The following is a 72,089-nucleotide window of genomic DNA, read 5'->3' on the forward strand; positions in this document are numbered from 1 at the left end:
ATAAACAGAAAATGACCGCTCAACATCAACTGAACCAGAGGTGAAAATTTTCTTTTTATCCTGAACTCTAAATCAGCACACTTTATTAGTTTTTCAATGTTTGGAATAAGAAGAAGAACGATATTTATTTTCGCTTGCTCAGAAAGTTAAAGACCTATCGGAAAAAAATATAGGAAAATTATCTATTTTTTTTATTTTTTATTATTATTTAAATTTAAATATACAGAATAAAGAATATAATTACAAAACAAACAAGAGAAATAGAAATAAAATAATACAAGCAATATAAAAAGAAGATACAGTAGTATTAACAAAATTTGAGACCGAATGAGCAGCGCTCGTGATCGGTCGCAGTTCAGATATAATATTAAAATAAAAAATAATAATAATAAAAATAAATAAGTAAAATAAAATAGGAACTAAAATATAATTACAGCGGCAATGGAATTATATAATATAATATTAACACTAGAGAAGAATAATATCGCACGTGAAAAGTAGGACTAATATATATTTCAAAATTATAGAATACAAATATAATATAGGTTGATTAATTCATATACATAGACTATAAATTTATTTAATCAACTTGAAGATATTAACACGTTTCTAATTTTCTTGTTATATGTTAGTGAGTTACATGTTAGAAGTTCTGGGCGTAATTTAGTTAAAGCATTGTACAACTGAGGACCAAAATTAATGCTATGCTTTAGACCAGCAGATGTGAGACATTTAGGTTCTACTAATGTTTAATTAATATTTCGTCTTGTGTCATAATTGTGTGTCTGTAATTCAAACTTATTACGATTTTTATGATAAAATTTTAACAGCGTGTATTTATAAATTTGTTCAATATTAAATACATTAAATTCAGAATAAATTAATTTAGTTGGATAATCGAAACGTTTCTTCAAACAAATTTTAATTATTCGTTTTTGTAGTAAATTTAACGGACTAAGATTAATTTTTGTACTTCCACCCCAAACAATTATACCTTATTGAATGATAGACTGAATAATGGCCAAATAAACATTTCGTAGAAATCTAATGGGTAAGTAGCATCGAAGATTAACGAATTTATAAATTTTTTACGAAGCCTCTTACAAAGATAAGTAATGTGATGAGGCCATTTTAAATTCTCATCAATAATGATACCCAGATATTTGACATACGTGGCTTCTTTCAATGGTGGACATTTACAACTTTTGGGATCTAAACAATTTTCACTGTGTATTATTAGTCTATATTCATCGCTAAATTTTAAATTTTGAACACTGGCAGCTGTTAACGAAAAAGGAACTAAAGTTGATTTAGATATATTTAAAGAAAGGAAGTTGGAATTAAGCCACTTTTTAACAATGTTAGCACCTATATTAGCATTTCTATATGCTTCCTGCCAAGAAAAACAACATAATAACTACTGTATCATCCGCATATGAATATATAGATCCATTAAATTTTTCTAAATTTATATTTAGCAGATCATTAACATATATTAGAAATAAAATAGGTCCCAAATTTGTTCCTTGCGGTACACCCATATCAATATATTTGTATTCACTAAATTGATCTTCAATTTTGGTCATTTGCCTTCTGTTACTAAAATATGATGTTAAATGTTTGCGATATTCTGTCGAAAAGGACCAAAATAAGAGCTATTTAAAAAAAAGGGGAAAATAGGGAATATGGACTAAAAAGGGGGAAAAAAGGGAAGTCAAAACCAGATAATTTGGTCGGCGAAAGATAGTTTTGAACATCGTAATTAATTATTTCATGTTTCGTGTTGAACTAAAAAAAGGGATTCCCTTTAAAATCCGGTCTCTAGTGATGACCGATGTAGAACCACGGGCAATAAATCAGCCCGCAAACTGGTTTAAGAAATACGCTACGAAGAAAACGTCCAGAATATTCCAAGCGTAGACACCAGCTTGGTTATAAACAGAGCTAGGAAGTTGGTACCAAAACTGTTAATATATATATATATATATATATATATATATATATATATATATATATATATTTTTTTTCCATCGTAAAACTGTTAAGTTGTGTGAGCTTGCACTATATCTCTACAGAATGAAAAGTAATAGCGCATCTCTCAATGTCAGTGAACCAGAACGATAAACGTACAGCAGGGTGGTAACCAAACATGAGCTCCAATCGTCCACAGCCTTAGAACAAGAAGATAATATAAAAAACAATAATTTGTAAGTATAAAGTTCGTAGCTCCCAATCTAAATTAATTTGACCACACATATAAAAATAACATACAATGAATATAATTATGATTCTAGCCAGCCTCATTATATCTAATAACAATTAACATTTTCATTTTATCAAAAGAAATACTTCTTTTATGTTCAGAAAAAAAAAAACAATATTTGTACTCTGAAAATATTCGAATTTGCACGCCACAAATTTTACTGAAGAAATCTGAAATACGATACAATATTTATTACTATCATCAGGTGAACAACTATTTTGTGAATCTAATAGTGTATCTCGTATCCGAGACGTAGATGGGAAGATAATATTAAAATGGATTTGAGGGGGGTGGGATATGATAATAGAGAATGGATTAATCTTGCTCAGGATAGGGACCAATGGCTGGCTTATGTGAGGGCCGCAATGAACCTCCGGGTTCCTTAAAAGTAAGTAAGTAAGTAAGTAAGTAAGTAAGTAAGTAAGTAAGTAAGTAAGTAAGTAAGTAAGTAAGTAAGTAAGAAAGTAAGTATCTCGTATGTGAGCTATTCTATTATTATTGTATTATTTACGTAATGTTAATATTATGCATGATTCCAAAAAAGTAAACTCATATGTTATTATGTAAACAGGAGTGCGTAACACGTTTATTTTTTCCCGGATTATTCTTCGTTAAATGTTGACATCTCGTGCTGTTACGCATTCGGTTGCGTTACAGTCCAAGTTCAACATCGGAATTACGATACGAACTTCCTAGCTGTCATTACCAGGCTTCGCATGTTTGTCACAAGAGGTATATGGGGTGGAGTAGTTTCTCCTGGTACATTAATGACGTCAGTCAAAGGGACAAGCAGGTTACAAGACCTCTAGAGTTCTGACTTGTGTTATGTAGGAGCGCACGTTATTACGTACTGTCCGTTACTCACAGTGTTGCCAACACCTAATTTGTATTCCCGTCAGTCTAACACCTAGAAATCCGTCAAAATTAAATAAAAATAATAAGACCCATTCACTATATCTATATACAAATAAAAAGCAAATTTTAACACAGCTTACTTATTAATCTTGATTAAAATAAAAATAACATGGTACGGCACGGGGGAGGGCTGTTCAAAGAAAAAGTAAAATCCCCCAAAAATTAAAGAACTAAAAATGACAGCAGCCCAAAAAGTCAAAAGGTGATGGAAATCGTAATTTCCGCCAGAAAATCCGTCAACCGTCAAAGCCATTCTTTTCCCATCCGCTACGTTGAAATTCCGTCAGTTCTGACGGAATTTTCGTCCAGTTGGCAACACTGGTTACTCAGGAGAAGACGAGCGGAAAGAATGTGGCCTTCTTGACTATCGTTGTTGATTATTATTTATACATCGCTCAGATAAGCATCCCAGTAGCCAGGTTATTACTCGTGCAGGAAACATAAGTAACAATGCGTATGGAAATTAAAGCTAAGTTGAACAGGAGACCTAATGTTTCCGCTTACTGCAGTACAAATATTGCACGTGTTATCGTACATTATCTGTTCACATCCCTTCCCCCTCAGTCCGCTCTCGTCTTCTCCTGAGTCACCGACAGTATGTTTATATGTGGTGAGTTCAATGTGAGGTGCATCAGAAGACAAATACCGCCTGCAATATCTATATTGCAGTTCTTTATTTCGAAAGTAGGAAATTATTATTTTTGTGTAAAGAATCTCAGAATATATCTTTTGTCATTGTAATAGCAGTTATTTTAATAAATAGGTGTAAATTATTGTTTGTGTATATGTATAAAACTTGTGTTGTATATTTATTATCAGATTATTAATTTTGAAATACAAATTTTATAATCAATGGCGTGACAACATATTTGTTCAAAACGTTTCGATTGTGCAGACCATTAGAGATATAGTCCAAGCTCACACAACTTCACAGTTTTGGTACCAACTTCCTAGCTCTACTTATAAAGGTACGGTGTTCAGGTAGAGGGAATGCATTTCGAAATAAAGGGAGATATCCAGGTACGTTATCTTTATTCAAATTGTGAGAGTCTCTGTTTTGTTTACATAAGAGGAATTATCAGTGCACAACACGAAACCAACATTAGTGCACACATATACACACACTCTCTCTCTCTCTCTCTCTCTCTCTCTCTCTCTCCAGATAACGCGCAACAACTGCGTAATTATCCTTTGCATTCGTGCAGAGAATCAGTCTGCCAACACGGCGAATATAATAGTTCGGCTATAAATATCGGAAGCACCACTTTATCATCACTTCATTTCGCAGACTTTCATGGAAAATAAAACAATCTCTCTGTCTCAATTACACATACATACTCGTACATAGACACAGTGCCCGAAGTGTAGCTTAAGATTTCACTTATTTCAGTGTCCCTCATAAATATAAATGATCCATCATTGGAATTTGTTACGACGTACAAATCCAGCGACTTGTCTTCCTCTTTTAACGTGAAACGTTTATGTTCAAGGATCAAAAGGGATAGAATGTTACGGAAGTTTCAACATCTGACGTCACTTCCTTAGCAACGGTAATGAGTTACGTCACATTATTCTGACGTCAGTTGCTTAGCAAAGAGTGAAACTCTTACTTTGATATGGTAATTTCATTGTAAATACTTGTACAATTATATGGTATATAAAGTATTCAATAAAGAAATAAAGAAAAAAAATCAATAATATAACACATAAATTGCATTGAATTTATTTTACTTTCAATCATTTTCAAAATTCTTATAAATAGGACCAATTCTTAAAAAATCTAAATACCACCGCAAGACCCAACCAAGTGCATAAACGTTTGGCGCTATTACAATAATATCCTGTTGCTTTTATTTCTTGATTTTAATGGGTATCTACGTCTAGGTACCATAAAGGAGTATCGGTTCTATCTATATTTTATAGAATTTAAATTGAATATCCTTTCTAGTTTTATTCCACAGCGCCTGTTGAAGAGTTCTTGCCTATTAAATTAAATTAATTTAATTGCTTTCGTAAATAATAATTAATACTCGGAGGAACTTCGTACCTTACATAGGGTAGATGCAAGGACATTGAGTGCTTTTGAGATGAAAGCTAGTTTGGGATTAAATTTGGAACTTGTAATATACGTATATTCGAAAACTGTTTACTAACGTAATAGCCTATTTTTGCTGGATATTTGTTTTTTTTTTGAACATCCAGATTTTCACTTCTATTTTGATGATAACAGTTACTTACTATATCTTCTTTGTCATCTTTCTGACTGTAATAATCCAAACTCAACCTCACATGCTGCTGGCGAAGATGCTTCCTAGTGCAGGCTTGCAGAACTGGGCGTCAATTGTGGCGTTACGTCACTCATGGGAATACGTCACTCACCCCTTCCTTCCACCCTCGCGTCATTGACTTGGTAGGGGAGGGGATTTGTATTCAGTGTCTGTCTTTAGTTTTTTACGGGCCACGGATACGTCATTCAACGCTGGTGGACTGTGGACGGGGAACCAACGCTTTCCCAATACTTTCCACCCCCGTCTGGCCAGTTCTGTATCCCTGTCCTAGTGATATGTAACTTAAAGGTCAACTAAATCTACTTACATTTTACTCGATTTACTGCATGCCAAACTAAAGAAACCATCCTAATTTTTGTATTGACATGTCCGCTAAACGAATATAAGATTGTTTAAACGTGTGTACTATCACGCTCTAAAGATCTTCGCTACCCTCTGTGTTCGAATGATGTCTGTGCTATTATTTAAACCAATCATAGGCATAAGAGAGGAGAGGTATAAATGATCGATTTTACTGCTCCCACTATATTTCGGACGTAGCTTCTGTGTTTACATCAATGGATAACTACATGAACTTGACTTCTCTTCCGCTTAGGAATGTGCAAAACTAATGCGGCATGTCATTACGTTAAACACTTCAAATCAAGTCACATACGTAATATAGGCATACATACGTCACTGTGGCTTAGCAATCGTAAATAACCACTTATACGCTGTAGATCGCCTATACTATTTGGTCAGGACGGATCTGCCTATATTGGGATGAATACTATTACTAGATAAACGTAAAGCAGTTTCGAGATGATAGACTGTTAGGTTTATGTGCAGCGTTTTTCATCAGGTTCATTTTAGACAAAAATTGTTCCCAGACATACATGGATTCAAAGATTGCCAGCACCTTAGCTGCGAAATTACGTAAAGTATGACTTATCGTTTCAGGTAATCATTCATACAATTCCTTGCCGGTTTTACCTGACATTTCAAAAAGGGTATTGTTCTCTATGACTCGCCTATGTGTTTGAAATGCGATAAATTGTTCGGACTGCTTTTTCAACTAGTAGTGATTGTGGATCGGCTTTTCGATTAAACAATTATTGTTGTATATTCTTCAAAACTTTCTGTTTCACTCTGCACAACAAATTAAATTAAAATAACACATTGCTTTATCGTATGTAACTATTTTATTAATATAAACCATTTTTAGCAATCCTATTTTAAACTTTTACCTGTAAGTTTATTTTTGTAAACATTTTTCTTATGTCCAGGATACAAGTGCCGTCTGATATTTTGTTTTATATAAATTTGAACTGAAAAGTTGAGGCATTGAACTTCACCTCTATTCATAATAACAAAATAGTTTCTCATGATTCTTGGAAATTAAAACGAAACCTAAAATTTATTCGCCACATTTCTTCACTTTACACACTTCTGATTAGAATGCCATGGTACCGTGTTCAATCTCTGCTTACTGTACAGCTCATGCATTTTGTCAAGACACTCGCGATGTGCAGTACGGGATCAACGTTTCTGTGGAGGGGGTAGGAGTAGAAGGGAAGGTCGGGCGTATGTCTACCGAGTTCAAGGCAAAAACTAACCCATTCCCTATAATTCGTAAGTAGACTCATCCGATCTCGTGCGCAGTTCTGTAGGAAGAGTGGGGGAGTGTCTTGACAAAATGCATGAGCTGTAGGCCTACGTACATGCAGACAGATAGAATATTTGTGGAGGGAGAAATGGAGGGGTGGTGTAAGTTCTTATACTGTGTCCGCGCGGAAACATATTGTTCATGCCAGATTTAAACAATACTGACTTCCATCTTAATAGATACTGCGATATACTAAATATGAAGAAAACTGATATTTTGATTTCTGAAATGAAATGTGGAAATAGACACTAAGTATATTAACAATAATTTTGACGTCAGACGTCTCACATTTCGGTACACATCGGGGAGAGGGATCACCTTGGCGCTCGCGACAGGAACAATTTGTCTGTGGCGCATGCGCGGACCTCTCATGCAGTGCCGCGTGATCCTTACTTGGATTTATTTTTGCGTGCAGATTCCAGATCAAATCAGAAGTTTCCTTTGTGCTCCAGTTATACATCTGCATATACGAAAGTTAGGTTTGGTTAGTTTACATTTTTATAACTAAGTCCGCGCATGCGCAATTATCATCTCACAGCAAAACTGTTCCTGTCGCGAGCCGCACATCAGATTTTTGCGTTACCTACGTTCATAGTGCTTTACGTCATTTGAAAGACCTGGACTATGCGCACACAACAAAAAAATAATGATCACCGAAAATTTAAAAAACTGCCAAAATCATTTAATATCTCGTGAACCACTCAACATATGCTAACGAACAAATTTTCTATAGAAAGTTCTTAACGATGACTAACAATATGCAAAAATAAAATTCGTTAAAATTTAAAAACTTAATTTTGAAAAAAAAAAAAAAAAACATTATCTTGCAACTGTACGATACCCAGGCTAACTGCCGCACAAAACTAAGAAACCTACCGAAAACGGAACAAGGAGACAGAGGAGGGTTCACAGAGGTCGAAGAACTTATCGGCATGACGTTTCACGTAAAATTTTCGGTTCAGTATTTAGTAAAGACACTCAATGCCCTTAACACTACGTTATTGTAATTGTACGTTACTGAATGTCCGGATGAATGGTGTTTAAAAATATAAATACAGCGTGTTTCTAAACGATGGACTCAATTTCATATGGCTATATTTCCTGAACCATTCGTTCTATTTGAATTATGTAAATTGCATTTGATTATACACACATTCAAGTTTATGGATGCTCAATGTGCCCCCCTCTGGCTGCACGGATACCATCTGGACGGTAGCTAAATTCATCCCACACTCAATGAAGAATGTCTTGCATCACTGAGTTCACTGCAGCTGTGATATGATTTCTTAAATCATTCAGATTTGTGGGAAACATAAACTGAATCTTTCACGAATCCACACAGGAAAAGATCACAAAGAGTGATAACAGGATACCTCCTTGGCCAGAACTGAAGCGCCAGGTCCTTATTCTCCATGCGACCTATCTTGCTTACATCTGATGCTGCTGTGCGCGTAGGAGCGCTCTAGCGGTAGTATTCGAAACTTTAGGACATCCTCTTTCAAATGTTCTGTAGGTCATTCAAATACAACGTATAGTTCAGGAAATATAGCCATATGAAATTAGGTTAATCTTTTAGACTCACGGTGTATTTCTAGGAAAGTATTAGACACAATTCCGATGTGCGACATCGCAAAGGGAATCTTTCCAAATTTTATTCACATCTCGTTCAAATACATTCGCCATCTCGTGACCTTGGTCGAGCCCTGTAAACAATTTTTACACTGCAGGAGGAGGATACGTGCATGTTGCGGCTAGCAGAATTAGTCCATTACAACTGTTCAGTGCCGTTTTAGAACGCAACATGGACGTGAACCTTCAACATGGAAAAGTATCGGGTTCTGTGTCAACAAACTGAGGACTACAGGAAGTCTGCTTTTTATTTTATAATACCTTTCATGCTGACATTCAATATTGATTAAGTATGAGATTAGAACCTTTCTTTGCTACACGGCGGGCAATATCAGCATTCCAAAGAAAAGTCTGCGTCGGTTTTATCACATTCATTCCGTAAGTTGCGTTGTGTTGCTATGATACCGATGTTATTTTGTCGTTTGCTTGGAAATACTTCCGCCAGCAAGTCAATATACTTCGCGATAACACAGTTTATTATCTGGCTATGAGAACACCCACTAGACACAGCAGGAAAATCTTCCCCGATGACGCCAATAGCGTGCCTTGCGACTTCCCTGAAAGTAAGAGGAAAGCTGAATGAGTAAAAGAGAACAACATACTCGTATATATAATACGAGGGTAGCTGCTCTTCAGTAAGGGTTGCCAAAAGACACAGCACACTAAATAAATAGAAATGAAATAAACATTTGTATTAGCAGTATTATGATTAGCCTATTAATTTAAAAAGGAAGATACCCTTGGGAAGGTACGTTCATTCAATAATTATTAAAGATTACTAATTATTAATTATTCTTTACCACTACACAAAAACAATTTTTAAAATTGTTGGAGCCAATTTCAAACAAAATACCGTTTTGAGTGCTTTAAGAATAAGACTAAGTTTAACAAAAAAAATTATCTTGAAGCAGCAAAATTTTTATTTCCAAACTTACATGGGAACACCTGAGAATGTTTGGCACTGAAAAAAGTAATTTTGGACCTGCCATCTGCCCATAACTCTGTGTACGGCGAATTTTTCCTGAACTATTGGAACATAATTTGTTCATATGTTGTATCTACGAGTCAGTTCTTCGTAAAATGTTGTAAATGAGCAAGCTATACGTACAGTTTGTAATTATTTATAAGAAATGAATGACACAAAATGGTGGTTTATTCAACAGTTATAGAATTTTCTTCTTGCTGACAAAAGAGCCTGAAATCTCTCTTTCAGCACTTTCAAATGATATGTATTTGTCACCTTTACTTGGATAACTAACAGTGTTACTGATTCCTTTTACCTCTCCTGTCAAAAGAAAGGAGCATCAGTTCTCTGCCAATAATCTTTTAGCATTTCCAAATAGCATGTATTTCTCTAGTCATGTATAACTAACAGTGCAAAAAGACTTATCAAACACAAAGGAGACCGCTTGTGTAATAAATGAACGTGACGATTATATCAGCGACATGATGACTTAATACGAGTATAAACACATCAATGGTTCCATTCTCAGCCTGCATTCGTTTCTCAGTTGAGTTATGTAGCGTGGAAGTGATATAAGTTTACAGATTGAAAGGGGCAATAGAATACTTTAAAATAAATAAAAAACCTATTACGCGTTTTGTAATTAAGTGCATGGTTAATTTGAAAATTAAGTTGAAAATCTGGGTAGTTTGGCAACAGAACATCGCCGGCTCACCTACGATTACATACATGAAATCAGATCTGAACAGCAGCATTCCATGCCTTAGCCACTGTAGTAGGGTTGTCAGACTTCCTAATGGTAGGAAATAGCGACACGCTTTAATGTTTTTATTTAATTTGCAAGAAATCCTCAACTATATTTAGAAACAGCAAAAGGATATTTTATATCTTATCTGTTTCTCTAATGATGAGATTAAAATTCAGAATCGTATGAATCCTACTTATCGAGTAAAACAGTGTTAACACTTACCTAGATAGAATTATTTTTTCTGGGAAACGTATTCATTTGGAACAAATATGGTATTAGAACTTTGTTATACTCTGTCCAAGGAATAGGCTGTTAAAATCTGCACAGTTTATTACTTCCACTCTGTACTTAAAGCACGAAAGTAAATGGACAAACGAATGAATAAGTGAATAAATGAATATATGAATAGATGAATGAATGAATGAATGAATGAATGAATAAGCGAATAAACAAACAAATAAACAACATACACAAATAAATAAATGAATGAATGAATAAATAAATAAATAAACATATTTAGCGTACATAAATAAATCAATACATAACTGGAAGTAAATTAATTATTACTGCACTTAACATTTAAAATCGTAACATTTTATACATTGTGTAAAAAGTATTTTGGAACTATAATATGGCCTCAAAACTCACATTTCGATCCCGTGTAGTAGTCGCAGCAGCAGAATCTGAGCCTGGCATATCGGTCGCAGTCTCCAGCACGCGGGACGCAGTCCGGTTTCAGGTAACAGGTGTGAGGAACGTAGGGGAACGATTCTGTAACAGTTATTTGTCATCGTCATCGTGGTCATTAGGGGTTAGATTTTGATGCATTTCTTTCTTTTGGTAAGGCTAATATACTGCTCAGCTAAACGAAGCATCTTTATTGTGCCATTATTGAATTTTTTTTTACCGATTTTGTGAAATTTGGCATTTTTGTGGGGTTTTATAACATTATAGTTAATTGTTAACAATTATCACCTTTTTTTAAACCTTCTCACGAGAAAATGGAAAATTCTTAGTGTTTGTGTACTACACTATGAGAACATAATATATGTGGTGAGAAAGTAACGGAGGATTCATAGAATCCTTTTAAATCCTTGTAATTGAGTGAAACGTATATGCTCTCGGTTGAGTGTTATTGTGTTAAAATATTTAGATTTTTAACTAATTGGTACTTATTTATAATAATTATAAATAAGACTCACAGTGAAATAAATTTAATCCAATATATGTGTTGTATTATTAATTAATTGGTTTGTTGGAGCGCCATTATTTTGACATTCTGTACAAATTCCTTAGCCAACTTGAAGATGAAATCAAGTAGCCTACGCATTGTTCCAACAAGATGGTACCACTGCATACATAGCTAACATATCCCTACAGCTTTTGACTGAGATTTCTGGTGAATGCATAGTCTCTAAATAATATATGGCCCTCACGCTCCCCAGACCACCAGACTTTCGTGAGAAACAGCAAAATATGCAATGTATCGAAATTGCAAACACACACTTGATGAACTGCAAGCTACAATAACCGCGTAAATGGGGAATATTTCACAACAAGAGCTGATGAAAGTGGTTTGAAAATAATATAAAACAAAGGGTTGTATTGATGCACGTGGACATCACCTTCAACATCTATTGTAAGTTCACAGCGGATGGTGCATAGTGACTTTCCGCACACTCTGTAGTTACATCAACCACCGTATGTGGTATTAAAATGTTAGAAGACTCTGTCTTACCGGGGACAAAATGAGCTATTAGCAGTTAGGGGGATGATTCATAGGTAGTTATAATAATGAAATAATTAATAATAGGAACACTCTACTTGAGGTAGGGCGAAGTTAATAAGCTTATAAGTAAGCCACCAGCGTATCTCAGACGGTAGTGCGTTTGCATTCAGGTACGGAGATGCGCTCGGGCGTGGGTTCGATTCCCACTTGGGTTTGATTCCCACTTGGGTTAATTTCCTGGTTGGTTTTTTCCGAGGGTTTTCCAACCGTAAGGCGAATGTCAGGTAATCTATGGCGAATTTTTGGCCTTATCTCGTCAAATAACAGCTCGCTATCACCAAATCCATCGACGCTAAGTAATTCGGTAGTTAATACAGCGTATTGAAATAATCAAGTAACAAATATATACTGTATACTGTAAGTAAACCTAAAATAATCATGAAAAAATTCTTTATTCTTTTGTGAAGTAGTAAACGTACTCTCAGAATTCATGTTTGCTTCTCGTCACATATTACTTATAGCCAGGTGGAATGATTCAGATTCCAGAGCTTGTCTTTGCAGACGGAATTGATTCTTTCCATCCTTCCTCACTCAACGGTGGGTATAACCATTTTATGAATCACCTATTTTCTGTAACATTTCTGTCAGTCTTAGATATCGACCACTTGTCTCTTCTGACCCTGGCCGCAGTATGAGTCAAATCGTCCATTGTTCTCAAGCTCTCCCACTTTCTTACGTTGCTCACTTGATCGCGAGCAATTAATAGATTTCGTTCGACCCATGTATATTTTCAGTTACACTGAATTGTGCTTAATGAAAACGAACACAAGTCAACAAGTAACATAAAACAAAAATCTGTACAAAGCGAGCAGAGAAATACATTAGAATTTTAAGAGAGTAAGAACTTCTTTCTAGTGGACAGACTTTATTTTCCTCTGCCAATCTTGTAGGAGTAAATTTGCAATTCGAGGAAAAGTTTTTATTTACCTTAATATATGTATATTCAATAGTGGAGTTTCCTGCGGTGGCTGAGTGGTCAGACCTTTAGCCTGTCACGCAGGCGATCCGAGTTCGAGTCCCAGTCAGGCCTGGGATTTTTAATTGAAAAATCCATAATGCCACTTGTGGCGGACAAGGTCGCTGTTGGGGGTTTTCTCGGGGTTCTCCCGTTCCCCCATATTAGGCATTTACATCATTCTGTCAAAATGTCTCTATTTCATCATCATTCCATAGCATTCCCCGTACGCCGGCTGGCGACGCACGGAGGGGGTTGGCCTAGGGACGAGTAGGGTTGTCTGCTCGAAACCTGGGTACACAGAGAACCTTAATGTAGTCAGCCGGTGTGGGTTTGGGAATGCGCCTAGCTTGAGGATTAGCGCAATAGCTCGTAAAAGGTCGCAGTACTGGGTTATAGTGCCCCTCCTTCCGAAAATTCCATTCCGTTCCATTCATCAGTGGAATGTAAAAATCCTTTAAATTTCAATCATAGTCGTCTGTCACTGCAGTATTATGGTTTTAAATAATGTTTTGTTTTAATGCTTCTGCTTGGCAATTGAATGGTTAGTAGCAAAAAGAAGGCAGTTGCATTTTTTTTGTCGCTTTTAAGTCATATATCATATCCAATTCAGAAAAAATATACACATTCGTTTGATGCAAATAGACAGAAGCTCCGAGCGTTAGTATTTAGATAACCTATTTTTGAACGAATGGAGTTCACTCCTTCTTGCCGCAAATAAAATGATGGGAGTCCCTTGATCACATGTAGCAAATTGATTAGTCTAATGCACATTCAAGACAACTCATATTAATTTCTCTATGCTGCCATCGAGCGACTGCAAAAGAAATCACGTTGTAACCCTGATGGAATTGCATGGAGTAATAGCCCGCAAATATACTTTCATCTAGCGGTCGTTATCAAAAGTTCTTTTTGGACATTTGAGATCCTAGCTATCGTTCTCTTTTATATGTTGACATTTTGTAACATGGGAATGCCAATCTGATATACAGGGTGTTAAAAAATACCCAATATTTTAGGAGATGGTAGTATGGATCAAAACAAGAAAAAAAGTCCAATAAACATGGGTCCTACAGCACATACTTTCTGAGATCTGTACACTTGTTCATAGGAGGTGCTCAATGTGACGTCCATTCATGGCAAAGCATTCCTCCGCCCTTCGGCAAAAGGAATCATATACTCTTTGAAATTGACCTGGTTGTTCTTGATAACCAAAAGTCTAGGGTATTTAGATTTGAGGAACGAGCAGGCCAAGGTGTGGGGTTTCCCCAATCAATACAGCGGTTCTGAAATGTCAACGTCAGGTGTTCACGCTGATTGCGGAAAAAATGTGCTGGTGTGCTATCATGCATGAATCACATCTGTAGTCTTTGCTGACATGGCACATACTCCAGGAAAGTAGGCAATACGTTAATAACAAAGTCCTGATAACGAGCCCCAGTTAATCTCTGTGGTAGAGCGTATGGCCCTTAATCTATCACCAAGAACGCCTGCCCATAATTTGATTGAGAATCAGTGTTGATGCCTTGTTTCTTCAACTGCATGGGGATTTTCATCAGTCCACACATGCTGATTACGAAAATTCACACCATCATCTCTGCTGAACTCCGCTTATATCCGCAACCAGGCTTTTGTTTTCAGTATTCCTTGCGACGTATTAGTATTCCAAGCCAGGGGTGTCAACCACGGTATGATTATCTGGTAGCCTGCTGTATTGTAGGGCAGAAAATGCATTGCCATAAATGGACGTCACATTGAGCACTTCCTATGATCAAGTGTTCACATATCAGAAAGTATGTGTTGTAGGACCCATGTTTATTAGACATTTTTTTCTTGTTTTGATGCATACTATCACCTAAAATATTGGATACTTTTTTATTAACATCCTGTATATGTGATCAGGGATGGGAGCATTGTAGGACTACATGTGACGGCAAGCAGAAAGGCAGTTTTTCATTTTTTTAATTTCATTTATTGTATTCCATAAATCTTATATCAGCATTGAAGCTTTCTTAATGTGAAACAATTCTAGGGGAATATTCCTTTTTTTTTTTTTTTTGGCTATATGAAGTGCTGTTGTGTCCAATGTTTAACACAAAGTTTTAGCGTATTATTTGCTATTCTGACGTGTTGTACACTACGATTTAGTGTTCTTTTTTAACCTCTTAACCCACAAAAATTTACATTCCATTTTGTGCATACAAGAAGCAGCTCCAAAATTAAAAAAGTTTTTTTCTGTCTTGTAAACAATACTGAACAAGGAGTTAATATATGGACAATAAGTGGGCAACAAATTTGGAATCTAGATTCAATAGAAAATTTTTAAACAATTTTTTCTTTCATTTCGCCAACATTTAGTAAAACTGGAGCTGCCTCCTTTTTGCTGCAATCCTTCAATTGTTTCCACTATTCTTCCTCACAATTCCAGTTCCCTTGCAATAACCCGTGATCCTTTTACTTAATTAATTATGCTCTCCAAACTCTACGTTTTGGTGTGGACATCTTCAAAATGCATTCACGACCTCTCTTAGACGTACACGACTTAAATAAGACGTCTGGAGTCTGCTCCTTTGCCGGAGAACTCCCCTTAACGCGGTCAGTCACTCTACCATGTGAGCTAGCACGTCCATCCGTAATATTCATATTAGGAACAAGGTGCATTGTGTCCTGCATGCTTTAAACGGCGTTGTCCACCTGTGTGAGGGTCTTTGAACCCTTCATCCTCGTCTGTTTTGGGATGAAACACCTGACGACGATTGCCACATGACATTCTCGCATGGACGGACTCGTCCCACCTGCGGTACAACGTGTAAACATTCCGCAGATTCGCTATCAGAATATATTTAACAGTGTTCTCGGCACGGCGTGGGAATCATGACTAATGCAGCTCACGATGTTCGGCCGTCTGTATCACGAATGTTTCTTAGAGAGACCGACGATTCTGAATCATTCGGCAGGCTTCGGTAACATCTAGCTTCTAAGAAACATTCTTTCTGATATTAACACATGTAGACCTTTACCTGCTTGTGTGGCACTCAGGGAAGAACTGAAGAAGTAGAACTAACAAGGAGCCATTGTTAGACATCTCTCGTATCTTTTCCCTTCCTGAAGCTAAACTGCTCTTCTTCCAACTGTTCTTCATCTTAGAATATAAACGTCGATTCAGTATTCGCAAGAGAATCTTCACCGAGTGCGATATTAGACTGATAGTCCTGAAACTTCTTACATTACTTACTTACAAATGGCTTTTAAGGAACCCGCAGGTTCATTGCCGCTCTCACATAAGCCCGCCATCGGTCCCTATCCTGTGGAAGATGAATCCAGTCCCTATCATCATATCCTACCTCCCTAAAATCCATTTTAATATTATCCTCCCATCTACGTCTCGGCCTCCCCAAAGTTCTTTTTCCCCTCCGGTCTCCCAACTAACACTCTATATGCATTTCTAGATTCACCCATACGTGCTACATGCCCTGCCCATCTCAAACGTCTGGATTTAATGTTCCTAATTATGTGAGGTGAAGAATACAATGCGTACAGTTATGCGTTGTTCAACTTTCTCCATTCTCCTGTAAGTTCATCCCTCCTAGCCCCAAATATTTTCCTAAGAACCTTATTCTCAAACACTCTTAATCTCTGTTCCTGTCTCAAAGTGAGAGTCCAAGTTTCACAACCACACAGAACAACCGGTAATATAACTATTTTATAAATTCTAATTTTCAGACTTTTTGACAGCAGACTGGATGATAAAAGCTTCTCAACCGAATAATAACACGCATTTCCCATATTTATTCTGCGTTTAATTTCCTTGAGTGTCATTTATATTTGTTACTATTGCTCCGAGATATTTGAATTTTTCCACATATTCGAAGGACAAATCTCCTATTTTTATGTTTCCATTTCGTACAATATTCCAGTCACGAGACATAATCATATACTTAGTCTTTTCGGGATTTACTTCCAAACCTATCGCTTTACTTGCTTCAAGTAAAATTATATGTTTTCCCTAATCGTTTGTGAATTTTCTCCTAACATATTCACGTCATCCGCATAGACAAGAAGCTGATGTAACCCGTTCAATTCCAAACCCTGTTATCCTGAACTTTCCTAATGACATATTCTAGAGCGAAGTTAAAAGTAAAGGTGATAGTGCATCTCCTTGCTTTAGCCCACATTAAATTGGAAAAGCATCAGATAGAAATTGGCCTATACGGATTCTGCTGTAAGTTTCACTGAGACACATTTTAATTAATCGAACTAGTTTCTTGGGAATACCAAATTCAATAAGAATGTTATATAAATCTTCTCTCTTAACCGAGTCATATGCCTTTTTGAATAACTGATGTACTGTACCCTTATACTCCCATTCTTTCTCCAATATCTGTCGAATACAAAAAATCTGATCAATAGTCGATTTATTACGCCTAAAACCGCACTGACGATCCCCAATAATTTCATCTACGTATGGAGTTAATCTTCTCAAAATAATATTGGACGAAATTTTGTACGACGTCAACAAAAATGGTATTCCTCGAAAGTTACCACAGTCAGTCTTGTCCCCGTTCTTAAAAATAGGTATTCCTTACATTTCTTGGCATTATTTTTCTTCGGTATTGGAATGACTGAAGCTTCGAATTGGCGAGGCTTTCGATTTATAGAGGTTCGACTGTACTTCTGAACTGTGATTGCAGCTTGCTTTCAGCCAACAGGAAACATGTATGATGATTCCTTTATATTATCAATCTGGTTCATCAAAACGAATTTCAACACTTCCAACTGCCGTAAACCTACTATCTACATATATCCTGACTGTTGTAGTCGTACAATAGAGTTAAAATACAATTTAATTCAGATATGATGTAAAATTTCCTTTCGCAACTAAAGGTTACATGGCGCTAATAAGCTATTTGTGAGCTCGACCAGCAGTTTTAATCAATTATCTTATTAGTGGACCTGACGCTGAGTTACTTGTAAATATGCAAAATATGACGATATCATAGTATAGAGCGTCCCATTCGGTCTCCGGTTGGGAACGCGCGCACGAGCTATGCATGTGTCGCTTTAGTCATTTAACTTTTATTAATAATAACATGCATGCAATTATATTTTTATTTTATAACGCGTTGCAAAGTTCAAAGTGATGTCTGTCTGCATTCAAATATTTTCGACATATTTTCATTAAATTTTCATTCACTTGCAAAACAACAGTAGACTATTTTATTTGCGTGATCATATTCGTTCACAGAACAATAGCATTTTATTGTTGGTTATAACGATTCTGTACCAACTAAAAAGTTATATTGCTCTGTTAACGAATATGAAAATTTAATGACTTCTTAGAGGCCCAATCGCTAACTTCTAGACCCTACTGGTACCCCAAAAGGCCTAAACATTTTCTGGCCTTATGCTATTACAATCGTGATAATAGAACCACTAAATACAGTACGATTATTTAGTCCTGAGAGTCGCCGACGATGTGCGCCTGTGTCAGGCGAATCCATGAAGTTATGCCAAGGGCTGTTCGGGTTAGTCAGTTGCTTGCATTCAGAGCGATCGGATGTTACGCGTGCGGTAGAGCTGTGTGTTCCCTGTACAATTAAGCTCTACTCCATTTCTTTACTGACCGCTCGCTGTTATCTCTACTCCGGAACTCTCCCCACTACTCCTGTTACTTCCCCTCTTTCGCGTCGCTGAGCAACGGTCTAAATAATCGGTCTGTAGTTTCGAAATATCGGATAAAATAAATCTCAAGAGACAATTGACAATTTAAAATAATCACCAGGTCACCGTCAGTATAATCATATGATCTTATTAGAATTAGAAGATGCATAATTTGATTTGGAAATATTTTAAGTAGTACTTTTTCAGAAGAGTTCTTACCACGGTATCGCATATCACAGCAGCAGTGGTCCTCCAGGACTTTCGGTCCTGTGCAGTAGTCTATTTCCTCTCTAGTACAAACATCGCAACCCGGTCGTCCAATTTCTGGAAACAGAAACAAAACAAAAATTCTAATAACACGCTATAATGTCATAGCTACCTCGAATGCGTCCTGGTTTAGTATTCGGGAGGTGGGGCGTTTCGTCCTGAAAACCGCTTAATATGAGATTCTCATTTCTCTAGCCAATTGTCGAGGTAGTATTATCCACTGCCTCCCATTATCTTCTTCATTATTAATTATGTAACAATTTAAATACAATAGTATGTACACTAATGTAAAATGTTCATTTCAGAGTCTTAATTTCTTCATTCACAATAAACCTAAAAGTAATAAGTCTTTAATAATTTATATTATGTTTGGGTAGCTAAATAGCTTTGCCTGTATTCTCGTGTTCCTCATGGTGCCATGTTTAAATATTCAGGCATTGTCACCAACTCCAGGAACTCCTGTGGTTACTTTACCCTGATACGATGTAGCAATTTACAGTTGCTACTGCCCAGGCAATAACAATGATTGTAAAGTAAGTGGTGGCTTAGTAAACGGGAGTACCTCATCAATAAGGCCTGCAACATAGGCCTTTGCTACCACAAATGATATTTAGGTTTGTCGGTGGTTTGATCTTGGTCCTGGAGCGTAGCCAGCTTAAGTCTCTTGACTAAGTGCGCCCTTAGATCTCTTGACGCACGTTTGAGATGAGCAAAGATGGTAGCAGTACTATTTCTTTGTTACATTGTGTTCTCTGCATGTTTGTACACTAGGAAGTTTTTTTTTATTTTTTATTTTAGTAGGTTATTTTACGACGCTGTATCAACATCTTAGGTTATTTAGCGTCTGAATGAGATGAAGATGGTAATGCCGGTGAAGTGAGTCTGAGGTCCAGCACCTAAAGTTACCCAGCATTTGCTCATATTTGGGTTGAGGGAAAACCTCAACCAGGTAACTTGCCCCGATCAGGAATCGAACCCTGGCCACCTGGTTTCGCGGCCAGACGCGCTAACAGTTACTCCACAGGTGTGGACCACTAAGAAGTAGAGATATCTTTCCCAGTATCAGTGTACAAGTCTTATCTAGTTTTATTCTGTATTAACCCCATTAATTTTTTGATGGACATTTCCATAAGACTGAGCTACCCAGGAACTACACCCGACACCGTTCCAATTTCTACCTTTAAATCCACCCAACTCAAGTGGGCTGACAAGGCGTCAGAAACCCAGCTTTGAGTGCACACAAACTCTGTGTGACTTGAATTGTAGTTTTCTGTTAACGTAATTAACCACAATTCGAGTCACATAGAGTTTGTGTGCACTCAGCCCACTTTATGTGCATATAAAGGGAAAGCACTTGGTAATTAAAGAACAATACAACATCATTTTTTAATTGTCGGAACAATCCTATTCCAATAAATTCTCTATAATTCGGACTTTCACTAATTCAGACTGGATTTCTCCCAAATTAGTTCTAGTATATATGACATTGATGATGGTGTTAGTGATGAACATGATCATGGAGGTGATTAATATGATAGCTATGTTAAAAAAGGTGGCAATGATGATGATCATGGTTATGGGCATGATGACGTCAGTGATGTGAAACTTGAACTACACATATTAATACTCTGTCCTTCAATAAGACACCTCCAGGTGGAAGTTATCGGTTGTTTATCTCTGGCGACAGAATTGAGCTCTGTTAACCATAATTTTCATCCATATTCATCTTTAATTCTGTCACCAGAGTAAGAAATCCTGTCTTACATACCCATATATGAGGCACTGAGCGCACAAATGACCCAACCCACAAAACTTGCATATTAAGCTTATTGTTTTAAAAAACTCCTCATATTATTCTCTTCAAAGTGTAAATTGTCCTAATCATCATTCCCAGTTTTTCCCTAAGATTTCAGCACAAGTTTCGTTTGGGTATCATATTTCGCGCACTGTTACAAAGAGATAAAGTGGAAATGTAATTTTGCGGGTTGGGCCATTTGTGCGCTTAGCGCCTCATTTCAAATGACACAGAGTTACGGCCTCTGCTTATTAAGTATAAATTAGTGAACATTTTCCTGAACGCTGTCGCTCGATTGGGCGTATTGGTTGCGAATAATCTTCGTAAAGATTAATTTTTGGTCCTACAGAATATATCTGTTATGGTAACAATGATTATTAGAGGAGAAAAATTCGCACCGGCGCCGTGGATCGAACCCGGGTCCTTGATTCTACGTACCAAGTGCTCTAACCATTGAGCTACGCCGAAGTTCAATCCACAGCACCAGATCGATTGAACTTCGGCGTAGCTCAGTGGTTAGAGCACTTGGTACGTAGAATCAAGGACCCGGGTTCGATCCCCGGCGCCGGAGCGAATTTTTCTCGTCTAATAATCATTGCGAATAATCTTTCCCAGGGATCAAACGTTTGATCTCCCCGTCTCTCGCATCTTGTGTACGGAGACCTTGCCGCTGGAGGGTGGTCCACCGCTTGAGAGCAAAGCGGAACACAACGCGATTTGGCCGCCTCGCTTGAGCAGGCCGTGTTGCGTAATGGAGTCCCGTTTCATATGTCCGCCCTTCCAGCCTAGCGAGATGGTTCCACATGGGCACACGGCAGAAAACAGGCGCGCGCTAAATGTCTGTCAAAGTGTTGTACACGGTGATTAAAGCGTAGCCTTGAAACTCAATTTACTGCATGAATATTTGCCCACGGGTGTTTCAGGTAGAGCTTCGAGTCTTCATATGTCACATTAGCATGCATAGCGAGAGCATGTCAGCTGTATAGTTGCTAGGATACGAAATCGTAATGAAATCACTATTAATTTTGACGTGTGACGTCCATATTCGTCCTACAATAATAAAAGAATGAAGGGATTTTGTGGAACGGACAGTTGCCATGGAAATGCATACGTCATATCCGATAAAATGGCAAAAAGGAATAAGTTCATTCTAGAGATGAACAAAACTAACTGCCGCTCGCTCGCTGTGTTCGTTGCATTTGTCTTTCGAGTCTCGGCTCGTCATTCTCGTGCGCTTCGAGTCTCGCTCATCATTCTCGAAATAGCATTTGGTCGGCGTGGAAAGATTTCGTAACTTTGAATAACATACATCATTGAAATAAATAACATTATACATGTATAAATGAGACAGAAAGACAAAACAGAACAGTATCTTAGTTATCAAAATGTTTGGTTCTATTGTATAATATTACCTATGGTTATATAAATAGAAAAAAATACTCAAATAAATTTGCATTTCTAAGAAACATAAAACATAACGTTAGTATCTTTTACTTGAGATTTCACACTTGATCTCAATATATATAAAAAGAAAATTCCTAGCATTTTAATAAGGGTCTAGTAATTAAATAAAGACTGGGGGACGGATTATTATACATGAAAGGTAGAGATGATGTTTGAAATAGGCTACTTGATTGTTTATACATATATAACAATTGCCAAAGTAGATAAAAGTTCAATCAGGTATAAACAACTGTGGCGATTCAGGGCTGCTTGACGTTCGGGACTTTGGGAGTGATCAATCTCAGTTGTTTGGAACAGTCAGATTAGTCTGTAGTCTACATCCTACAGAGTAGTAGGCCCCCTCCCCCCCCCCAATCAAACCTATCTGGTATGTCGTTCCGGAACGTTGGAAATGTTAAGTTCCAGGACACGGTGGATTACTGAAATGTCTACTTCTGATGTATTTATCTACTTAAACCGTGCAAGTACAAATAAAGTAAAATATTTTGGGGTTAAGCCTCTTTTGTGTAACTTAATCCACATAACGGAAATCCATCTTCTTAAGTGATACTTATTTCGTTTAGATGTTTCTTTTGAATAATAGTTCATGAAAATAAACTATAAATGGCAATACAATTTACAACACGATAAATGAGCCGAATTGTAAAACGATGACGTTCATTTTTTCATTAGGAGTAATGTAAAGAACATCCGTAGCCATTAATTCCCGTTTTTCGTTCTCAGTACTAAATGACGTCAAGATTTAGCCTGGGACGGAGAACTCAGAACCGAACTAAAGACTTCATTACTGCTTTTACATTCTTTTAAGTTGTCTTTCATTGTGCATTAAGAATAACGTAGAATACCACATTGTACACGAAACTCGTTCAACCTGAGTTACTGAATATGAATTAGCTTTGCTTATATAAGGTTTATGACCAATATTTTAAATTACAGAGAGATAACTTGTTTTCCACCTACTTACGTGTTTGTGTGTTGTTTTCTGAAGGACATTGCTAATGATTACGCTTGTGTTGCTCGTTTTCAAAGTATTCGCTAACAGAAAGTTTTCTTTGTGAATCTTTGTGAATTGTATGTTTTATTTTGTTTCCATTGTTCCTCAAACCACAGTTTAAAGTGTAAAATGCTTTTAAATGTGTGTTGTTGGTCAAATGGATTGTCTGTCAGTCATCTTCATTCTATTGTGAACATCACAAGTGAAGCAACAAATATATAAGTACAGTTTGCGTTGTACAATACAGATCAATGCCATGGTGTAATGTAAATTTTTTAAAGCTGCTTGAGATATTCAGAAACATACTTTTTTATATGCTAGGCTGGAATTCAACATCTCTGAAATTTCAGAACTGCATTAGAGGTTTTATCTTCAGGACAAGTAGGCCTAGCATGATCGAAGGGTCACCTACCCTGTTGGGTTCGTAATGCTTGCCTTCTCCAAACAACACAACATACTTCATCTCTGTATTTAGTATCGGCTATATCAGCGGTTTTCACCCAGGGGTCCGCGAGTGATTTGAAAGTGGTCCGTGGAACCAAGCTGTTTTCTAAACAGTATTTTAATTATGCTTACATTTATTAGGGGAGAGTCGGGTAGTATCGGACATCGGGTAATATCGGACAGTGAGTTTCTTTCATCTACCACACGATGATAGTACCTGATTGACATGGTTACGTTTCTGTGATGCCGCATAGAGAAACGTAACCATGTCATTCAGGTACTACCATATGGTGGTAGATGAAAGAAACGCACTGTCCGATACTACCCGATGTCCGATTCTACCCGACTCTCCCCTACGTTCTCTGATTTTTATCAGCTTGCTGGAATAATTTTTGTTCATTCCAGACTTTTCGAGACAGAGTTTAACACGAATGAGTAGCTCGCCTGAGAGACTTCTCTTGGATTGCAAATCTTGGCGTATACTTATCCGGTATTTCTAGTTTTTATATTCTGTTCTTCAGGGTCGAAATTTAACTGTGTTCGCCGTTCAGAATAAGACTGAAACAACAATAAAGAAATTAAACTTGTCGCGGTAAGCTCTCGGTCGAGAATTCGATTTATTTACCGCTGTCAGTGATTTCCTAGCAACACATAATGATGAACTCTCGCCCGATATCTTTGGAAGTGTAAGACATATTCATTGATTGACATTAAAACCAATTATCTTTTCTGCAATGAAAAAAATCAATTGGATGAAAAATCTGTTCTAGGTGACAAATAGTAGTTTTCTCGTCAAAAAAAGAGATACCGGTGATTTTAATAGTTATTAGAGAATTTTATCACCCTCGACGCCCGCTAAACATCTAACGCTATCTTGACGCCAATAATGACGTATTTGGTGACCTATGTTCATGTTCGTAAAACTTCGTAAAGAATGAAAAGGGATTGGTGCACGTATTCGTTTAACGTGGCTCTTGTTGGGTGTTTCTATTATACGATATTACCCGACACGTTAGCATTTATCATGTCGTAGCTCCTACGATAGTCAATCAATCGCTCTGTCATTTTTAATTGATAGCTAAATGTCTAAGGAAAGCATAGAAAAAATCGAAATGAAAATCTTTCCTGAAAAATGAGAAAAAAAAATACTAATTTCGATGTGATTCGTTCAGAATAGACATTTACACCTTAAAAAGTTAGTAAGCAGCAAACTTTTTTATTTTTCAGTTTAGGTGGGGGACAAAGTGAAAGAAACTGGAAAAAGAATGGAAATTACTTTTAAAAGTGGTCGATACACAAAATCTTTATTGGTTTCCGAGTAACGGCGAGTTAAGCAAAGAAGCATTTTCGCTTGACGGAGTATTCACGACTCAACCTTTGTTGGAATCTGAACGAAAACTTCTTTCCTGTGCCTTGTTGTACTTAGGTAGAAAAAAATGTTTTATTTAACGACACTCACAACTACCGAGGTTATATCAGTGTCACAGGTGTACAGGAATTTTGTCCCGCAGGAGTTCTTTTACATGCCAGTAAATCTACTGACATGAGCACACTTAAATACCGTCGACCTGGGCCGGGATCTAACCCTCTACCTCGGGACAGAAGGCCAGCACTCTACTGACTGCGCCACCCAGGCCGACTGTTCGGAGAGTTGACTAAACTTACGTACGTACATAAATAAATAAATAAATAAATAAATAAATAAATAAATAAATAAATAAATAAATAAATAAATAAATAAATAAATAAATAAATAAATAAATAAATAAATAAATAAATACATACATACATACGTACATAGTGTGAAGGAAAGAAGTTGAAGTTTGAATACCCCAACTGTGATGGGAGAATGAATTATTGTTCTAGGCAGAACAGGCCCTGATAGCATACTTTAATAATGATGGTGGTGGTAATATAGAGTACTTACTAGAGATTAAAATAGGGAGGTATGCACAATAGATCAGCTGTGATCGTAGTTCTGAGTAAAATATGACCTCCCACAAAACTGACTAAAGTTTCGTGCTTATAGAAAGGACCGCGCTAAGTGACGTAAGTGGATGTTAGAATTAAGTAGGAAAGAGCGTTCGTATACGGCAAACTACTAGCACAGTCTACTATATACAGTCGCGAAGCTCAATATGTAGTAAAAATGCAAACATGGGTAGTTGCCCACACTAGGATCGCTACTATCGCCTCATCATCACAGATCTCTCCTAGCAGATGACAAAATATGTTACACTTTCGTTGTCGTGTTCTTTTGGAAAAATTAACACCTTCCTTCCATTATTGAAATATTAAATGCATAAAGTTAATTTATTATTTTAATGAAGTATGTTAAATTCCACCATAAACTCGAAGATACCTGCAAGAAATAGGTTAATATTATTTTTGTTTGTGCAAAACGAACTGAAATTTACTATAATCGCTTCACTCATTCAAGATTATAGCGATAATTAACTATGAAACCAATAAATATTAATTTGCATTTCCCTTTACAATAATAATAATAATAATAATAATAATAATAATAATAATAATAATAATAATAATAATAATAATAATAATAATAATAATAATAATGGAAATATGAATTAATGGAGTAACTTACATGTACCGGTACTTGTAGTGTAGGCTTACGTAGTTAACAAAGTGGGATGAGGTTAAGCAATAATAATCACACCAGAATTGGAAATAAAACGTGATCAATAAATTTTATTGTAACAGGCTTTTTCTATGTCTCTAGTAAAGTAACAAATAAAAATAACAACAAAATTAACAGCTATAATTAAAAACATATCCTTTGAAAAAAAAAAGTAGGCGTAAGCAATAATAATTCCACCAGAATTGAAAATAAAACGTGATCAATAAATTTCATTAAAGCAAACTTAATTTTTCTATGTCTCTAGTAAAATATTACGCAATGGTAGATTTTAGCGGTCCCTGCTTAGGCCGTTCTTGCACGCATGAAAGTACAACGGGATTCAACAACCAATAACGAACATTTCACAAGCATCAATGTGAAATACGCAACGACCTAGCACTCGACCGTGCAAAGTCCAAAGTCGACCGTGGACAGTCTATTGTTTCTAGTTGCTAACCGCTTGGAGCGCTTTATCACGAGATTTGCAAAATATCACCTCAAGCTTCGCGACTGTATATAGTAGACTGTGCTACTACCTCACCTGCTACAGCTGATGTATTGTAGCTAGAATGCAAGTATGAACGTAAAAGACCCGTGTTACCACTTCGAAATTCGGAAGTGGTAAAATGTCTCATTTCAGTGGTCTAAATGTGCTTAGCTTATCCTAACGCGTACCTACGATCCATACCATTCCCTTTTATTCAGTACCGTACCAGGTATCAATGTTCACAACAGGTGCAGCTCTACAGTACCTACATGAATTTCCCCAATTATTAAAGTTGACATTGAAACTTGCAGGTAGCTCTCTGCATGCCGGCGACTTCTGCAGGACACACAGAATCATTGTCTATTTACTCTAATAGGCTTTACGCAATGTGAACAGTTGTTTGCATATGACACGCTATGGCTTGAATAATGGCGGTCTTCTGTATGAAATTAGTTTTATATATGAAATACGAAATGTCCCTGAAGGCATGAATTCGTCTGCATTATGTGGCTCATGTTTTATGATATTAAAGGAATATTGTTGCCATGGGCATAGTATTCCCTGATTTTACTAACATGGCGCAAAGTCGTCGGATAAACTCAAGATCAGTGCTTACATACACATCTCACGGTATAATTTGAGCCCTGGGTGACGTCAGTGGATGTTAGAATTAAATAAAGTACTGTTGTATACGGGAAACTACTAACATTGATCTCGTACACGGAGTTCAAAGATATCTGGCTTACAATTTTTTGATCATGTAAGCGAACTTTTTAAGGACGGGAAAAATCAGAACCAAAGACATGACAAATTGACAAACTTTGAAATAGTTCCGCTAGTTCTCAATAGGCGATTCTGTTATTGAGACGGATAAAAAAGTATTTGGGAAAATGTTGATGTCGATTAAGTATTTATTATTCTCGACAGTATCAACGATTTTCCGCTAAATTTAGTGCTTTTTACAACCATTAGAAGTGGATGAAATTTTGAATTTTATAATGCGGGTATATTTATGTATTATTGGCGACGCTGATTCTTATCTTTGCCATCTATTTATAGAATTAATACCTGAAGAAGCCACACTTACACGAACGAATTATCGATCACTATCGATTAGTAGGGGTTTGAACGCCAGTGATGTGTTATACTGTTATAGCTGGAATATAAAAATCAGTGTAACGCATGCGCAGTACGTATCACTCACTTTCAGTCTAACAATCGCTGTCGTTCAAGATATAAATACCGCGAGTAGTTTACGTCACTTTCGAGAAAGAGTGACAAGAAACGCTACCACTTCAGAGTTCAGATAAATGGAACAACTCAGAATAAAAATATTACTTGATAGTATCACTAAGACAATACATATTCGTATTAAGCGTTTCTGAACATTTCAGTAGAAACTTATATGCTTAATTTTTTAACTTTTATGATCATATCTAAAAATTTTATTAGCAATCCATGTAGAAGTCAGTTTTTTTTTAGTTTGCAGTGTGGTCCTCCAGCTTGGGGGTTGGGCGAAGGGCTAACAACCCATCACCGCAAAAAAACAGCTTGTTACGAAACCAGAATGGAGAAAGTTACACAACACAGAACTGCACGCGTTGTATTCTTCACCTGATATAATTAGGAACATTAAATCCAGACGTTTGAGATGGGCAGGGGATGTAGCACGTATGGGCGAATTCAGAAATGCATATAGAGTGTTAGTTGGGAGGCCGGAGGAAAAAAGACCTTTGGGGAGGCCGAGACGCAGATGGAAAGATAATAATAAAATGGATTTGAGGGAAGTGGGATATGATGATAGAGACTGGATTAATCTTGCTCAGGATAGGGACCAATGGCAGGCTTATGTGAGGGGGGCAATGAACCTCTGGGTTCCTTAAAGCCTGTAAGTAAGTAAGTGTAGTCATACACATTTTGTGCAGTAATAAACCAATATGTCCAGTAATAAACCAAAATTTGTGCAGTAATCAAAGTTAAAAGACAACAGATACCAAGTGCAAGCAATAGCCTTGTATTCATGAAAATTTGCATGGTTTAAGTTACGTACGATTACAATAAAGAGAAAAGTACAAGCAATGTAAACAATTGTAGCATAATAATGCAAAATTGATGTAAGAAATTAACTCGTAACGCCAACAGTATCTTAGAATGTCTTTTTCTTTGTTTTTGTGGAGTTATCCTCCTGTGAGCTGACTTCTTTACGTTTCTTGGCATGGCTGAATATGCCAGTGAAGTACCTACTCTTATTGTGACAGCTTCGAACAGCGGGTACGTCATTAATACTTCCGGAGCCAGAACAGTTACTGCTTCCCGAGGATTCCATTATTCCATTCAAGCAGAGTTGGCATGTTATAGTGTTCGAAGAAACAAAAGTTATCGGCTTCATCACTCATTCTGGCACGTTTCGTGCTGTTCAAGGAGGTATCTGAGTTCACGAGCCGCTCCACATCAGCACTGTGAGGCTTAGCCACAAGGATACGAGAAAAAAGAGTTCCTAGATTTTTTAATTCGCTGAAGAGGCAAAATATTTCACTTTTTCTGCAGGTGTTTTGCCGCGGAGAATGTCTATATTTGGCAAACCCTTAAGATCTCGATACTCAAGGTCTATTTATGATAGATGGAGATCACTGTCAGTGGTATTAAATACAGCCTTTATATCTCCATCTTTGGACAGATCGCAAAATGGCTTCACAGTTTCAATCATCCTTTCATCTAGATTGAAACGGTTGCTTAAGAAATTTATGAGGCTCTCCTTCACCTCCATGAATATGGCGGTTAAGTTCCTGTTATCAGTAACATACTGTGTCCCTTACTTTTTTTTGGTCGTGATGATCCGGAGCCGTAACCAGATCCGGAAGTCAGATCAATGCTCTTCAGCTGTCTCAAACCATTTGGGAGTACAGTAATGCTTTCTGCAAGTTTAGAATTAGAATTAGCCACGAAATCCTATGAAGGGCAAGGGCCTCCTGACTATGCAGGGTGGCTTGTAAAGCAGTTCCCAGTTAGTCACTCCGGGAATGATGGTCACTTTTGTAATGTCATAGTTGAGGGGTTCACTGTTCACTAGTCACTGTTTGGGTTGCAAGTCACTTTGTGATGAGCTTCCATTGTTGTCGGTCTTTCGCTGTTCTTGATCATAGATGGCCGAATCTTGATCTAAGTTCGTCTGCCCACCTTGTCTTCCGTCTTCCAGCGTTGCGTTTGCCAAACCTTGGGTCCCAAGTCATAAATGTGTGTCCACTGGTTCGCGTTGAGTCGCATCACGTGCCCCGTCCATTTTTTCTTCAGCTTGTCGCCCGTCTCTGCTGCGTCTTTGAGGTGTTTTTGGCTCCTTAGTATCGATGTCCAACCTCCCAAGAAGGGATCTTCAAGCAAAGATGATATGTTTGACTTCACGAATTCAGTTAATTTAGCCATGTCAACAACATTGGTAGAATCAGTGCCCAAGACAGTATGCCTCCACCGGCTCCACCACTTCTGAAGATGTGTTTCTATCAGCTATCATCCGCGAATTCAACAATAACAACAGTAACAATAATAACAATAACAATAATAGTAATATAGTACCTAATAGTCATTTTATTCCCGTTATTTTGGTGCCGATTTGTGCAGTAATAAAAATTGCTTAGAAAAACTCTGGTAGAAGTGATGATGTGTGTTAGAGTAACAAAATTCATTCTGGTTACGGTTCAGGTTACCCGATTCCCTTCTACGTGCATTTACATAAAACATTTAAAAAACAATGTTTTCTTGTATCACAACCCCGCTAAACAGGATGGAAATGAGGAAACGAGTGCAGGATTGAAAGAGAAGAGAATGTAGGTATGGTTGAGGCGGGCGGGATGCTGTGCAGCAGAGCAGTGTATTTATGCAGACAATGCCCTTGTTGAGCATCGGATTCCGACAGTGTTGTAATTAAAGATATACCCACACTGTTGTAATTGCTAGGCAGTGAAAGTGTGAGCTTGTATTTCCACTAAATCAGCTTGTAACCTACATTCCTCGTAACTGTTGTTTCTTCAAGGCGTCCTACAATTTTATGGTGAGGATATGAATGATGCACGCACACACGCAAGCATAACTCAACTAGAAATTCAGGCAGCAATTGTGTTTACTGTCTCGTGTTTCGACACAGGTGTACAGATTTAACAAGACAGTAATATACGAGCCCAGCCTTAGGATGTTCCCACAGACCATTCAGTTCATTCACTTAGTCTAGACTGTAATTCTAGTCCGAGCGCCCAATTAATACCCAGGCGAAAGGCTTTGTGTTGGATATATATATATATATTTTTTTTTTGCACGGAACAGTACTTGTAATGTCAAGCGGTGCTGTCATATTTTCGTTGCAAAATTATTCATGGTTACAGCTATTTTTATATCGACATCAATACATTGATTTCTACCACCACTATCCTCAGTGAATACATTTCAAGGTATAAGATTATTTCTAATTAAAATTAAAATTAGACCTACTAACCATTTTTGTTGTCATCAATCAACTTCAACCTGTTCAACATCTACTTGGAGGAATTAGTGAAGAACTGTTTTCAGAACATGGGAAGAGTGATAGTAGGAGGAAGAACAGTAACGTGTATAAGATTTGCTGATGATATTGGCGTTGTTAGCAGAAGAGGAGATGATACTAAGGGATGCTACTGGAGCAGTATGCGATGAAGATAAATACAAATAAGACGAAGAGCATGGTCATAGGAAGAAAAATACAGAAGATAAACTTGCGAATTCTAAACGAGGCAGTAGAGAAAGTGGACAGCTTCAAATACTTGGGGTGCACTATAAGCAGTAACATGAGCTGCAGCCAAGTAGTCAAAAAGAGGATAGCAATGGCCAAGGAAGCTTTTAATAGAAAAAGAAGCATCTTCTACGGACGTCTTAAAAATAACTAAGGAAGAGACTAGTGAAGTGCTTTGTATGGAGTGTGGCATTGTATGGGGTAGAAACATGGACTTTACGACGAAGTGAAGGATAGCGAATAGAAGCATTTGAAATGTGGATATATTGTGCACAATTTTGACTAACAATAGTCACATTATTTTACCAGTACCGTAAGATAATTACTATGCCAACTAAAACGTAATTTGTGCTACAATATCAATACTATTAAACGGTTTTCCGCGCAATAATTTTGCTCCCATAGCAGCTCATTCTTCATAGACCATGATTTTAAACTACCCATCGCTACAAATTTGGTACGTTATTTCTTTATTTTTGTTTATAATGCTATCGTGCAAAAAGTAACGTACGAAACATGTTTATAATGTTATACAGTTATTGCATTTGTCAAAATTAGGAAACAATTCGCTCGTTTCCTAAATATTGACTCGTGCAATGTATAGTTCTCGCAAGCAGGGATTACAGACGATAGGAATGCGAACGAAACAATTCGATAAGGAAGAGCGGGCGACAGGAAAGGTCACGAAATAACTTGAATGATGTTCAAGAGTACAGTCGGAAGAGAATCGACATCGATAGAATCAGTCTTGCATTGTGATACTTACATTACGGTTTTAGTTTCAGTTCCACTGCATGTGAATACGTGTCTTGTTCCAAGTGCGTTTATTTTATTATGTAGTGATGGAGCGTTCCCCTCGCAGAGTATCATTATTTTATTCGTAAACATAATGTTGTGGGTTTAATTCGCTTCGAATTTTTCTCTTGCTACGCTCTTCATTTTCACAGGCGATGTCCCCATCTGTTCTTCTTCTTGGAAGATGCAGTACTTCCATCGGGCCGTAACTCTCGCTCCCTCGGCGTGCCTACACACACGTCAAAACAGACAGCAACGCCACCACTGTTTTTCGGTAATCGTTCCTTCCGCGAGCTATAGCTACTATGCTTACACATATGCGATAAAATAACTTTATTTCACTCTTTTTAGAAAAGCTCTACTTTCCATACGCAGAACTATATAGGCTAAAAAAACCTCTACTTTTTGTTATGCTAATGCTGTCACCACATCAGTGATGTAAACTTAACATATTAGCTTTCCCTTTATGAGTAAAACTAAGGTTATTTGGTTAAATTAACAATATCCAGCACATATTAAACCTTGTTAAGGTGACCAGACGTCCTCCTTTTTAGGCCTTTGTCTGGGGTCCGGGCGGATTTAAAAAAAATCAAGAAATGTCCTCCTTTTCGTAACTTGTAGGCCTGATAATTTGAAATTATCTGATTTGACGCCTTTCTCAAATAATTTGCCTGTAGGTTGCCACCTACAGCAACGACGGAATATACTCTTTGCTAACGATAATAACTCTCTTTGCTCCTATTTCTTGCTTTCATACATGTAGCTAACTGTAAAATCATTTTATAATAACTTTTGTCATAAGTAGACCTATGCTGTAATAAAATATACATTGACATAATTTTAAGTACAATATAGGTCTAAGCCTAAATCTACATAGATATTATCTGTCCTTTTTAATAATTGAATCTGTTATTTCGAAAACGTAACATGTACTGTTCTGTGCAAACTACTTCAGTAGCATTTACATTAATCAAACTAAAAGCCTATTTCTTATCCATTTCTATAGATGAAATATGTGACTTATTTTATGATTTTTTACAACAATATGTTATAGGAAAGAGCAAACCCCACTCTGGTTTAAAAAAAGTAACATGCGCGAAAATGGCACAAGTTACGTTTTCGAAATAATCGATTCAATTATAGTTCACTTGACTTTCATATGTAGCTAACTGTAAAATCATTATTATTAAGTTTTTTTCATAATTATTTTGTAATAAAATAGATATTAACATACTTTTAAGTAGTATGATATATCTAAATCTATACTGTAAATATTTTGTAATAAAATAGATATTGACGGAGTTTAAACTACATGTATAATAAGCATAAATCTAAATACATATTTTCTGTCCTCTTTTTTCGAACAATGTCCTTCTTTCTTAAGCTTTGTGTCCTCTTTTTTATCGATGTGAATCTGGTCACCCTAGTCCTTGTGTCATATTATAAGGGACTGGCGCCAGAATTTAAGTTGAGTAAATTGGGGCACGAAAGGAAAAACTCTAGTAGAGAAAAAAAAAGGAAAATTATGTGCGAAGAACATACCATCACACCCAGGGGAAAGTACGTTAGCCTCTCGAGGATGATAGTGAAATGTAATGTAATCCAAGATAAGAGAATTCCATCCCAGCCAACAATTTTATCTTCTCGCTACCGTCGTCCGGAATTGGAACCAAGGTCCTACAGCGGTGCAAGTCGGTGCCAGGCCGATGTAACATAATAACATTGCACGAGTGCGAACTCGGCTCTGCATGATAGCTCGTGTGTTGATAGGGCTTATCAACTGCATTGGTTCGTGTCAGCGTGCTGCGTAACAAATTGTGACGTGACCTGTTGAGCGATACAAATGACGACTGAAGAGCGTTAGTCATAGTGTGAATTCGTGTCTCTGGACGTTCCTATTCGAAGAAATGTTTAGTATAGAAGTCATGTCGGTTTTTCGTATACGCTTATGATTTAATTACCTTCAATTGCAGCCGGAATAGGGTGACCATTCATAAAAAAGAAGACACATCGGCATTATAATAGGCCTTAAAGCTAATATGCCCGTAACTATAGGGAAACAACTTACAAAACTTCGTTGGTCTGCGCATGCGTAAATCTTAAAGAGTGACACAATATACTATTCACCTCTTCCTTCCTAATTGTCAGCCTATAATAGCGCGTACTGACAGCAGTGATGTATGTGATGACTTGTCAATCAGTAGGGTTACCATCCGTCCGGCAAAAGGAGGACATGTACGTTTTTTAATCATTTCATCTTGTCCGGCAAGCATTTAAAAAAATGAAGTGTCCGGCATTTCGCATTTCAACTAGAATTAATATGATTATTGAATATTGTGCGATATTATACATAGAATATCTAAACAAATGGTGAAAACCTATGAAAGAATTTAACTGCTTTCAATGGTTGAAGCTGGAGCACACAAAAAAATAAAATATGATGATCTATTGACATGCATAGAATTCTTACACTTTAAAAATGTCACTATTTATGATTCTGAGCTATTTTATCAATTTTATTATGCAATGTACAAAGATATGCAAATAAAGTTAATTTTGACAAAGATTTAAGTTTAGATAAACAGTGAAAATTCTTCAATTCCAATAGTTCTGCGAGCACTGAAACTTTCTCAGAACTCTTAAAAATATGTCAGTTCTATTTATTTATCCCAAGTCACAATGGAAGTGCTGAGAGAGTATTTTCCCTGATGTCTGCTCAATGGACAAAAGAACGAAATTGCATGCTAACGGAGATAGTCAGAGGTAAAATCACGGTGAAATATAATTTCAAGGACATGTCCTGTGAACAGTTCCATAGTTATTTGTTACAAGATATAAATTTGTCTATTCAAACTCTTGTGCACAAAGTGGACTCCACCGATAGGTAAGGTATAGATGGTAATACTGATCCAGTAACTAGTGAGAAAACTGACTAAGCTAAGCCATTGTTTTTAATCTTTAGTTTTGTTCACACCAAATTTTAAAAAGTCCTCCTTTTTTCAGCAGTGTCCTCTTTTTTAGATTTCATATCCTCCTGTAGAATTTCTTCTCATGGTAATTCTATCAATCGGTAGCGACAATAGTTCAGATTAATGGAGGGAAAACTCCAACTTCGCCTCCGACACAGCGCTAAGGTTTAGTGACCTCTTACAATGGAGTTCTGTCAGTTGCTAACCTATAAATACTCCCTTATTTACAAGTTTATACTACCTTGGTTGTTATATAGTATGAACCCGTGAGTAATGTTATTAATTTCAGGGGGTTATTATTTGAAAATTTTCAAAGAAAAAGTTTAATACAATTTCGCTCGTTTTTGCTTCCTTTTGTAGATAAAAATTGTTTTATATGAAACATTTAATAGCGTGTTTTGGGAAAGCCATTAACTTAATTCCCAATTCGCTCAGTCAATTCAAGAGAACAGTGTATTATTATAATAAAATATGCACCTTGATTACACAACTTTTAACACTATATCACTTCGGAATATGTATTATATGTCTTTCTCGTGTTAAATTTTACCGTATCTGGTTAGCATGTTTCAGCCTGTTACGTGCCATCTTCAGAACACACACTTTTCGATTCCACGTTACACAAACACACCCCGTAGAAACAAAAACAAAAGGCGCCAAGACCAGCACCAACCAGTTCTGAAGATGGCCCATAACAGGCTGAAACATGTAAACCAGGTACGGCAAAATTTAACACGAGAAAGACATATAATACATATTCCGAAATAAAATATGATTAAAAGAATTTTTGTCATTTAAAGGTGTAGAAATTTGATCCGAATAAATGTAACTTTTCGTTCTACAAAGGAATTTTACAATGTTTTCTATTATCCCTCTTTCCCTTATTTTTCTTCTTTCTATCTTTCCTACTTTCTTTTCTCTCAGTCCTTCCTTTGTTTTCTTCTTTCAATTTTTCTCGGCCCTTCCTTTCTTTTTTCCGTCTTTTCTGCCGCCTATCTCTGTCTTTCCTTTATTCTCCTTTTCGTCTTTTTAGCTTTCTTTCTTTCAGCCTTTCCTTTATTTTTCTCCGTCTTTTCAATTTCTTATTCTTTCCCTGTATCTTACTTGCTTCATTTTCATATTTTCTTTCTTCAGTTTTTTCATCAATACTTCCTCCTTTCCATCTTCATTTCTCAGTCCCTCAATTTTTTCTTCCCTTTTCTCCATATTTATCTTTCATTTCTTCCATCTTTCTTTTCTCTTCTATTTTTCTGTCACCCTACCATTTTCTTTCATCCTTGCTGCATTCTTCGCGACTTTATTTCCTGTCTTCCATTTTTCTCTCCTTTCATATGTCTTCTGTTCCTTCTTTTCGTTTTTCTTTCCTTCTTCGGTTTCTTCGTTTTTTCTTTCCTTCTTCGGTTTCTTCATTTTTTCTTTCCTTCCTCGGTTTCTCCGTTTTCTCTTTCCTTCCTCGGTTTCTTCGTTTTATCTTTCCTTCCTCGGTTTCTTCGTTTTATCTTTCCTTCCTCGGTTTCTTCGTTCTTTCTTTCCTTCCTTCCTCGGTTTCTTCGTTTTTTCTTTCCTTCCTCGGTTTCTTCTTGCCTTCCTTTCTCGGTTTCTTCGTTTTTCTTTCCTTCCACGGTTTATTCGTTTTTCTTTCCTTCCACGGTTTCTTCGTTTTTCTTTCCTTCCTCGGTTTCTACGTTTTCTTTCCTTCCTCGGGTACTTCGTTCTTTCCTTCCTCGGTTTCTTCGTTTTTCTTTCCTTCCTCGGTTTCTTCGTTCTTTCCTTCCTCGGTTCCTTCTTTCCTTCCTTCCTCGTTTTCTTGGTTTCTTCGTTCCTTCCTTACTCGATTTCTTCGTTCTTTCCTTCCTCGATTTCTTCGTTCTTTCCTTCTTCGGTTTTTTCGTTCTTTCTTTCCTCGGTTTCTTCTTTCCTTCCTTCCTCGTTTTCTTGGCTTCTTCGTTCCTTCCTTACTCGATTTCTTCGTTCTTTCCTTCCTCGGTTTCTTCGTTCTTTCCTTCCTCGGTTTCTTCGTTCTTTCCTTCCTCGGTTTCTTCGTTCTTTCCTTCCTCGGTTTCTTCTTTCTTTCCTTCCTCGTTTTCTTGGTTTCTTCGTTCTTTTCTTGCTCGGTTTCTTCATTCTTTCCTTCCTCGGTTTCTTCGTTCTTTCTTCCCTCGGTTTCTTCGTTCTTTCCTTCCTCGGTTTCTTCTTTCTTTCCTTCCTCGTTTTCTTGGTTTCTTCGTTCTTTTCTTACTCGGTTTCTTCATTCTTTCCTTCCTCGGTTTCTTCGTTCTTTCCTCCCTCGGTTTCTTCGTTCTTTTCTTCCTCGGTTTCTTCTTTCTTTCCTTCCTCGGTTTCTTCTTTCTTTCCTTCCTCGGTTTCTTGGTTTCTTCGTTCTTTTCTTACTCGGTTTCTTCGTTCTTTCCTTCCTCGGTTTCTTCGTTCTTTCCTTCCTCGGTTTCTTCGTTCTTTCCTTCCTCGGTTTCTTCTTTCTTTCCTTCCTCGGTTTCTTCGTTCTTTCCTTCCTTGCCTCATTTCGTTCATTTCTATTTTCTTTCTTTACCTCTTTCTTTTCTTTTTACTTTCTTTCCTCTTGATCTTTAGCACAGAAAGACTGTGTAAGAGCTATCTAGCAGCCCACTTCAAGACAACGACCTGTTATGTATTACACAGCACGTACTGACTCTTGGCGCCTACTTAATGCTCTCTTCATCTCGTAGAAAGATTTACTTATGGCACGCACGTGGCTTGAACATTGCCTTGCTGCTGGAGACTGCGTAAATATTATTGCTCAGATTTTACTATTGCCACTCGTGTACTGCGAGTCCAGATGGCAGTTTCATGGTCACCCGAGTTACTAAGTTTATTTTCTCAACTGCAGATATTATATGTACTACCGAAAACGTTCCATCTCACATTTTCCAGATGGAAATTTTGTATGCATAAGTTTTTTTAATCAGAAGACACCGACAAGATTTTACTTCCTCTGTTATGGTGTAAATAAGTTCCACTTTCCATTCATGCAATCATTAATTCACTCATGCATTTATTCGCTTATACCCATCCACACGCACAAACACACATACAATTTAAGGTTAAATCATTAGTATATCCTCATCTTTTATTTTTTTCTCGTGTATCTGTAACTCTCTCTTTCTACCTATAACTTAATTAGTTGATACTTGCGTTCGCAATTAAACAGATTTCACTGAGGTAAATACCGTAGGAAATTAACTGTTGCAAACGCGACTGCAGGGGAAATATATTGTATGTTTTCTCTGGATCGAAAGTAGATAGGTTTTGTGTTGCGTAATATAGACAGATAACACAGGCCGAAAGTAGGTCGAAGTCAGAACATTAGTAGTATACAGCTGACTTCAATCCAGTGCAGTTCAGTTTAGTTCATGCCAATGCAGTTCATAATACAACAACGAATCTTCATTTATAATAGGCATAGTCTTATTTAGGCGTAATATATCGACTATTGACCAGACTTTTTGTACTCGACAAATAATGGAGAAAAAAAATAGCAGTTTAAGGGCACAGTACATCAGTTATTCGTAGATTTCAAAAAGGCATATGACTCGGTTAAGAGAGAAGTTTTATATAATATTCTTATTGAATTTGGTATTCCCAAGAACTAGTTCGATTAATTACAATGTATCTCGGTGAAACGTAAAGCAGAGTTCGTATAGTCCAGTTTCTATCTTATGCTTTTCCAATTTACTGTGGGCTAAAGCAAGGCGATGCACTATCACCTTCGCTTTTTAACTTCGCTCTAGAATATGCCATCACGAAAGTCCAGGAAAACAGAGAGGTTTTGGAATTGAACGGGTTACATAAGCTGCTTGTTTATGTGAATGACGTGAATATGTTAGGATAAAATCCACAAACGATTAGGGAAAACACGGGAATTTTACTTGAAGCAAGTAAGGAGCTAGGTTTGAAAGTAAATCCTGAAAAGACAAAGTATATGATTATATTTCGTGACCAGAACATACTGTAGTACGAAATGGAAATATATAAATTGGAAATTTAATCCTTTGAAAAGGTGGAAAAATTCAAATACCTGGGAGCAACAGTAACAAAAAATATAAATGACACTCGAGAGGAAATTAAATTCAGAATAAATATGGCAATGCCTGTTATAATTCGGTTGAGAAGTTTTCGTCATCCAGACTATTTAAACAAAAACAGAAAGTTAGAATTTATAAAACAGTTATCTTACCGATTGTTCTGAATGGTTGTGAAACTTGGACTCTCACTTTGAGTGAGGAACAGAGGCTGAGGGTGTTTGAGAATAAAGTACATAGGAAAATATTTGGGGCTAAGAGGAATTAAGTTACACGAAAATAGAGAAAGTTACATAATGCAGAACTGTACGCATTGCATTCTTCACCTAACATAATTATTAGGAACATCAAATCCAGACGTTTGAAATGGGCAGGGTATGTAGCACGTATGAGTGAATCTAGAAATGCATATAGAGTGTTAGTTGGAAGACCTGAGGAAAAAAGACCTTTGGGGAGACCGAGACGTAGATGGGAGGATAATATCTAAATAGATTTGAGGGAGGTGAGGTATGATGGTAGAGATTGGTTTAATCTTTCTCAGGATAGGGATCGATGGCGGGCTTATGTGAGGGCGGCAATGTACCTTCGGGCTCTTTAAAAATCATTTGTAAGTAAGCATAGGTCTATTACCACAGAGACATCGCACAAAAGGTTCGTTCTATATTTCAACGGAAATCTCCTGGTTTTTAACAACCACCTGAGTCAGTAATTCAGAATTTTGTGAAAGAAGTGAGAGAAACTGGCTAATTCTTAAACAAAAGTTGTGTGAATCGCTTCATAACTTAAGAGAAACTCCTGACATGGGTTATAAGCTAGAAGAGTTTCCCACGAAATCGTTAAGTAAGATAGCGTAACAGCAAATGTATCCAAATCATCAGTTTGGAAAGCGACAAAATTCTTAAAATGAAAGCCTTATAAATAAGACAATAGTCTTTCATAAAATGAATAAACCGGATCATGTACCCAGTGTTAAATTCTATCGATGGAGACGAAATCTAGCGTCTGTGTAGGGTAGACCCTATACAAATTTCCAAAAGTTGTGAAATGTGCATTAGAGACGATGAATAATTTGGGAGATATTTTTGCCCAAAGCTGTCTCGGTGAACTACTGCTAAGGAGGTCTTTATTTGACCATGTCACATGCCGTACTAAACGAAACCTGTTTTCAGGTGTACATATTTTATTTTTACATTTGAATTTCCTGTCATTGCATATTCTTCTTAGTGGTCGATCCATTTTTCTTTGTAGTTGAATGCTTTCTGGAATAAGATAAGGCAACGCCTAAAGAATTGGAAACGTAAGTTTCTATTAGAATTTTATAACTGCAGTATGTTCAACAGGACGCGCAATGTTATATAGAAGGCGGTTACTGATGACTGATTGACAATGTAATTACTATAATGATAAAATTGTTTAGAGATTATGGGTTAGAGGTCTCTTTAGAGGAATCGCATCTTAGTAAGTGCAAAGTTGAAGAATCACTGCGCTGAGGAGACCAACATACGATTTGTATAATTATAGCACACTTAAGAAATAGAAACTGCAAATAAATAACAAAGGGATTCGCATAGCAGATGGTTTTGTCCGTTAGCGTTTAAATGGAAAGGAAATGACCATAACATCCGGGACAGTGACTGTGTATGATGGAAAAGTGCGAGAAGGATATGCAAACTTCCCCTCACTACCCGCACGAATGAAGGGGCGACGAAATCAACGTGTGGCATAACAATAGAGACGCGAAGGAAGGAAGTAGTAGAGGATTAGAGAGACAACCCACTAAGCCTGTGTCCTCCTTTGTTTTGTTTTTCCTTCATTACCTTTCTGCTATCTCCCCTCCCTTGCACTTTTCATACTTTCTTTTGTCATTTTCTTTTAATTATTTATCTTCCTTCCTCCTTTTTCCTCTTTCCATCCTTTTCTATCCTCTTATCTCTGCGTTTATATGTTTATATCATTCGTTCACTCCCATAGTTTTGTATTTCTTTTTTCTTCTTCCTTGATTTCTTTGTTGTATTCCTTCTTCAAGCCGTTCTTTCCTTTCTTGTATCAGTTTTTCCTCCTTCCCATTTTTTTTCCTTTTGTTATTCCGTCTATCTCTCATTCCTTCAGTTCTTTCTTTCCTCCCTTCTTTCCATTTCTCTTCTTTATTTTAATATTTCCATATTCCTTTCCCCCTTTCTTTCGTTCTATTTTTTTACTTCCTCCTATCTTTCTTTCCTTCCACCTATCTTTATTTCCTTCCTCCTATCTTTATTTCCTTCTTCCTATCTGTATTTCCTTCCTCCTATCTGTATTTCCTTCCTCCTTTCCTTCCTTCTATCTTTATTTCCTTCCTCCTATCTTTATTTTCTTCCTTCTATCTTTATTTTCTTCCTCCTATCTTTATTTTCTTCCTCCTATCTTTATTTCCTTCCTCCTATCTTTCTTTCCTTCCTCCTATCTTTCTTTCCTTCCTTCTATCTTTATTTTCTTCCTCCTACCTTTATTTCCTTCCTCCTATCTCTATTTCCTTCCTTCTATCTTTCTTTCCTTCCTCCTATCTTTCTTTCCTTCCTCCTATCTTTCTTTCCTTCCTCCTATCTTTCTTTTCTTCCTTCTATCTTTCTTTCCTTCCTCCTATCTTTCTTTCCTTCCTCCTATCTTTCTTTCCTTCCTCCTATCTTTCTTTTCTTCCTTCTATCTTTCTTTCCTTCCTCCTATCTTTATTTTCTTCCTCCTATCTTTATTTTCTTCCTTCTATCTTTATTTTCTTCCTCCTATCTTTATTTCCTTCCTCCTATCTTTCTTTCCTTCCTCCTATCTTTCTTTCCTCCCCCATCTTTCTTTCCTTCCTACTACCTTTATTTCCTTCCTCCTATCTTTATTTCCTTCCTTCTATCTTTATTTCCTTCCTTCTATCTTTATTTCCTCCCTCCTATCTTTATTTCCTTCCTTCTATCTTTATTTCCTTCCTTCTATCTTTATTTCCTTCCTCCTATCTTTCTTTACTTCCTCCTATCTTTTTTTCATTCTTTCTTTCTTTCTATCTTTCTTTCCTTCCATCTAACTCCCTTTCCTTCAATGTATCTTTCTTTCCTTCCATCTATCTTTCTTTCCTTCCATATGTCTTTCTTTCCTTCCATCTATCTTTCTCCCCTTCCATCTCTTTTTCTTCTCTCCATTTATCTTTCTTTCCTTAAATATAATATATTTTTTTCCTTTGGTCTATCTTTCGTTCTACCTTTCTTCTCTTTCACCTAACTTTGGTTCCTTCCTTCTGTATTATATTTCCTTCTTTCTATCTTTATATCCTTGTATCGCATTTATTTTCTTTTATATTTATATATTTCCTTCCTTTTATCTGTATTTCTTTCCTTCTACATTTTTCTCCTTCCTTCTATCATTCCTATTCTATCAGTGTTCCTATCCTTTTTTCGCTTCCATTTTATTATTTCATTCCTCTGCTTTCATGTTTCTTCTTTTCTTTTCTTCTCAGTTAGGGAATATATGGAACACTAGATAATCGTCTTCTATAAACGTTTCATAAGATCTTATGCTGTTTCCGGAAACCATTACACGAGATGGACGTCACAGCGACTCTGTGAGTTTCAGTTCATGGTGATTTACGTTGTCCTGCAATGTTGTAACGAGCGTATCCGCATATTTCTTTTTGTTATAATTTTGTTTATTTGGGTTCCTATAAGCTTGACTGTAAACACGTTATAATAACATGACACTGCACTGTTCCGGAACAGCAGTTGCTCCCTATCGTCACAGACTATGAAACAGGCTAGTTTAGTGTTAAATAAGCATTTTGAAAGGCTACTATTCAGTATTCATCAGTCTTTGACAAGTTTTCTTGTAAAGTATTGAACGGGGAGAAAACTTTGATAGTGTACAAGCAGCTTAATGCTCAGAATTTGACAACAGTAGTTATTTTCATTGTTTCTCAATATTTATTACCAATATCTGTATAAGTCTTCAAAACTTTACAAAATCTCATGTGTTCCAGATGCATATTTTCCTCTCCAAGGCATAATATATAACGTGGTGACAGCAGACAGAGTTCGGCTCGGATCTGGGCCGATAAAGCGCATGCGTGGCAACCGGCTAGCGGCGTAGACAGCGGCAATTTTGATATGTAAAGCCAAGGAATGTCACTCTAAATTGCCTTCCTGCGTCTCAACATAAAGCCAGCTTCTAGATAAATGTCATACATAACAATTATTCTCCGTTCTAGCGTATCCATACATTCCAGCTGCATTTAAATGGTCTACTATTCTAACTTAATACACGCACGCACACATACACTTATATTTGAAAGAACTGATACTAAAACTAATGATGCGTCTTGATCTTCAAGTAACTTATCACACAACATACTGCATACACGAGCATTACATGGCCTTAAGGTGGCGTGACGTCAGCGATTCGGTCCGCTCGGACCCGAAGCGAACTTTCTGTAATTTATCGAAATGAGTCGCCAGACAGTGATGGCCCGTATTAAGTCTGAAAACAACAACAATGTATTTTTGTGGTAATTCAGGAATAATTTCAGAATTGTTGATAATTTTTCATTTTGAATTTTCATTCTTGTTAATTATTTGAGTAGAAAATAATGTTGACCTTTTTCAGTCTAATTATTTTAATTGCTTTGATTAATATTAAAACTTTAATGCCATGTTTATGTAATTTTGATCGCTTTCTTTGTCAATATAGGCCTACCAGCCATCTCATTGTCATCTATCACGCAATGGGTTGGAATTCATTGTAATATCACACTCTCCGATATTTTGGATTTTTCGAATTGTATATTTTAACATTTTTTTCCATCTTGGGTTATATCTCAATTGCCTGAATAGCTGCTTTAGAGTATAACTTCACAGTGTTTATATTTATGAAGCCAATTTCTTTAGATAGGGGCTACATGTTGGAAAATAATATGAATATACCCATATGGCGACAATCTCTATATAAAAAGTTGTTTTAATTCTTCCAGCACTTTTATAGAGCGAAGAAACTAAGGATTCCACCTGTCACAGCCACTTCATGTTCTAATAGGAATAGGCTTAGAGTATATCTGTTTAAATAGGCCTATGTATCGAATCATTTCCTGGATATTCTGCACCAAAACGTAATAAGTCACATCCGATTGGAAACATCAAATTCTCTTCACTATAAAATCGTGGAAACATAAATCTCGTGCTGTTACAATTGTTAACATAATTCATTCTTAATTTCCTGTTTCTCTCTTACGGCCATGATATGACAGAAGTGGTGTACCCTATGTCTATGGTGTGGAATAAATGTTGTATATTTAGGCCTATATGTGTGTCTAGATTATACATTGGTTGGATTGGAGGGACCCAAAAAATTTATCACACTTTCACAGACATATTATATGGATTCTCAAAGTTTAACTGAATTACAGCGGGAATGTGTAGTGTGATATTCTAATAAAAGGTCATGTTAGTCGCGTAAATACCAGAGTCAACAATGCATCTGGTAGGGATGTAAAAAAAAGTGGCTGCATGTTTGTCATTCAAGGAAAATATGCAAGAGGAGGAGGAATTTTCGAGCAAAATAATTTAGTCTAACAAAACACAATTTAAGCAGAATGGTAGAGTTCATCGTCATTACTGTGTATACTGCTCCAGAAAATGCACACATTCATGTAGACAAGGAGTCAAACTGGGACTGAATATCTGATGTGAACTGTCATCCAAGGATGTAACTGAATCATTCTTGTTAGAAGAAACAGTTACATCTATTTTACCTGCCATTCGTGCACTCTGTGGGAATGAACGATTTTATTTTAAACAAGATGTCGCACCACCACATTATCACAGACACCTTACCAGGTCAATGGATAGAACGAAGAGATGCTGTTGAGTAAGAGAGAGAGAGAGAGAGAGAGAGAGAGAGAGGCAGGTTGGCCCAAATTTTACGTTTCACTTTTTTCTATAATTTGCATAGCATTTTATGAAATCCTCAAAGATGGTCGTTCTACGTGGTTCTTTGGCTGTGTGGAGAGATATTTGAATTTATATTTCACCACGATTTAAATTTGAAATTTTGTATTATTTTGAAACGTGTAGATTGAGTCAACTTACCCAGCCCTTGTATGAATAAGTAAATTATCTATCGTATAATTTATATAATCATTTAAAGTAGCACAGCAGGGTAGGTTAAACACCGTGCCAATCTGCCCCCTAACAACTGTGCCAACTTATCTTTGGTGTAGATATTTGATTTGGGTTAAAATTACGAATTAGAGTAATGAATGATCGAAATGAAATTAACACGAAACAGAGCCAATTAAATGTACTTTCCAACGATGTATTTAAAGTTCACATAATATTGCATAGCCTATGTACCCTGTAAAAAGATAATCACGAGATGGTGAAAATTTACTTATCTTGCTGCAAAAACAACTTTATGGCTTCCTTCTTCTACCGCTTGTCATAAACGTCTGACGCTTTCGTGGAGCATGCTTTATAAAACAGGGATCATATTGTGTGCGTGGTGCTGCAATCTATCGCATAACTACCTAAATAAAACTGATGTGCCAACGTGCCTCTGTAGCCAACCTGCCTCCATCTCCCCTACCCTCCACGCTCACCCGAATTAATTCCTCTCAACTTTCACTTAAAAGGGAGTCTAAAGCATGTGATGTATCACAGAAAACCAGCTATATTAGTGGAGCTACACGAAGATATTGAAGTAGCGTGTGCAGTAATCACAATGGGCACATTGATTAATGTTGCACATGGAAGAGTTCATCGAACACAGAAGTGTCTGGATACTAATGGAGAGCACTTCGAGCGATAGTAGTTGTTAAACATGTCTCTCAGCTATTCCTTGATGTAATAAAGATTTACTCAGATATTTTGCACCTTGAAGTGTAAGTATTTTTGGGCACCTTTGTATAAAGTGATAATGATTTTTTTTAAGCAACAGGCACCTTCAGATGACGTCTCGAAAGTTTTACCGCAGGAATAATTATGTTAATCACTTCAATGGTCAGGATTGTCCTTGTGACGAAGCACAATGCCATGAAGAAGCACAGAACCGTGGAAAGAAATTCCACGCTAGTAAATGGAGCAAATTACGCAGAAGTTGGTTCCGGAGAGGGCTTTACATTAAAAAAATAAATATAATAGTATCTCAGTGTGACATCGTTGTTGATCGAATGGCAAGCCGGATACTAGAGTTAAGATCACGGAGTATCCAAATATAATTGAAGATGAAGGAACAGAGATTTGGATTTGGGAATCCTATAAATCATTTTAATAGATTTGTCTTTATTAATTAACTATCTCTGTCACCGGTCCAGATATCAAATGCAAATGCCGTGTCTGAGAGAGAAATTCCACGTAATACTCGTGATAAACGACCAAAAATGTAATGTTATGTATTCACTTTAACTGATTCACAGAAATTCGCATCCCACTTACCAATGAATCAAATGGGACCTTCATACTTTCGTTCAACAATTCATCCAAGTATTTGTACATCCATCCACGTATGCATTCATTTATCCAAACTGCTTCTACCAAAAATTTAAGGATATCCATTCAAAATAGATGTTTCATTCCTGTCCTTATACTTATGTGAAACACCCTGATTTTTATAAAGAACCAAATGCCTGTGAAAAATGAAGTTTTTTACTGTCATCCCAATCTCTCTATCTTTGTATGTACAGTATGTATTTATTTACACTGCAAGTGGGCAAGCACCCGGTGGCAGTGGTATACACAATATAAACAATACAAAATAAAATGATAAACAATACACAATAAAATGATAAACAATACACAATACAATCTGTTGATTGCATAACAATTTTTCTGTTATGAAAACTAACCGAAAAATTAAATTTTTGTAGGAAAGAAATTAATTACTCCAGAATGAATGTACTTATATCAATAAATTTTGGGAAAGAGATATTATCTGAATTCATTCTTCCACATTACAATAATCTGTCACTTCACGTCCATACGCACTGAATTTCGACCCATTTTCACTTTTTTTCAAGGAATAAATCTAACCTTTCCACACTTATAACAAACTCCACAACTGTTTACTAAAATGGAGGGAATAAGCTGATTGACAAGTTTTTACCAGCTCCCAATGTTATGATGTAAATGGCAGTGGCGGTCCCTGATTAATTTGCCGCGAATTTCAAACTAAAGAGAATTTTAGGAACTGGTGACTTTTTCTAAATAAATGAAAGAAAAGATCTGGATTACAATGCATGAACGAGCTGTTACAAATTTTTTAAATAAAAAGTGTTAATTGCACAAGAGACATTTAAGATATATATAACTCTATTCCAAAATTCATTGATCTAAATACACTCATTCTGGAGTAATTAATTAAAAAAATGTAATTTTTGAATAAGTTTTCATGACAGAAAAATTGTTATATAACCGACAGTCTGAAAGATAGAGAGATTAATTTTAAAGTAAAAACTTCATTTTTCACAGGCATTTGTTCCCTGTATAAAGATCAGGGGGTTTCACATAAGTATAAAGTCAAGAATGAAACATCACTTTTGAAGGAGTGTCCTTAAACGTTTGGCAGAATCGGTATATCCACACAATAATCGTACTAATTATTCATATATCCGTACATCCATGTCGTTCCAGACGGTAACAACAAAGTAAAGAGCTCAGTCGAATAAAAATTTCTCATCATATACTTCGGGGTTTGATCTGCCATAAATCTCGTCGATTTATAATGGACTGTGAGATTGAAACAATTATTTTTCCCAATTTGATTGGTTATCGTGCAATTGAATCGCTTATTTCAGAAACCAGCGCCAAGTTAGCCAATTGTGGAAAAAAAAAAAAACTGTCTCGCATAAGACTAAATGGTTTGGTAGTGGTTTTAACGTGGTTTGCTGAAAGTACTATATATTTTAATACTTCATATCTACGGAAAATTATTTTGTGCGTTTTAACTTAGCTGTAAAAAATACGATAATTTTTTTTCCACTTAACTAGTTTCTGCAATAAACGACTGGTGCAAACGTATTTTTATGGCATAATTCTCGAATTGTTTAGGATTTTGTTATAAAACATATTATTTTGAAGGAAATCTGTAATGTCTTTAGGGGTAGTATTTTCAAGCAATAACTGACCAATTCTCCCTCATCTGTTATGTGAAATACCATGTATTTTCATAAACATATTCTCGCAAACATGTTTCAGTACACCACCAGTCCTTAAATTATAATTGTAAGAATGAGATCTTTTAAAAGTGCCTTCATTAACATTTTCATTGCCTAACTCTTGCTCTGGACCTTGTATTTTACGTATACGCTTAACTTCAGTAACTCAACCAAAGTCTAAATATAGGCATCTTGAGAGTTTTTATTTTCAAGAGAATGAAAATACCTTCATGTTTCATTTATCACATCCTCATTAATGTTTAAATCACATTTCGCATTGCACTTACAAGTGAGAATGTCGGTCTTGGTTTTCTGAGATACTTCCCTGCCAGAATAAGAAACGTAGCCTTCTCCTTTTATCCTTGCATTGCGAATAATAGTACGTTTATAAGTGTTTTCGTTTACCACTCCTCGTTTCCTTTTAGGTATAGGTTCGTCTTCTGAACTTTGAGACATGTCACTACGATATAGGTCTATTGTTGTTATTAAAAAACACTACGCTAACCACAAAATACTTTTAAATCAGTTGGTCACAAAACTATGAACACAAAATGTACCCGCAGTTTCAACGTAATGCCTGGCCAATACAGGAGGGCGGCACTTGACTGTTTTCAGCACAAAAATGTAAGTATACCCTCATAGATTATTATGCCGCCATTAACTCACTTTTTTTTCTTGTTTTGGCGTTTGTCTGGTTTCTGAAATAACCGATTCAATTCTGATTCCATCATGCTGTATCTTCGCGTTGAACACACTGGACAGCCGTATTAACAATAAGTAACAATATTATTATCCTTTCTTGTATAAAATTCAGCTCTCTCTACTCTCTAATCTCAATTGCAGTCAATTCTCCACTTGGACTAATGGAGAAATTAATGGTTTTATAAGTTGCCTTACATGGCAGCATGCTGTGTCAAACTTTTTTCAGCGTGAACAATGAATGAATCTCCCATCTTCCGCTGCTCCTTGTTAACCGCACCACGCACTTCCCTTCCCCTCCAATGCGGCAGGTGCAATAGACTGCTTGCAGTTTTACTGACTTTCGCAACCCATTGTTTTCATTATCTCCTTATCAAGTGACGTCTTGAAAACAATTCAAATGTGTGACTAATACAAAACTTGCTACAAAATTATTGAGACTTTTCTCGTATGAATATGTTTAAAACGTAGATATGCTTATCTCAAGTATTTAACCAAGTCAGGCTACGGCGTGTTCACAATACCTGCATTCGTTTTGTTTGTAACATTAGAAAATTTCATCATGTGACGCCGTTACTGGAATTGTTGTCTTGGGATTCACTTAAAGAAGTATGACGTTTCAATTCCTTCTTATTACTTACTTACTGGCTTTTAAGGAACCCAGAGGTTCATTGCCGCCCTCACATAAGCCCGCCATTGGTCCCTATCCTGACCAAGATTAATTCAGTCTCTATCATCATATCCCACCTCCCTTAAATCCATTTTAATATTATCTTCCCATCTACGTCTCGGCCTCCCTAAAGGTTTTTTTCCCTCCGGCCTCCCAATTAACGCACTATATGCATTTCTGGATTCGCTCATACGTGCTACATGCCCTGCCCATCTCAAACGTCTGGATTTAATGTTCCTAATTATGTCAGGTGAAGAATACAATGCGTGCAGTTCTGTGTTGTGTAACTTTCTCCATTCTCCTGTAACTTCATCCCTCTTAGCCCAAATATTTTCCTAAGCACCTTATTCTCAAACACCCTTAACCTATGTTCCTCTCTCAAAGTGACAGTCCAAGTTTCACAACCATAAAGAACAACCGGTAATATAACTGTTTTATAAATTCTAACTTTCAGATTTTTTGACAGCAGACTGGATGATAAAAGCTTCTCAACCGAATAATAACAGACATTTCCCATATTTATTCTGTGTTTAATTTCCTCCAGAGTATCATTTATATTTGTTACTGTTGCTCCCAGGTATTTGAATTCTTCCACCTCTTCAAAAGATAAATTTCCAATTTTTATATTTCCATTTCGTACAATATTCTGGTCACGAGACATAATCATATACTTTGTCTTTTCGGGATTTACTTCCAAACCGATCGCTTTACTTGCTTCTAGTAAAATTCCCGTGTTTTCCCTAATCGTTTGTGGATTATCTCCTAACATATTCACGTCATCCGCATAGACAAGAAGCTGATGTAACCCGTTCAATTCCAAACCCTCTCTGTTATCTTGGACTTTCCTAATGGCATACTCTAGAGCAAAGTTAAAAAGTAAAGGTGATAGTGCATCTCCTTGCTTTAGCTTTAGCATCTGACAGAAACTGACCTATACGAACTCTACTGTAAGTTTCACTGAGACACATTTTAATTAATCGAACTAGTTTCTTGGGAATACCAAATTCAATAAGAATATCATATAAAACTTCTCTCTTAACCGAGTCATATGCCTTTTAGAAATCTATTAATAACTGATGCACTGTACCCTTATACCCATTTTTTCTCCATTATCTGTCGAATACAAAATATCTGATCAATAGTTGATCTATTACGACTAAAACCACACTGATGATCCCCAATAATTTCATCTACATATGGAGTTAATCTTCTCAAAAGAATATTCCTTCTTATTATTATTTAAAATCATCTACACTTCTGCATCCACTTAATAGCATCACGTTTTGTTTATCTTTCACTATCACGAATCCGGAACGCGTAGTTTCCCTCTTTCTGTTCCACTGAACAGAACAATTCCTAATCGTCATCTTTCAGTAGGCTATAGCACTTCCACGGCCCTGAAATTCTGTCCCTGATCATGTTAGTATGTGTGTCGGATCTTGTCAAAATTGAAGAGTAAATTAAAGAATAACATTCTAGGCCTCCTTCGTGGAATTACCTACTAAATATCTGTTGAATTGCACAATCTACGCTTAAGCAAAACACTTATAACAACTGTCCCGTACTTTGCCATTATTATTATTATTATTATTATTATTATTATTATTATTATTATTATTATTATTATTATTATTATTATTATTATTATGTATTTATTTACACTGCAAAGTGGGCAAGCACCCGGTGGCAGTGGTATGCACAATATAAACAATACACAATAAAATTACAATACACAATACAATTATACAATACACAATACAATTATACAATACACAATACAATTTAACACAATAATTACAATTAATAATACATAAAATAACCTAATTAATAAGTAAACCTAATTTTACAACACAACCTACATAGCCTATGTATAGGCCCTACATAAGTTTCACATTGGTGTTTCACTTTACTCTCATCTCACTCACTGTAGTGGTACTATGACGCATTTCACTGACACTTTAGCACACATTTCACTGACACTATAGAACACATTTCATTTACACTATAAATTATCACTTATCGGAACTATTCACTGCACTGTAAAACCATAACTTCACTGACTCACCACGCTTCACTGATACAACAGCTCAAATAAGACAAATAATTACACCCTTATGCATACTTATAAACAGAACTACATTTAAGCTAAACATTTCTAGTCTAAGACCCTCTTATATGCTATTTTTAAATAATTTACAATTCAAACCACGGGAGTAACTCGTTAGACTAAATAAATACATGTCACCTTAAAAAATTAAATGTTAAATGTCACCTTAATTTTAATATACACTTTATACACAACTTTTTAAGTTATTCTTAAATCTCCTTAAGGAAGGACAGCCCTCAAAGACCGCTGCAGGTAGGTCATTTTAATCATTTATAGTTTCCAATCATTTATTATTATTATTATTATTATTATTATTATTATTATTATTATTATTATTATTATTATGAAGATGTAAAATAGCTTTAAATCATGAAGTAACTATTTAGGGTGCAATACATCATACTTAAAAGAACAAGACGTCAAAAATAAAATGAGTAAATCTCAACAGATGTGTGGAACAATACGAAGGACCTTAAAAAATAAAGCGCAATATTCAACACAACAAAAATTTTATACAACATTAGCTGTTCCACTATTAACCTATGGTTCAGAAAATTGGTCTATAAACCGAGCAACTAAAAAGAAAATTGAAACCAGGGAAATGAAATTCCTTCGAAGTGTTGCTGATCTAAACAGATGTGTGGAACAATACGAAGGACTTAAAAAATAAAGCGCAATATTCAACACAACAAAAATTTTATACAACATTAGCTGTTCCACTATTAACCTATGGTTCAGAAAATTGGTCTATAAACCGAGCAACTAAAAAGAAAATTGAAACCAGGGAAATGAAATTCCTTCGAAGTGTTGCTGATCTCTCTCTTTTAGATTATCAGAAGAACAAAAATATACAACTAAATATTTTTAATTTGACTGAAAAAATACAACAAAAACGTAATTGGTATAAACATATAAGAAGGATGAATGACGACCGGTTACTAAAGTAATACTGAACTTTGAACCAAGAGGACTTAGAAATGTTGGTAGACCAAGAACAAGACGGATAGAGACATAAACTTTGAAGACGGAACAGGCCAATAGGTCTAATTCCTGTGGTTGATAATGATGATGATGATGGTAATGATGATGATTATTATTATCATCATCGTCATCACCAGTATCATTATCATCATTACCATCACCATCACCATCATCGTTCTGCTGTAAAATCTATTAGGGATGTGTAATGATGAAAATTTGTATTCGGGTTCTTAACACTAGATGTACCCAAATAACGGGACTTCCCACTAATTCGGTAAGCATGCCGCAAGACAACCGCTTAAAAACAATATGGAATAAAATACAAGGCCAGGAATACATACGTTATAAATACATACATGCATGCATACATACTGCATAGTAACAAATCCATGCAGAGAAATGAATGCAACCGCGTTGAACTCTTAGCTTGAAACGTTACTTGAAACATGAAGTAGAGCAATTCATTACTTGAGCCATGTTCCTTGTCAACAGTACAATGACAACAGGACGATGCAGAAATAAGAATGATACGGAAACCGAAATAATCGGGCGAAACTAGTGCACGGCAAGTTCTGGTGATTTTGTAAGTGGAAAGTCGTCGAATTTATAAGGATTTTGTTTTTTGAGATGTTCCATATTTAAAGTTCTATACTTCAGTGAGTCACGGTGGCATTTTCGTAAAAGACGAGAATTTCCCCTGGACCAAAAATACGATTTCCACTTCCAAAATCATCTGAACTATGCTAGTTTAATCGTAGTAAAGTAATTAGTTTAAAACTTTTATTAGAATAACAGGTAATATAAATTTACAAGATAGAGCATAGATGTCCAATTATTGTAACTCGTACGAGCCTGGCGTAAGCAACCCGCAGCGCATATTCTGTACGGTCGTTTTTCCTATTTTATATGGAAAGTAATTGACCTTACTAGAGCATGGTTTCAGTACCTCTTGGCTCTATAGCCGTTTGGACAACCATGAGATAGAGCATCACATATTATAGAACAATTAATTTACTTTTATGAACATGTCCTTTACAGGATATATTTGGATTCGGATCCCAGTCCTCTTCCGTGAAAAGCCGACAATAACTGAATAATACTTATGACAGACTACAGTCACTAATTGCGATTATCGACTTAATCGCGATCGTGGTTGTAGTGAGTCGACGTCCCGATTCTATTTCCAGAACTAGATAATGACGCTGAGGCAAGGCCCAGTGGACGAAAGTAACATTTTAGTAATCTTTGGTTTCGAATCACCTTGATTTCTATTATTTAGACAAGTCGTGATAGCTTCTGCTGTGGGATTTTCTTACCCCTTCCATTGTATTATATGGAAGAGAAAAGAAAACTAAGTGAATGACTAGAAAATGATATTTGGTTATTATTGGAAGTAACTGAGAAATTTAATGTAGATATGAGAAAAGTAAAAAGAAATGTATTAACAAATGGCAGACGAATTATTCATACATGGAGCGCAACAGAAGGGTGCTGAAAGATGTTTATTTTCCAGTAAAGCTTGGATTAGGCCTTAACTGATTTATTTTGCAGATTTTTAATTTGAGTTTCTATTACGGCGATATTGTTGACGTTAGGGTTCATTTTAAATTATTCATTCATTCATTCAGTCATTCATTCATTCATTCATTCATTCATTCATTCATTCATTCATTCATCCTGGTAGAGATAACGTCATGAGGCCTTCTCTTCCCCTCTACCAGGGGATTACAACTACAATATTAAGAATAGAATTACAATTATAATTACAATTAATATTAAATTTACAGATACAATAAAAATCGAAGTACTAAAAGATTAACTGATTAATAAAGGCTAGACAGTTTATTGTAGAAGTTAAGAACAAAGAAAGATATTTTACTTAAGTAAAAATTAAACCTACTCTACGAAGTAAGAAAATGCTTAATGAGTTTGTTTTTGAACACTGTTAAATTCCGACAGTCTCTTATGTCACTGGGTAGAGTATTCCACAAGCGCGAGAGCGAGATTGTGTATGATGATGAATGCGATGATGTCTTATGTGTTTGTAACTTATGGCTATATGTTTCATTATAAAATAATATAGCTAAATAGTATGCGTAATAATTTAAATTATACAGATTATGAAATCTCTTTCCAAAATAATATAAATTGCATCAGTTTACATTATAAAATCTCTAAAATTTTAAACAAATAAATTCCCATATCAAGCTGCAAGAAATAACAATAAAAAAAGGAAAACAATGAACAAACATCGGAAGAAAGTATGAACTTCATATGTTGTTCATGAGGGCAGGGGGGAAACTAACATAAAAGTATGAACACGGAGAAAATAGTTTCCTCTATGGGAGCGTTTCTCAATCTTTTTTCAAGTGGGGGACCACTTTTTTAAGTCAGAACAGTTTCGCGGACCACCTTACTCTTGTTCCCTTCGAAAGCAAATTTATAATTTTTGTAGCATATTTTAATACCAGTATACTTATATCTTAAAATAGTACCAATTAATTAAAATTAATTTAATTCAATTAATTTTATATTAGTATTAACTAATTAACTCAATGTTAATAGAAGAAAATTCATTTTCGTTTTTTTAATAATTCAAGGTATTAGAGATTAGATAATCTTTAATTAAGTAACTAAAAAGTAAATGTTGGTACTCACATTAATGAGATTATTGCACAGTTGTCCTATAGGCCCTACTTGGATGTATGCTGGCAAGCGTAAGTCGGAGATCGTCACATACAGTACATAAAGTCTATTTCGGTAGCCTACTTTGTTTTTATTAGAGTTAGTGATGAAAACCCTTTTTTCACACAGATACGTAGAAGCAAACTAAATTATAATCTCTAAAGCACCATTGTGTACAGTCCACTGTATTCTCTTTTCACTTGTGATGCAGTCCAGAAATTAACCATATCTTCCGCTTGGAATTTCATTTTAAGTCCGGTGTCATTCGAAAGTTCAATTAACTGTTCTCTTTCACTCTATGAAAGTTTGTTATTTTCAATATCACAATGAAAGTAATCACGAACCCATGAAAATTCGTCACATTTATTTGGAAAATAAGTTTCAAATTGTGACCTCAGAATTGTATTATTGGTGTACGACGTACAGTACGTGACCATTTCAATGTGTAGACTGGGTGTCAGCAAAATTATTAAGAAAGTCATAAATTCATGAAAAGGTTCGGTACTTTGGTCCTCTGTTATGAATTCGGGTGATCTCTGGCTGGGTTACAGCGTCAGATGTGCAGGGAAAAGATCGCGAGAAACACCACGTTCATAGTGCTTCAAATTTCTCTTTTGTTGTTGAGAGTAGAGTGGGAAGTCGGTAGACAGGTAGGGTAATAAATTTCATTAAATGAGCCGTTCAGAGCAAAAGTGGTGTAAGTCAAAATTGGGTAATGAGGTTTAAAGTAAAAATTCTGTAAAATACAGCGCAAAGTAGTAATTAACATGTCCTTCTTGCTACCCACTAACTACTAGTACTTTAAATAAACTGAATATTAATTTCTACTTTGCGCTGTATTTTACAGAATGTTTATTTTAACCCTCATTACTCATTTTTGACTTACACCACTTCTGCTCTGAACGGCTCAAATGTAAGTACTGGGAGAAAAAGTGAACGGCAATTGCCATGTGTCATTTCCAAACTCTGAGATTTTCAGCTATAGTATGAAACGCAATTCGTTTAAATTTTATTTTTTCTTCTGTCTTTTTTGAAGGACCACAAGGGCAGACCTCGAGGACCACAGGTGGTCCGCGAACCATAGTTTGAGAAACGCTGCTCTACGGTAATTCAGCTGTTGACCAGACGGGAGCAAGCGTGAACTAGTGTGTCCACAAATTTTCGATAATCGCGATTAGCGACTGTAGTCTGTCACTAGTATAACGTAGGTTAGTCGTAGTAAATTTGTCCACTTCAAGTCTTACAGAATGTATCTGAATTCGAATCGCAGCCCTTTTAAGTGAAAATAACTGAATAACGTATTAATGAAAACAGTATAAACATCCAGACTGACATGTGGAGCATTTCGGCGCTAGAGCACGTGGTCGGAAGGAAGTTCATTTACCTCTATAAGAAGCATATCGATCCGACGTACCGAGATCCGGTTGTAGCAAGGCGGCCGCCGCGGCGGCGTCGTCCTCGTCGACGCTATGCTCCACCATCTCCTGCAGCAGCATGGTCCTCGCCGAGACGATCACCGCCAGAGCCACAAGTGTCACGAGGAGAGCACCATGGATCATTCCACCAGCAAGGCCCGCGGCATACTAACGGCTGCTCCTCAAGGTGTCCCATCCCATAGTCCACGCGAACCCCTTCCTTGGTCGCTACGTCAAGCCTATTTGCCCCCCCCCCTCCATCCGCGCCGTGCCGCGATAAGTGACAGGCGCGCGTCGTATTGTTCTTTGACCGGAAGCAATATCATCGCTAAGTGTATGGGAATCCAAATGCCATTAATTCATTCTGCAATTATATTTACGTGTACTCTTCCAGGGATGAATTCAGGGGATGGCCCGGTGGGGAATGTCACCCTGAATTCCAGGTTGTCTCCCCTCCCCGGAGATTTCAGACTCTTTCAAAATAATTATATTATATTTAAAAATATTATATTTAAAAATGTTATGACTTTTCAGTAACTAAAATACATAAATTCTGTTATGTAGATTTTCAAGTAACTTTCGAGGAATATCACTTTTGTTGATGTACAAAATTTTGTCCAATATTCTTTTGAGAAGATTAACTCCGTATGTAGATGAAATTATTGGGGATCATCAGTGTGGTTTTAGGCGTAATAGATAGACTATTGACCAGATTTTTTGTCTATAATTATGTGTGTGTATTCCGCCTTTGCTTATCATACAATATGAATGAATTAATTAGTCATATTTTCTCATTAACGTTTTCGGTACGTAAATTGTACCATCTTCAGATGTTTGTATATGATGCTAATTGTTAACCAAGCCTGTGGGTGCATGTATCTGGACTTAAATGGTCAGTGTTTTTGTGCATGCTGTGCGATGTCGGTGAAGTGTTGTCATGATTACACAAATGATCACCTTAACTCTTATATACTATTTGCTGGTACAACACTTTATCAAACTAAATAACAAGATCACCACAAGTGCCTCATTTAACTTCAAACCGGCAAACACCACACAATAAGTGATCACATACTTCACATAGTCAAAGTGATGTAAAAACTATGTGCTTTTAAATAGTTTTAAACAGTGTTTTTAAACAGTGTTTTTAAATAGTGTTTTTTAAATAATGACTGAAACATTCTAATTTAAGTTTGATAAAGTGTTGTACCAGCAAATAGTATATAAGAGTTAAGGTGATCATTTGTGTAATCATGACAACACTTCACCGACATCGCACAGCATGCACAAAAACACTGACCATTTAAGTCCAGATACATGCACCCACAGGCTTGGTTAACAATTAGCATCATATACAAACATCTGAAGATGGTACAATTTACGTACCGAAAACGTTAATGAGAAAATATGACTAATTAATTCATTCATATTGTATGATAAGCAAAGGCGGAATACACACACATAATTATAGTCAAATTGTGACAGCTTATCGGTATATCTTCAACATGAAATTCAGATTTTTTGTATTCGACAGATATTGTAGAAAAAAATGGGAGTATAAGGGTACAGTACACCAGTTATTCATAGATTTCAAAAAGGCTCGGTTAAGAGAGAAGTTTTATATAATATTCTTATTGAATTTGGTATTTCCAAGAAACTAGTTCGATTAATTAAGATGTATCTGAGTGAAACTTACAGCAGAGTCCGTATATGATGCTTTTTCCAATTCACTGCTGGCTAAAGCAAGGAGTGCACTATCATCTTTGCTTTTTAACTTGTCTCTAGAATATGCCATTAGGAAAGTTCAGGATAACAGAGGGTTTGGAATTGAACGGGTTACATCAGCTTCTTCTCTGTGCGGATGACGTGAATATGTTAGGAGAAAATCCACAAACGATTAGGGAAAACACGGGAATTCTACTTGAAGCAAGTAAAACGATAGGTTTGGAAGTAAATCCCGAAAAGACAAAATATATGTTTATATCTCGTGACCAGAATATTGTACGAAATGGAAATATAAAAATTGGAGATTTATCCTTCGAAGAGGTGGAAAAATTCAAATGTCTTGGAGCAACAGCAACAGATATAAATGACACTCGGGAGGAAAATTAAACGGAGATAAATATGGGAAATGCCTGTTATTATTCGGTTGAGAAGCTTTTGTCATCTAGTCTGCTGTGAAAAAATCTGAAAGTTAAAATTTATAATACAGTTATATTACCGGTTCTTCTGTATGGTTGTGAGACTTGGACTCTCACTTTGAAAGAGGAACAGAGATTAACGGAGTTTGAGAATAAGGTTCTTAGGAAAATATTTGGGGCTAAGAGGGATGAAGTTACAGGAGAATGGTGAAAGTTACACAACGCAGAACTGCACGCATTGTATTCTTCACCTGACATAATTAGGAACATTACATTCAGACGTTTGAGATGGGCAGGGCATGTAGCACGTATGGATGAATCCAGAAATGCATATAGAGTGTTAGTTGTGAGACCGGAGGGAAAAAGATCTTTGGGGAGGCAGAGACGTAAATGGGAAGGTAATATCAAAATGGATTTGAGGAAAGGGACTGGATTAATCTTGCTCAGGATAGGGATCGATGGTGGGCTTATGTGAAGGGGCAATGAACATCCGGGTTCTTTAAAAGCCATAAGTAAGTAAGTTTCCTTGAGGGTTCGTGTTTTTTTTTTGTTAATGAAGAGGATTTTACGAAAGGCTTGTTGACAACACATTTCGCATAGTTGAGTTTGCCGGCCGATTTTGATTGGTTGAAATTTAAACCGTTTGAATTTTCAATCTTGATTTTTCTAGTTAAGGAGTCAGGTGTGGTGTGTGTTTTATTGGCGTACTTTTCAGTGTTAATTTTGTTTAGTAAACAAAATTATTATAATGATAAAGCAGTTATAGCATATACAGTAAATACAAATATTTTAGTGTACGATGCATCTGTGGCATTTAATGAAGGAATTTCTCAATTGGCTTTAAGTAAAAATGAAATCTGTGAACTGATAGTAATTCCATCTGTGTTACCTTCATCTGCTACTATTAGTGTGTGTGTGTGGTCCACACCTGTGGAGTAACGGTCAGTGCGTCTGGTCGCGAAACCTGGTGGCCCGGGTTCGAATCCCGGTCGGGACAAGTTACCTGGTTGAGGTTTTTTCCGGGGTGTTCCGTCAACCCAACACGAGCAAATGCTGGGTAACTTTCGGTGATAGACCGCGGACTCATTTCACCGGCATTATCACCTTCATTTCATTCAGACGCTAAATAACCTAGATGTTGATACAGCGTCGTAAAATAAACCAATAAAATAAAAAAAAACTATTAGTGTGAGTCAGGGACGCGGAACGAAAAAAACGAAAAAAGGTGGGGGACTAAATATGATTGGTTATATTTCGATCGTACTCGAGGTAGCGCAATTTCTAAACTTTGTGAAATGCATATAAAAATGATCTCGAAGCTTAAAAAAAAAAAAAAAAAAAAAAAAAAAAAACAAGTACGGTATTCATATCAGTGCCCTTTGAAAACTTTAGAAAAGCTACAGGAAGACCATTCGTATAATTAATAGGCGATTAATTATTATGTGTATTAAATTTAGGTGGTTTATGTATAAAGGACACTTAATTTTATACAGAATAGTTCATATACGACATGTTTTACGTAATATTAACATTTTTAGTTAGTCTGTGTTAACATTTAGTAGTATTTAAAACTAATACTGACGTATGTAAGCTCTATTTTTTAATTAACCCCATTTTTCTATGTTTCTTTTACATAGACTGCTTCTATTGTAGCTACGTAAGATCTGAATTATTGTTCCTTTTGCTGTTGGTCCCACCTCTCCTCCTCTCGGTATAGTGTAAATCCCTCCCCCTACGCGGTGTCTGAATCAACACCTTCTACTTATGTTTTATTTTGATTTATGTTTTCATGCACTTAAATGTGTAGAATGGGCTATGTAATGCAATAAAATGTAATTTGTGATATAGTAGCATGATTACTTCGTACTCATCGGTCCTACAAAGGTTTCTTCTAAAAAAATATGTTGGCACAGAATTTCTTTGACACTAAAATTAGACCGAGGATTTATATACACTAAAACGGTCAAAATATGCTTGCAACTATGCACTAAAACCTTAGAAATATACACTTAAATATACACTGAATATTAAAAAAATAAGCTGTCTGTGAAATTCGTTAGTGCACTTTTAAAAAGAGATACAGATAACTTCTGAGAATACTTCTACTTTAAAAAAATTCTGATATGTAGGGCCCGGACGTTTGACAAAATGCCTTTTAGTACTGGACTGACATATGTCAAAGTTATACAGATGTAAATGCATTTCGAGGTATTTATGAGTGATAGGGCCAATTTTTATTTTGCTTACGTAAGTTCAAGAATAAGTGCCTATTTTTGCCTATTTCTCTTCAAAAAAATTGAAAGATTATCTCAGTCTAGAAACCAATTAACCGAGGAGTCCAACAAGGTTGTGGACTGCCCCTTTGTTATTCCTAATTTACATGAGTACTATAATTTAAGAATGAAGACAGCTACCTCATGGCAATATACCAATTACACGGAGACTCAATTTAGGCACCGCACTGTATACAGACGACCAATGTTAATTGCTAACTCTGAAGATGACCTCCAAATATCACTACATAATTTAGAGAAAATAACAAAAATTATGATATGGAATTTTCATATGATAAAACCTAAGGGTGCTATTCATAGACATTTCGCTAGCCCGGGCTACGAGTGTGCTAAACAGGATTCATATCATATCATATCGCTGACACTGGTTTATGGATACGAAAAACGTTAGTTCGCTTATCATCCACCGAAAGCCCGCGCTAAGAATGTCTATGAATACGGCCCTAAGTGTTTAAATTTAAAGGAAAAGATCCTATACCCAGAAAAATACATCTCAATAACAAGTTATTAGAAAAAGTGAACAACTATAACTACCTTGGATATGCGTTATCATTTACACATGACCTTGACATACAAAATAAAATTATAAAATTTATAAAACCATTGTTGTTGTTGTTGTTGTTGTTGTTGTTGTTGGTCAACTGTCCGAAGACAGGTCTGCAGCTCACAAGTAATAGTAACAAGGCACACTAATCATAAGGCAACTAAGCCAGGAGGTAATGGGATATGGCGGCCAGTTCCTTTCCCCTTCGTTGCACACATCGCCGACAAGTTACATATTCCACTAATCAGACTTCAGATGTAATACAAACAATGTTCTTCCTCCAATACATATCGTCAAGAGAGATGTACCCAGGTACTGCCTGATAAATAATTGTTGTACTACATTATCAGGCTAAGAAATGGACTGATGTGAGACCGTAACAGACCACCTGGTCTGATACATGTTATGGATGATGATGATGATGATGATGGTTTATTTGCTATTTTAAGCCATTTTAGCTACCAAAATTGTATTGCCTTCAATTTATCCTTATCATGTACAAGTTTAATGTTGACTGTCCCACAGATGTAACTCTTTATAGATTTTTTTCATTATATAAACGGAGCTATTAGTATAATTAAAATCTCCTTCCGTCCAGTGAATTACCGTTAGTGAAAAGTGAAAACTCTATTGTTACTAAAAGCAGCTTACAAGAAATATCTGCCAAATAATGAGAGGTTGAGGTAGACAGAAATCAATCTACAGGAGCTTGCTCCAATCAAGCTCCAGATAAGTCAATTGAAGCAGAAAGATTTTTTTTGTGATGAAAACTGTACCCTATATAAAGAATATAATTTAATATCATAAAATCTAAATATCTACCTTGTGATAATGTGCAATGAACAACAAGGTGTGTTATGTGAATATCGTATAAATTAAGTGATAAAATATAGTATTCTACACATTTTCTTAAACTTACAGTCCTTTTTGCATGTTTCTTAATTGCCTTTTTTGCCTGCCTGTTGTGCCTTTTCTAGATTTACAGTGCCTTTTTTCATGTTGCAATTGCCTTTTTTGCCTGCCTGTTTCAAGTATTATAAATACTAAACATCCGGTATCTACTGGTAACAAATATCAAATAATTTCACTTGTATTAATGCAACCGCCTTTGCAGTAGTTTAAATGGTAATAAACTCTAAGGGCTTTTTGAAGTTTCTCTTTTGTGAAGGAATGCCTTTTTTCAGTTAATACAAGCATGTATGCCATATTTATTCCCAAACAATGTGAGTGAATATTCGTCTATCGCTCCATAGTTTTCTTGTGTATTGTGAGTTGCCTTGTGAACTGCATGACCTCTGACCCCAATACTTGTGAATGTGTACAATATGTTGGTGTGTAAATATACAAATATGTATAGCAATCCTAATCCTCACAATCTTGGGTACAAGAAGTTCTATCCATCCATCTGCTGGTGTGTAAGTTTTGCTCATCCTTGAGATGAAGGGTCGAGCAAGAACAGGGGTCAGACCAAAGTTGCAAGTGGGCCTAATTAACTGTACGTTCATAGTACGTTCCTGTACGTGTGGGCTGTAGACACTAATGGGCGAGTGTTCATTCAGCTGCTTTGGGTGTCGCTGTTGCCAGGTTTAAAAGACTCTGCTGCTTTATCTGTATCATGCCCGTGAAGTTTGTGTTACTCGGCAGAAGACTGACTTGCATGTTGCACTCTGCAAGTTGGGTACCTGTCCTTAGTAATGCAAAATCGACTGTAGCTCAGTCATCTTGTTGCTTTGCACCAAAACAGTCTATGATTCGATTCCAAATAGAGGCTGTGACATATGCGGTGTGCCAGGGGTTCTCAAACTTTTTCTCCGAATATTCTACCACTAATTCATCGACTATTGATAAGATTTTTTGTATTCGACAGATATTGGAGAAAAAATGGGAGTATAAGGGTACAGTACATCAGTTATTCATAGATTTCAAAAGGCATACGACTGTGTTAAGAGAGAAGTTTTATATAATATTCTTATTGAATTTGGTATTCCCAACAAACTAGTTCGAATAATTAAAATGTGTCTCGGTGAAACTTACTGCAGAGTCCGTATAAGCCAGTTTCTATCTGATACTTTTTGCTTTTCCAATTCACTGCGGGCTAAAGCAAGGAGATGTACTATCACCTTTACTTTTTAACTTTGCTCTAGAATATGTCATTAGGAAAGTTCTGGATAACAGAGAGGGTTTGGAATTGAACGGGTTACATCAGCTTCTTGTCTATGCGGATGGCGTGAATAAGTTACGAGAAAAATCCATAAACGATTAGGGTAAACACGGAAATTTTACTTGAAGAAAGTAAATCCCGAAAAGACGAAATTATATCGTCGTTGTTCCTGCAATAACTCCTATGTGCAAAATATAAAATTTTTCAGTAGGAAGAAAAAACATATTTATTCATCCTTTGGCAGCCGTACATAGGAGTGTGAATTCTTACATTTTCGAAACAAAGAAATATAATTACATTTAGGAGATTTTATTATTTGCTATATCACTATTTAAGTTATTTAATAGAGCAAAGATCTGAAGAACGATAAATATGTCATATAGGAGTTATTGCAGAAACAACGACGATATAATTATATCTCGTGACCAGAATATTGTACGAAATGGAAACATAAAAATCGGAGATTTATTCTTCGAAGAGATAGAAAAATTCATATATCTTGGAACAACAGTAACAAATATAAATGACACTCGGGAGAAAATTAAACTCAGAATAAATATAGGAAATGCCTGTTATTATTCGGTTGAGAAGCTTTTGTCATCTAGTCTGCTGTCAAAAAATATCAAAGTTAGAAACAAAGTTACAAAACAGTTATATTACAGATTGTTCTGTATGGTTGTGAAACTTGGACTCTCACTTTGAGAGAGGAACAGAGATTAAGGGTGTTTGACAATAAGATTGTTAGGAAAATATTTGAGGCTGAGAGGTATGAAGTTACACGAGAATGGAGAAAGTTACACAACGCAGAACTGCACACATTGTATTTACCTGACATAATTAGGAACATTAAATCCAGACGTTTGAGATGGGCAGGGCATGTAGCACGTATGGCCGAATCCAGAAATGCATATAGAGTGTTAGTTGGGAGACCGGAGGGAAAAAGGCCTTTGGGGAGGCCGAGACGTAGATGGGAGGATCATATTAAAATGGATTTGAGGGAGGTGAGATATAATAGTAGAGAGTGGATTAATCTTGCACAGGATAGGGACAGATGGCGGGCTTATGTGAGGGCGGCAATGAACCTACTGGTTCCTTAAAAACATTTGTAAGTATTATTATTATGATTATTATTATTATTGTTATTGCTATAATAATAATAATTATTATTATTATTATTTGTATTATTATTATTATTATTATTATTATTATTATTATTATTATTATTATTATTATTGAGAATTTACTGTTATAGCTTACGTCATTCCGTTCATTAGACACACGGTAGAGTGTATTTATTTATCCTAATTCCATTATTCTAAACCCTGCATAGACGGTACATCACAATCATAAGGATCTCCTCAAGTCCTCTGTTAACTTACTTTTTACTTGGCTATACTAACTTCTAAAGGGATACCGACCTGAAGTTTTAATAAAAGTTCCCATGTCCTGAGTGAGATAGCAATCCCTTTCCTCTAGCGGAAATCGAACAGCAGGCCTCTCAGATAAATATCTTAGCAGAGAGGACGCCCGGTCTGCAAGATGCATGTTAAGCGAGGACACCGCTATGGCGATGACAGGAAATAAGCTGTTGTTATGAGGATAATGAGCTTCGATTTCAGCAAATTTTGTTGAGCACAATTGTCGGTGTCCTTCCCGTGACTTACTGACCTTCACACAGCGTCCTTTGGCCTCTAATGGGGCTTATCGCTGCCTCATTAGTGGACAATCAGGTCGGCTGTTAGATGCAATATTCACAACGAAAATAAGTTAAACAATAAATCTTCAATTTCTACCGTCGCCGGAAGAACAACTCTATAGCTTCTCTATATTTGTTTGTGTTTCCATGGTGACTCGTATTAATGTAATTTTCTGGGTGAAGTACATGACTGGAAATAAGTCTGTAAAGCAAGAAAAGGTCGAGAAAAGTTTGGCTTTATACTGTTAAAGAAGTCCGTCTAAATATCCCAAATATGTGTTGAGAATTTTGCAAATCTTCCACTATGACTTGGCGGTAGTTTTGGTGACCACCAGCATAGATTAATAAAGACATGATGTATAAATCCAGAATTCTCACAGTTGAATGCTTTGGTAATTCATAAATATATTTTGTTCAGCATACATATCCATTTTGTTGTCTTCTCAGATAATGAAGTAGACACAAATCTCCAAAACGGTGGATATTTCTATATCAAATGCAGGACCTATAAACCAAACATTCTCACACCGAGTTGAATACTTTGGTAAATCATAAATATGTTTTGTTTTAGAATACATCCCCATTTTGTCTTCTCCGATAATGGAAATGATATGAATTTCCAAACCATTTGATATTTCTGTAAATATGACAGGATGTATAAACCCAAAATTCTCGCAATGAGTTGAATACTTTGGTTAATCAAAATATGTCTTGTTTTAGAATATATCTCCATTTTGTCTCCTCAGATAATGAAAACGATATGAATTTCCAAACCATTTGATATTTCTATAAATATGATAGGATGTATAAACCCAAAATTCTCGCACTGAGTTACATACTTTGGTAAATCGTAAATACGTTTTGTTTTAGAGTACAACCCCATTTTGTCTTCTCAGATAATGAATTTCCAAACCATTGATGTTTCTATAAATAAGACAGGATATATAAACCTAAAATTCTCGCACCGAGTTGAATACTTTGGTTAATCATAAATATATTTTGTTTTAGAATATATTCCCATTTTGTCTTCTCAGATAATGGAAACGATATGAATTTCCAAACTGTTTGATATTTCTATAAATATGGCAGGATGTATAAACCCAAAATTCTTGCACTGAGTTGAATACTTTGGTAAATCATAAATATGTTTTGTTTTAGAGCACATCTCTATTTTGTCTTCTCAGATAATGGAGTCAATACGAATTTCCAAACCACTTGATATTTCTGTAAATATAACAGGATGTATAAACCCAAAATTCTCGCACCGAGTTGAATACTTTGGTTAATCATAAATATGTTTTGTTTTAGAATATATTCCCATTTTGTCTTCTCAGATAATGGAAACGATATGAATTTCCAAACTGTTTGATATTTCTACAAATATGGCAGGATGTATAAACCCAAAATTCTTGCACTGAGTTGAATACTTTGGTAAATCATAAATATGTTTTGTTTTAGAGCACATCTCCACTTTGTCTTCTCAGATAATGGAGTCGATACGAATTTCCAAACCACTTGATATTTCTGTAAATATAACAGGATGTATAAACCCAAAATTCTCGCACCGAGTTGCATAATTAGGTAAATCATAAATATGTTTTGTTTTAGAATACATCCCCATTTTGTTTTCTCAGATAATGGAGCCGATACAAATTTTAAAAACATTTGATATTTCTACATCAAAGGCATGATGTATAAACTTAAAATTCTCGCACTGTATTAACATTATGTAGTTGTTGAATAGTAAATACATTTGGATTAGAATAACTCGTTGTGTCCACTATGAACGTGGTTAAATGAAGTGATTCATTCCATACTTGAGTGAGTAAATAATGTTACAGTTAACAGTTTTGTCCTTCGGCCCTTTCCGTTTCTGCTATCATGAAGATTGTGTACCACCAACAGACGTTCTCTTTATGTGGGGTTTCCCGACCATCTGGTATTCATTGATCAAGGCCATCGCTTGAGACATCAGAAGACAAGCGACACCAGTCTTTGTCTAGGGTGTTAAATATCCACTCTCCTCACCGGAAGTTAGAGAGGACTTCACTACGTCTTACCACATTCGAGAGCAGTGTTGCCTGGGCTAGAACGCAATTTGATGCGGAACCGCTAAATTGACAAGTGAAATACAGGTTTAAATTCAAATAAATTCACTGTTAATATTACCGTATTCCTATGCTGAGTCAGTGATTGTAAAGAATATTATTTCATATCAGTTGCAGAGCAAAGTCCAATTTTTGATCTGTGAATAATGTTGATAATAATCAGTCATTGTGCCAATATGCCAAATTGAAAATAAGTAATATAATGCAAAGGTTCGACATCTTTACGAAGAATTGGATATATAAATTTTAAACCGATTGTTGCATAGTTATACTCGTAAATATTGTCTTTCTGTATAATTTGCAATGTAAGTTTGGATTCTTTTCTGTTGTGATCTATTCTGTTTTTCATATAGTTCCACTGGAAGCTTGGATCCTATTCCCTTCTGTTATATTTTGTTTTATTTTATTCTACTTTTTCCTAGCATTTTCCGTTTGTTCTTCTTGCTGCTGTATTTTGTTTCACTCTGTTATAGTATTCTATTTGCTCTGTTGTATCCTATTTTGCTCTCTTGTATTCTACTTTGCTCTCTTGTATTATATTTTGCTCTCTTGTATTCAATTTTGCTCTGTTGTATCTTATTTTGCTCTCTTGTATTCTATTTTCCTCTGTCTTACACTTTCGCTCTCATAGACTACACTATTTCGCTCTGTTGTGTCTTATTTTACCCCTTTGTATTCTATTTTGCCTCGTGGCATTCTATTTTGCTCCGTCTTATTCCAGTTTTCCCAGTCTTATTTTAATTTGCTCCGTCTTATTCTACTGTAGTTCACTGCGTCTTATTTCAGTTTTCCCAGTCTTATTCTAGTTTACTCCGTCTTATTTCAGTTTTCCCAATCTTATTCTAATTTGCTCCGTCTTATTCTAGTTTACTCTGTCTTATTTCAGTTTGCCCAGTCTTATTCTATTTTGCTCCGTCTTATTCTAGTTTACTCCGTCTTATTTCAGTTTGCCCAGTCTTATTCTATTTTGATCCGCTTATTCCAGTTTTCCCAGTCTTATTCTAATTTGCTCCTTCTTATTCTAATTTGCTCCATCTTATTCTAGTTTACTCCGTCTTATTTCAGTTTCCCCAGTCTTATTCTAATTTGCTCCGTCTTATTCTAATTTGCTCCGTCTTATTCTAGTTTACTGCGTCTTATTTCAGTTTGCCCAGTCTTATTCTAGTTTCCTCCGTCTTATTCTAGTTTCCTCCGTCTTATTCTAGTTTGCTCCGTCTTTTTCCAGTTTGCCCAGTCCTATTCTACTTTTCCCAGTCTTATTCTACTTTTCCCAGTTTTATTCTACTTTTCCCAGTCTAATTCTAGTTTGCTCCGTCTTATTCTACTTTGCCCAGTCTTATTCCAGTTTACCCAGGTTTATTCTGCTTTGCCCAGTCTTATTCTACTTTGCCCAGTCTTATTCTACTTTGCCCAGTCTTATTCTACTTTGCCCAGTCTAATTCTAGTTTGCTCCGTCTTTTTCCAGTTTGCCCAGTCTTATTCTAGTTTGCCCAGTCTTATTCCAGTTTGCCCAGTCTTATTCTACTTTGCCCAGTCTTATTCTAGTTCGCCCAGTCTTATTCCAGTTTGCCCAGTCTTATTCTACTTTGCCCAGTCTTATTCCAGTTTGCCCAGTCTTATTCTACTTTAAATAAGTATATAATAAATTTCAATCTTAAGACATATCAACTTGCAAATGTTTATTTGCTATTTAATAACAACATATGAACGTTTTCGCCGTTTAGGGCATCTTCAGATATAACAAAAAACATGTAATCTGGACCTATAATAGTAAATTATGCAAATGACATGGAGTAGAGAACAATATATGTGATACATAAGATTCATGAGCTTTATGTAAATTATGACATAATACAGGATGAATATTGAGATGGTCTTTGGATTTTAAAATTAAACTGGACGAACATTTTTACATATAGATCACGTTACAATTAAATATACAATTATTAAAATTTGTCAATGATGTTAAAATTTAAAATTTATAATGATGGTAATAAAATGTTTTGGAGTAATCATAGCTGAGAATTGTCGTAAGTTACAAGATAGTTTGCGTAGCTGATGTTCGTGTGTTTTGTAATTGTTTCATCTGAAAATTGAGATGGAGAAATAATAATAAATGCAAAAATATAAACGAGTTATTATATAGAGACGCAGATAATTATATTATAAAGTACTTACTAAAAAACGTTCATTAATGAACTAATGTTGTTTATGTTAAGGAATTGCTATTAGGTGTAATTAGATTTGTTGAGATATTTGCTCGTTGAGTATGAATGTAGTGGAATGTACGAAGATTTCGTAATGAATTTTAGTCATTCACTGAAAATTAAATAGAGAAAATCAATATTATATTTCGTAGTAATTAGTAATAATTAGATGAGCTATAATACCAAATATATGTAAGTGAATTTAAGGCAGCAGTAATAATTATTATAAGATTACTTACTTAAAGAGGTCGTTGGCTATTGAAATGGATGTTATTTGACGACAGTGACTACTCTAATTTGATGACATCCTATTACGTGTCATCAGGTTTATTGAAATATGTAAATGAAGATGTTCTATATATAGAAGAATATTAACTATTAATATGCTTTTCAATTTTGATATGAGGGAAGGATGTAATTGTTTTAATGAATTTGATGGCATTCAAATACTTACATTTGTGTGTGCTGGTGTTGGTGTGTTGGTGGTTTTAAGAGAACTGAGGCCTAGATAATCGTGTGTATTGAGGTATGCAACGGCGCAAGATTGCAATTTATTATATACTTATTTAATAATTTACCAGGCATATTGATATATAAAATGAATTGTAAATTGCTTATTCTACTTTGCCCAGTCATATTCCAGTTTGCCCAGTCTTATTCTAGTTTGCCCAGTCTTATTCTAGTTTGCCCAGTCTTATTCTAGTTTGCCCAGTCTTATTCTAGTTTGCCCAGTCTTATTCTAGTTTGCCCAGTCTTATTATAGTTTGCCCAGGTTTTCCCAGTCTTATTCTAGTTTGCTCCGTCTTTTCCCAGTCTTATTCTAATTTGCTCCGTCTTGTTATAGTCTGCTCCGTTTTTAGTGGGTTATTTTATAACTCTGTATCAACATATCAGATTATTTAGCGTCTGAATGAAATTAAGGTGATAATGCCGATGAAATAAGTCCGGGATTCAGCAACGATAGTTACCCAGCATTTGATCGTATTGGATTGAGGGAAAACCCCTGAAAAAGCTCAACCGAATGGGATTCGAACCCGGGCCACCTGGTTTCGTAGTCAGACGCGCTAACAGTTACTCCACAGGTGTGGACTGCTCAGTCTTATTGTAGTGTACTCTGTCGTATTGTATTTCGCCCCGTAGTTTGTATTACGCCCTGTTGTGTTGTAGTTTACCCCTTTGTATTGTATTTTGCGCCATCGTGTTGTATTTTGCCCCGTCGTGTTGTATTTCACTCCGTCGTGTTGTATTTCACCCCGTCGTGTTGTATTTTGCCCCGTCGTCTTGTAATTTTTCCCATCGCATTGTATTTTACCCCATATTATTCTAGTTTGCTCGTCTTATTGCATTTTGCCCCGTCGCGTCTTATTGAATTTGCCTCGTCGTATTCTACTTTGCCCCGTCGTATTATATTTTAATATATTCTGTTACACTCTTTCATTTTATTTTCTGATACAGTAGAACTTAGATTATCCGTTACGTTATTAACCGATTGTCGGATTATTCGCCTTTTTCTTCTAGCTCCTTTTCTTTTTCTTTACTACAGAAAAAAATGGAGTCGCTTATTGTACGTTATGTTTCCGCATAATTTTTCTACAGAGGGTTATTACAAGCCTTTTCTCTTACAAGTATCACAGTATGTAATAGGAATGCTTTGCTATCGGCAACAGAAATAGTCAATCTACTTGTAAAATAATCACTAT

The 72,089-nt window shown here is 36.0% G+C and overlaps 1 protein-coding gene across 2 annotated transcripts; it reads right to left on the reverse strand.

The window, feature by feature from the left end:
* Positions 1-4,193: 4,193 nt before the first annotated feature.
* On the reverse strand, positions 4,194-57,444 carry LOC138696596 (uncharacterized). Of its 2 annotated transcripts, none has more exons than XM_069821748.1 (4): positions 57,208-57,444; positions 19,077-19,181; positions 11,101-11,223; positions 4,194-9,297 (listed from the first exon to the last, which is right to left on the reverse strand). In XM_069821748.1, the coding sequence occupies exons 1-4, from the start codon at positions 57,380-57,382 to the stop codon at positions 9,218-9,220; spliced, it is 483 nt and encodes a 160-aa protein (XP_069677849.1). In that variant the 5' UTR covers positions 57,383-57,444; the 3' UTR covers positions 4,194-9,217. The 2 variants fall into 2 exon arrangements, with proteins under 2 accessions (XP_069677849.1, XP_069677850.1); XM_069821749.1 differs by having other exon boundaries at positions 57,238-57,442.
* Between the last annotated feature and the right edge of the window lie 14,645 nt (positions 57,445-72,089).

This window comes from Periplaneta americana, chromosome 3 (genome assembly GCF_040183065.1).
Source record: "Periplaneta americana isolate PAMFEO1 chromosome 3, P.americana_PAMFEO1_priV1, whole genome shotgun sequence".
Classification (NCBI taxonomy): Eukaryota; Metazoa; Arthropoda; class Insecta; order Blattodea; family Blattidae; genus Periplaneta; species Periplaneta americana.

What these genes read in the sequence shown, in the direction of transcription:
- LOC138696596 (XM_069821748.1), bottom strand. Translation starts at nt 57,382, where the DNA reads ATGATCCATGGTGCTCTCCTCGTGACACTTGTGGCTCTGGCGGTGATC. An exon ending in TCGATATGCTTCTTATAGAG is followed by an intron (nt 19,182 to 57,207) that starts GTAAATGAACTT and finishes TTCTGTTTCCAG; the next exon opens with AAATTGGACGACCGGGTTGC. An exon ending in CTGTGATATGCGATACCGTG is followed by an intron (nt 11,224 to 19,076) that starts GTAAGAACTCTT and finishes TAACTGTTACAG; the next exon opens with AATCGTTCCCCTACGTTCCT.